Raw genomic sequence first — 68,341 nt, 5'->3', positions numbered from 1 at the left:
GTGTTTCCCCCGGTTTGGTTCATGACACAAAGCAACAATTATAGGCAGTATATTTCATCCAGCTATGGGCAGGGTGTGCAGGCAATGCAACAAGAATTTGCTGCAACCTTAGAAACTGGCAGGCAGCTGCTTTATTCAACAATAACACTGTATGCACTTTTTTTTTTTTTTTTTTTGCGAACTGGTCCATGGAAATGGTGGCAGGAGAAATACAACTTACCGTGGGTGGAAATAATTGCAGTTTCTTTCTGAATCTCTGGACTCCCCTCGCTGGTGTGTGGTGCTCTAATGAAGATGGATTGCCCACCTGGACACTGAAAATACATTACTGTTGCCCACTTGCCCTTATACATTAGAAAGAGAGGGGACTGAAGTGTTAATTTGTGACTTGCCTTCTGACTGCAAACTATTATCGCACCTCCCACTGCGCTGAGCTAAAAGAACGGGAAGCTGAGGCGAATGGAGGAGAGGCCTTCGGACCTAAAAGTTCCTCTTTAAATGCCCCTGATTTTTGTTTCTTTTATTATAAACATAGAATGTGCTTCTAAGCTGTCTGATTGGTTTCAAGAAAGGCCATTTGAATTTATTTCTGTTGAAGGTAGTGATTGTGGAATATAATGTCACAACTTTGCGTGCGATTAAAACAGTGCCAGTAGAGTTTCTTCAAATTTCTTTCACCTGCCACTGTCCAAGCAGCTCAGTCATGAGTCCAGGCCAGCTCCACCTGCTGCCACTAATCAGTTCCTACTCTGCTCACCTGTTCCCCAGCCTTCACATACCTGCCTCACTCGCCCACTCACTGCCAGATCCTCGCATCGCCTCATTGTGCTCTGCTGCCGTTGGGTTTTCAGTTGTTGTGTGCTCCACCTGCATCTCAAGCCTGGATCTGTCAACAACTCCTGGTCTGTCTCTGCATTGAACATTTCCAATAAACCCTTTTTAAACGTAGTAGCTCTGTGTTCAGCTGAATTTCATCTACCATCGTTACATACTTGGAGGAAATTCCACACGTTTGGAAAGCACGTCAACATGTTAGAAGGATGTTTCAGACACTAAGACTATGTCCACACTGCAGGCTTTGATGCTCAATTCCGATTTTTTTGTGAAATCAGATTTTTTTGCGTGCCTGTTCACATTTCCAAATATATGCGACTTGTATGTGATCTCCTGTGTGAACTGCATTCATACCCATAAGTGTCCCGCATGCGCAGTAGAGGACGCGATGACGTCATACATAGCAAGCATGCTCATTGTTTGTGGAAGTAAACACGGAACGTACGGCTGCAGTGCAGCGTATCTTGCGTTCTTTACGTTATTCTCCAACCGGAGCCAGCACATTACTGACGCAATCTTTTTAAGAAGATCGAAAAGGAAGAGAACCAAACTTTAGCAACGTCAGCTGCTTTACTGATACGGACTTCATTCATAATTTTCGAATGACAAAAGGCAACCTTTATGTGCGTCTGAACGAATCTCTTTAGCGCTCTCACGTAAAAACACACATCTTCGACGGGTCATAGCAGTGAGTAAACGCGTTGCTGTGGGGCTGTATTGACTTGCAACAGGTGCTTGTAACCGCACAATAGTCAACTTCTTTGGCTTAGCCAGGTCCACCGTTAGTGATGTTTGTCAAGTATCAATGACGTGTAGGTCGGATGAATGCGACCCGGCCGTACAGACACAGGTCACATTTGAAAAGATCAGATACGTATCGGATTCAGGACCACATATCCAAGCGACCTGGGTCGCATTTGAAAAAATCCGATCTGTGTCATTCAGACTGTCATGAAAAGATCAGATCCAGGTCGCATATGGGCAAAAAAAATCGGAATTGGGTCACTTCAGGCTGCAGTGTGAACGTAGCCAAATTTACTCCTGCGTTTTAACTATTTTATCTGTTACATTGTTTGCTGCTCCGTTGGATGTACTCCCCCCTAAATGTTTTAGATATTTGCCAGCAGCAACATACCTGTTTTTAATTTACGGGTCATCAACTCTCTTCTGCTGAACTTGCCGACAGGTTAAAGAGAACTTCAGATCATTTGAATCAGGTGTGATGGAGCGCAGACACCTTTGAACCAGCAGGGCAATGAGTTCCCAAGGACCATGTGAGTCTTGCCAACTTCTAAGTAAAGACAGAAGCTTTTGGTTATCTTCAAAATAATGTCATCAGATAACTTGCATAAAGAATTGTGTGCACCCAATGGTAATGGAGGGAGACAAAAAGTAAGTAGTCGGTAAGTAGTTCAATGGATTCTTGTTCTTTGTTTCTTCATTAGGACTTGGGAGACTTTTTTGTCTTTTATATTATGATGTTAAAATAATGATAAAAAAAAATCATTTAGCTGGTTTGATTTTTTTTAACCCTATGGTCTTCATGACTAATTTAAATGGCCCAATGGCAGAGCTGATTTATTCTCAAAACATGAGAAGGTATCTTATTCTGAATGCAGGTTTCCATCACTCGGGATGGCCACATTGATCACAGCGGCTGTCCTCTGCTGCTTATCAGTAATCACGATGTTCGGTTGGTTGGCCATTACCATTTTGTCTGTTTGTATCTGCAAGTCCCACAGGATCTCTCTCTCTCTCTCTCTCTCTCTCTCTCTCTCTCTCTCTCTCTCTCTTTCTCTCTCTCTCTCTCTCTCTCTCAATAGTCTTCATATTTTCTTAGATCAATAGCTATGTTCCTTGATTTTATAGCCTATAGGCATTTCATTTAAAAGTATTTTGTAATACTAGGACTTTTGCTTTTTTTATTTAATGAAATTTGTTTACAATACACCCTCATTTTTTGGTAACTGCAGTAACCAGGAAGCCAATCTTATTGGATAAGAAAACGATATAATTAGAAATATGTAGAAGAAGCCCTACAGATTTTTATTTTATTCCACAGAACTATCTGTGGAGAATACCACAGGATTACAAGGATGAGACTGATGGTGTCCCAACTGTATTTCATAATGAGGTGCCTGAAGAGCAGCCAGGAAGCAAAGCTGTAATTTGCAGGGCATGGAGCGGAAGGACTTTCCCCCTGAGTTGACACAACACTTCCCTAATCAGTCACACCTCCAGCTCTCTCTGTGGCCTCCCAGGAACTGTTATACTTTGTTTTCTTAACAATGTGCTCATCATGTTTATCTTTAGTCAGATCCAATATTTGTCCTTCCCTCACTGATTCTTCAGCTCTTTTTGTATCAAATATTTCTACTGATCAAGAAATATTAACATCCTTGTCCACAGTGAGCCATGAAGAGTATGGGAGTATATTTCTAAAAAAAAACAAAAAAAAACTATTTTCCCTACAGCACTGTCAAGCTCAAAGTATGCATTTCACAGCAGGCTGGGTTAATACAATACTCCATTCAACTGGCAGCATCAGTAAGATTACTGTATAAGATGTGTTTCAACAATGAAATACCTTCTTAACAATGACCAGCCACTTTGACGTTTTCCAGTCAGGTTTCCGTGCTCACCACAGCACAGAGACTGGCCTTATCAAGGTGTTTGATGACATCCATATAAATACAGACTGTGGAAGAACAACAGTGCTGGTACTATTGGACCTCAGTGCAGCATTAGATACGGCCGATCACTCCATCCTGTTAGAGCATCTGGAAAACTGGGTCGGCCTTTCTGGTACAGCTCTCAATTGGTTTACATCCTACTTAAAGGACAGAGACATTTTTGTGTCAGTCGGTAACGTTACATGAGAGATGACAAAAATCACATGTGAGGTTCCTCAAGGGTCCATCCTGGGTCCCCTCCTCTTCAATATCTACATGCTCCCTCTAGCTCAGATCATAAAAAACAACATCAGCTACCATAACTATGCAGATGACACACAGCTTTACATCACCATGTCACCAGGTGACTATGAATCCATTCAAGGGCTGAGTAAATGCCTAGAAGAAATCAATGCATGGATGTGCCAAAATCTTCTTCAATTGAATAAAAACAAAACTGAAGTAATCATTTTTGCACCAATAGAAAAGTCAGTGCACAGCTTCAGTACCTTCCGCTACTAATCCCTGAACAGATCTGAAATCAGACCTAAACCTACAGAAGCATCCAAAGACGATTACAAACTCAGCCTTCTATCACCTGAAGAACATTTCCAGGATTAAAGGACTAATTTCTCAACAGGATCTGGAAAAACTAATCCATGCATTTATCTTTAGTTAAATTGATTACTGCAACTGTATTTTTACAGGTCTGCTAAAAAAGTGGATCAGACAGCTGCAGCTGATCCAGAACGCTGCTGCCCGCATCCTCACTAAGACTAAGAAAGTAGAATACATCACCCCAGTTCTAAAGTCCTTACACTGGCTCCCTGTTTCTCAGAGAATAGACTTTAAAATACTTCTGTTAGTCTATAAATCACTGAATGGCTTAGCACCAAAATACATCATAGACTTGTTATCAGTGTATCAACCCTCCAGATCAATCAGGTATTATAGCTCAAATCTACTCTGCATACCCAAGACCTGGAGCAAACTCTCTGAAGACTGTAAAAGTGCTGAAACCCTGAGTTCCTTAAAATCAAGATTAAAAACTAATTTCTTTAGAGTTGCTTTTGAAAGTTGATGTTGAAGATTGTTGTCCAACTAGCAGGTTATATCTTAACCTGCTGCTACTATTCCACTGCAATGTGCTTTCTTCTGTAATGTTTTATGTTCTTATATTCTGTTCGTGTACAGCACTTTGAATTGTCTTGATATTGAGTTTATATGGCCTAGGTTTCAAAATTTAAAATGATCTCTGCTTAAATCATTGTCATTTGGATGTAAGCTTTGACTTACTTTAATCCTGACAAATTTAATTTATCTTCATCTTCAGCTTTTGATCAAAGACCTGAAGCATTTTGGTCAAATCTGACTGGTTTGGAACTGTTCATAATCTCATTCAACTTGACAAATGACTCAGTCCCATCTTTAAAAAAAATATATATATCCAGAACACAAAGCTGCTTACACTACGTTTCACCATAAGCATAGTGTTTTCTTAGTGACGCAGTATTGTATTTGCATAAGAAACTTACCATTCTTTGACCGTTGAGGTAAATTTTACGTTGATCAGGTGTGAACTCAAGACGACAGAATGCTAAAACTAAACCAGAGGCGGCTTTGTCAAAGTATCTGTTTAAGCGTATGCATATTTGTGCAACAACATAAATTTTTTGGTTGTATTTTTTGTAGTCCCTCTCTGATCACAAATTTAGTCTCAGTTTAACTGTAGAGAATAAATGCCATATATGCTGAAAAGTGTTTAAAAATGCTCGTCACTGTGTTAATTTTACATGATCACAAAAATATGCTAATTTCAACAAGGCTGTTTTTGGAGTGTGTTTATATAATCTTAAACCAGTGTGAACTTGTGCAACCAATCTTTGTTCTGAAATAAAAGGTGATTTCAGAAATAATAAAATTATTTGAAATAAATCATTGAAAACCCATAATTCAGGATGTGTGTACGTAATTTAACCGTCACTGTGGCAACTCATTTGCCATGTTCACAAGGGTGTAGAACAGAAATTGTTTTTTTTTTTTTTTGGAACTTGCATGGTTAGATATTAAAACAATTCACACAACCTGTCATACACAAGCAGGTTACCACTAGATAAGGCTGGTATTGAGCCTGACTGGCACATTCTGCTTGTTTTGTATTTTATCACCTGATAAAAGCATTTTTTAACAAACAAAACTATAACAAAGTTTATGGTTCAATATTCTTTTTTTCTCCTTCTTTTTCTTAGGGGATATATGGCACCAGACATTATAGTATATCAAACACATTGAAGATAAACACTCCACTGGGTTCAGATTGGCTGCTGCAAAAGCTGCAGTCCTGTTGGAGAAGGAGGGGAATATGGTATAAATAGCACCTCGTTTCTGAGGTGGATTCACTATCACAAGGTCAGTGGAGCAGCAGTGCTGCTGGAGGGTAGGTTTCTAGGACTTTGTTCAGATTTTAAGATGAGAAATTAGGCTCCCCCTTCCTTGGTGAGAGACACTGAGATGGCAGAAATTGGAGACAAGAAGAGGGATGAAATTTACCAGCAGTCTTCTTACTCTAAAACACTGGTTCAAACTTTGGCTTTAATGCTGACAGAGTATTAAAGAGTATTATAATTCTGACAGAGATCAGTGAATTTAGATCAAACATGAGAAAACCAGAGATCTGTATTTTTTCTGTTCTGTTCTTCCTCATCTGGGACTTGACACTGCTGGGTGACAGTGTGCTGCTTCAGCAGTTATAGCTCATCCATTGTGTGTTCATTTAAGGGGGACCTAATCAAAGCCTTACACTGTGCTTATGACATACTCCTAACCTAACGTCTGACATAATCCCTTTATTATTCAAGCCAAAGCTAAAATTAATTAGTAAATTAGGAAGATAATCCAAATGAATTCATCTCACATCAGTTTGGTAATCTCACGCATCAGGACGATTTTTTGTCATATTAGCGAGCACAGACACAGACAGACCCCCATGGTGTGAAAAGGTGAAAATGCTTGCCTTTTTAAACAAAGAGGATGTGCGATTTCAAAGGCTTGTCCTGTGGTGTATTGACGTTTGTCGGGTTTAATGAAGGGGGAATACAGACAGCTGCAGCAGACAGACAGGAAGACAGAGAGGCAGATAATTTAAAGACAATTTTACAATTTTTCGAATTAGACCAATTCATCTGTCTTGTTTTCTTTAAAATCGTAATTGTGTGATGTGAAAGGCCATAGAGGGAAAAAGAAGCATGACCACAAACATTTTGTAGATGAATGTCAAGTAGCTCTCACAATAATTTGTTAAAAATAGAAACAAACATACAATATTTTAAATTACAGCGTCCTGTCCAAAACTCTGTGCTGAGTAGGAAGCTACCTATAAGTCAAGTGGTGCTTTTAACGCAAGCATTTAGCATGTCAACAGTTTAGGGATCATTTTGTTAGGTAATTAATATTAGCGCTATTGCCTTGTAGCAAGAAGGTTCTGGGAAAGACTGGGTTCAAATCCAGTCTTTCTGCATGGAGTTTGCATGCATTCTCCATGTGCATGCGTGGGTTCTCTACAGGTACTCCGGCTTCCTCCCACAGTCCAAAAAGCATGCCTGTTAGGTTAATTGGCTTCTCTAAATAGGTGTGAGTGCGTGCAAGAATGGTTGTTTGTCCTGTCTGTCTCTGTGTTGCTCTGCAGACTGGCAACCTGTCCAGGATGTACCCTGCCTCTTGCCCAGAGAACATTGGAGATAGGCACCAACAACCACTGCAACCCCATGAGGGATTAAGCGGGTCAGAAAATTGATCGGTATATGGTATTTTTGTCAATACCATATTGTATATTCAATCTATTAAATGACATAAACTCTTCAAATATATATTTCAGGTATTCAGTACCTTTACTCCTCCAGTCTGAAAGGTTTATCATATTAGTTTTTTTCAGGATGCCAGGGTTATTCCAGGTGGGTGTACAGCTGCATGGGACAAGTGATGATCCTGTCATCTTAAGAAACTCCCACCATGCTGTCAGAGAAGAGCTGATGGTGATATTTTTAAAGCATGTATGCATGTTTATGCGCTATTAAATGGCAAGTCAGAAATCTTAATATTGTTACATACTGTCTGTTCTATATCAAGCCAGTACTAAGGGATCATGTTTAACCATTTTGAGATGTATTTTAGCCTATTTGCAAAAAGTAAAGGTGAAAGTTAGACAGATCTAGTCCTCCATTGTCTTTAGTCTTATGTGGAGTTTTTAAGCTGATACGAGGGGGTTTATCTTTCCAAAGATGGAGGAGTGCAGAGATTTAAACCAGTCAAATTATGGTTTATTTGGGATAAATGAGAATAAGTAATTAATTCTAGGTAAGACCATTTTTGTTGAAGCAACCCTTGCCATAAGTGAAATTGGTAGAGATTTTCATCTGCCAACATCATCTTAAAACCGGGATGTTTTTCAGTTTGGTTAAATCCGGCAATTTGAGTGACACATTGATACCCAAATATGTAATACTCCCTGACTGTAGTTGTATATTTAGGGAGTTCTGGAAAGAATAGTTAATTTGAGGACTTGTAGATTTTAACCAATTTATAGACTGATCTGAAACAATTGAGAAATATTCTATCAATCCAATTACCTTAGACAGAGGCAAGGCAGGGCAAGTTTAGGTGTGTGAATGAAAATGTCATCTGCATAAAGACTCATTTTATGCTAAATTTCGTACATTTAATGCCTTTAATATCTTTAATTTGTCTGATTGCTGCTGCCAGTGCTTCAATAAAAATAGCAAACAGTGAGGGTGAATGTGGACATCCTTGCCAGGTGCCCCACTGATGACAAAAAGCTGGAAAACATTTGGTTATTTGTCCTTACACATTTTTTTTTACCAATTTATAAAAACAAATCCAAAATCAAATTTTGTTACAAACAAGAATTTCCAGGTAACTCTATCAAAAGCTTTTTCTGCATCTAAAGAAAATATATTGGGTTTGATGTTTTTACTATAGGAATAATCTATTAAAATATGTAATCTGAGTGCATTTGTGGATGACTGCCTTCTTTTTATAAAACCAGTTTGATCAGGATGTATTATGAGAGGAGTTACTAATCGTTTTGCAAGTGTCATGCAATCTGCTTTTGTTTTTGTTTTTTGGACTGCGTGGCTGTTTCCTCCTCACCCTCTGCTCCACTCATCACATTATGCTACACCTGTGACTGTCATTATCATCAAGTGAATTCACCTAGGACACCACCTACATATACGTACATGCCTCTCGCAGCCAGTCAGTCCTCATCATGTGTGCACCACGTCATAAATTGCATCATAAACTTCCTTTTCAAGATTATGAATTAGTTATTGTAGTGGGATTTTTTTAAGGGTTATTTTACTTTCACCTCATAGCTGTGATCTTTATTGTGGAGTTATAGTCCAAATTTGAGAAATTTAAATTATTAGTTGTGACATGATAAAGACGTCATGAATGTTTTATGCAAGGCCCTGTCAGCCAAAAAGATTTCTGCTAGCAATTTTGTATTGAATATGAAACCTACAGCAAACATTTTCCTTTATCACCTTGCACCTTATCACAAAAACCTTTTATATGGAGAAAATGCAAAGTAATTTCTGGTTGAAAAACTGGCTTTGCTTTACTCAGAGCTGAGATACGACCTAATCATTAGTTAGTATTTGTATGCAACTTTTGCTGCTGGCTTTGGTTTATTGTAACTCAAAGGAATTTACTTCATATATTTTATCTGAGTTTTTCACTACATTTGCTTCAGTGTTAACTAGATTGATAAAATTAGACTTCATCAAACATCTTTTTATTTTAAAACTCACCAAAAAATCTGATGCGAATTTCCCAAACAATAAAGAGGAAAACGCGTTTCTTTGTCGTCTGCTTAAAATGCATTCAGCTGAAAACCTATCAATGTTGCTGCTTGTTGCTTTAAACGGAATTTTATCTGATCTGTGCTACACCGATATTTTGTTTCCTTTTTTTAATAACTTGAGATGCAAACCTGAAGTTTTAATCAAGGCAAATGTATTGATCTGCACAGTGGGTACTGCAGTTTTACATCATCGCTCGATACTGATATTCCTATCTGCTCATTCCTTGAGACATGCCACAGGAAAAGCATTCTTTCAAAAGGAAATGATTTTTAAAAGAAAATGTGGAGGGGAGATCCTGACATTGTGCACTGATAAAGAGGTCAAGAGTCCAATCATACTGATTCCAGTGCTAGCATCATTCACTCGGGCACACAGCAGGCTGTTATTTTTGACAATGAAATCCCTCACAGTGCACACAGGCTCACATCCGTTATTTGGAACAAATCCATGCTGCTATTAGAGTGACAGGCTACTAATGACTAATGCAATTTTAATGAATCGAACCTAGAAGAGTAATCTATCTCGGAGTGTAATGGTATGTCTCCAAACAGTATCACCAAACATACAAGAATAATGTCCACTGAGCTGCAATACTGTAAAAACTCTTATATAACGTATATGTTCTATATATTCTAGAGAAAAGAAGCAATTTGAGTTAGATACATTCTCTCGGGAAAATATAGTTGCGAAAAATGTATGTGTTACCCCATTGTGATGTCGGTTTTCCTAAGAACAAGAATGAATAATTAACTGTGTCCATGCAGTGTGAAACTGATTTCTTTAGCTGTCAGGACAAAAGCAAATAAAACTGTAACATATCACAAAAGAATTGGTTCATTTTTCCTCACTAATGCACAGTAGATTCAGACACAGATCAGCTGACAGAGTATAACTAAAATACATCTAGATTACTTTTTCAGCCACTACCCCCGGATATTAAACGTTTACTCCACCGTGTGCGGGGGGAGAGAAATTCATCTCCATAGGCAGCACAGACGGCACGCGGTGACTTTCACAGTCCTGTTCTCAGTGCATGTGGAAATACACTTGCAGCGCATGCATCACCATGCCATTATCACCACAATGGCCTTCACAACACACCACTGCTAAATATGTGATCTCAGAAAGCACAAACAACGGTGCCATCGTTGACTTCATGAAGCAAACTCAAAAAATGTGATTTTAGAATCAGATAACACTGCAAAGCGACTGCCGTGTGAGAAAGACACAAAGACACTCCGTTAGCACAAAGAAATGAAGACACAATGGACTGTCGTCTCTCATCAAGCCTGAGAAGAAAGGAGCTAAATGGGATGCTAGAAGACCAGAACAAAAGCTTCACATGTTAATGTAATGATTCAAATTCTAGCAGAGGACACTGACATAGTAACAGAAAGAGAGGCCCGCCATGCCTCTGGGAGCCGTGCTTTCCTCTGCGGACATTCAGGCTTGGCAGGATGCCTTTAATATTAAGTAGGGGGAGAAAACAAAGCAACCAAGTAAACAAACGAACTCCTATGAGACGGTCTCTTCAAAAGAGACCTTGCATGAAAATTCAAAGACCTTGACACATTTAAAGGAGCAAAACTGCATGGCACAGCCGGCTTTGAGTTGGATCTGTTAGCAGGTAAATACAGTTATATCCCAACCATCCACCGTCCAGCATCCGAAACTGGATCAATCTTTGTTTTTTGGTGGAAATTATGTTTCGACAGGGCAAAATAATTAAACAGCTGCAGTAAAGCAATAAAAAAACCCAACAGACCCAACAGTCATGAGATGCATCATGCTGATGCTGTGAAACTGAATCATTAAATGAATGCGGGACGTTCAGGTTTTAGCAGTGTGGAGTTCAGTTACTGAGGTTGATCCTCTGAAACGTACAGGTGGCCCTTATTTAAGGACAAAGGTGACAGATATACACGCAGGGTATAGTGCATTCCTCCCTAATATTTGAATAAGATTAAATACTCCAAACATTGTTCATATTAGACTAAAATGCACAATGCATACAATGGAGGAGTCAGTTGAGGGTAGGATTTAATAAGCTGTTGCTTCTTCCCACTCCTTCTCAAACTGAACATGAAAGTTGTTTTTTTAATGGGAACAACAAATAGAACAAAACAATAGAAAACTTCAGTGTGCATAACTGTTCACCCAGATTTGGCATCATCCAGCTTTTTGACCAAATTCCCAGTCCCTGCTGCTAAAAAGGAAAAAAAAAGCATCCCCACAGCATGATGCTGCCCCCACCATGTTTCACTGTAGTGACGGTGTTCATGGTGTGATGCGATGTGTTCATGGTGGGGGCAGACATAGTGTTTTTGTTGGTGGCCAAAAACTTACATTTTAGTCTCATCTTACCAGAGCTTCTTCCTCTATACATTTTGGGAGTCAGCCACATGTCAATTGGCAAACTCAGAACATGACCTCTCATTTTAACAATGAGTAATGTCTTTTTTCTGGCCGCTCTTCCATGAAGCCCAGCTCTATGGGGGTGTACGGCTTATTGTGGTCCTATGGACAAGATCCTCAAGTCTCTGCTGTGGAGCTCTGCAGCTCCTTCCAGGTTACCTTTGTTCTCTGTGCTGCCTCTCTGATTAATGCCCTCCTTGCCTGCTCTCTTAGCAGGCTTTTTATGCAACCATGTGCTTTTCATTTGAAGATGATGGCTCTCATGGTGCTCCGGGGAAACTCCAGGGAAAGAGCTGGACATTTTTTTATAATCCCAGCCTGACTTGTACTTCTCAACAACTCTGTCTCTGACTTGTTTGGAGAGCTCCTTGGTCTTCATGGTTTGATGGTTCTTGCTTAGTGGTGCTGCAGCCTCCGAAGCCTTTCACAAAAGGTATAATTATACTGACAGATCATGTGATACTTAGATTAAAGACAGGTGGACTTCATTTCACTGATTATGTGACTTTTGAAGGAAATTGGTTGCACCAGAACTTTTTAGGGCCGTCATGGCAAAGGGGGTATATACATATGCGCACATGGCCGTTCTCTGTGTTTTGTTGGCTCGGTAGGGCCACAAATAGTACATACAGTAGTTTACACATATGTTCATATGTTTTGGTTTGTGTAATGGAGCGTTTCAGCTGTTTGCTACATTTGTCTAACTTGTATGTTTTGTGGTTCTTTTTCAAAAGGCTGTAGGCCTGGATTTGAATCGCATCATCAATGTGTGTTTCCATTGCTTAATGAAGTATGAGTTACAGGCGGTCCGAAATCAGCACAAGAGTCAGACGCTGCTTTTCTCCCCATGACAGAGTTGACCCCATGAAAGGTCAAGGAACAGGAGCTAGGAAAAGGAGTTAGGGGCTATAATTACAACATTTTGAAAGCAGCCAAGTTCTCCAGAGTCCTGCCAATGACCTGATAATTTGACACAAGCGTGTTGGACCAGGGACACATAAAGGTTGCAGAACACTGGTCCCTGAGGACTGGAGTTTCCAGTTTGATACCCCTTGTCTAGAGTATCTCCCACCTCTTATCCAATGACTGCTGGAGATGGACACAAGCTCCACGGTACACCAGGTCCTTATTTGGTACTCATCCTTTATTATATCGTCATCAGCTGTGCTTCTAGTTGGTCATACTGCTTTTACTGGGAGTTTGTCCTGTAACCAGTTACACCCAGTTTGCCTGTTGGCAGAGGGCCTGGTGGCGCCAATGGATGCCAGCCTTACTTCTGTCAGCCCAGGGCAAAATGTAGCTCACCACTGTCAGTGTGAATGGGTGAATGACTGAATGTAGTGCAAAGTCCTCTGGACTTGATAAAGCGCTATACAAGTACAGCCCATTTACCATTTAGAAAGCTAAACTCTGCTTTTATAATTTAATTAAAATGAGAAACCAATCAAATCTTTATTCTTTGTTATAATACCAGCTGTAGTAAGATGGAATCCACTTAGATTTTTAAAATACAAAATATGAGATAGGAGAAATTTGTATTTGGTTTGATTTGAATTCAAATGATGAAGTGAAGAATGGGCCAGCACATTTAATTTTTTTCTGGGAAAGCATACGATTGACCTTATGAAGCCACTGCCCATATATGGTAGACGTGAATGTTGTCAACATCAGGCAATGCGAATAAAAATCTGATGAAAATGCATATCCTTATCTAAACTCCTTAAAAATTCAGATGTTTTCTTTTTCTATATGCTCTTATTTGTTAGTTTTGAAGTGCTTATAGAAAAAAAAAGTCCTGAGTATAAGATGCTCAAAGAATTAGCTGCTTGAATTTGGTTAAAAAAAAAAAAGATTTGAAAATTTTTCTTTTCTTTTTGTACACGTTTTTATATATTATTTGAAATATGAAAAGGAAATGACACCGGATTACATTGTTCTGCACATTTTTTACTAAAATTTGTTGTACTTTAGAATGAAAATCATGCAGCCATTATATTTTGTATTTTTCCGAAATGTATACTGACCTGAACTCCTGGGCGTCCAGTTATTTTATCAGAGCAGAGACAATAATCAAATTATAAGCCTCATTTACACTCTTTTGGACTTCTTTTTTGATCCTATGCCTACTTTTATTTAACTTTAAATAGAGCCAGATTTTCAAATGAGTAAAAGTGGTAAAGAAGTGACTTTCCAATCCTGAATCAATTCCAAAGATTTACTGAGTCTGTGTTGCTGTTGGGTGCCAAAAGTTGAGGGATGCTCATTGGGAATTAGTTTGTCACAAAGCCTGGCTATAAAAGCAGTGGATCAACAACTTTCTATTTTTAGTTTTATCATAAGAGTGCAGTGCGTGCAGAATAGTGAAGCAGCACATGCGGTTTGAGGTGACAGATTGCAGTGTTTTATGCACGCACGTGGTTTCCACACAGTTTTTATTTATTCAATGTACACTGACACAGAGCTTTGACAGAACCATGCAGGTAAGAAAAATGCTTCAGGGTTGAATGAAAAGTTCCTGGCTAGGTTTCCTAAAAGCAAGCTTTAGCATCGGCTCAGGAAACAGTCCTAGGTACAGAACAGGAAGAGCTAGCACAGTTGAAACTATGAGGATAAGTACAAAAACATAGAGAAGTTATGGTATATGGAACATATATGGCAGGACAGAAACCGAAATCTTTAACTTTCCTCTCGTATCTAGTAATGCAGCGCTCGAAATTATAAATAATAGCAATCATATTGACAGGGTAATGAGAATTCACAGACATAGTCTTAAGATTAACAGGCTATTGCATTCCCTTTCCCGCCCCAACCCTCTCACAACCCCTTCAGTTTCAACAGGTATGAATTTGTTTACATGCAAATGTCACACCGGCGTCAAAGTGCCGTCGCTCCCACACGGCAACGGATCAACATGACGCTCACTAGGACTTCTCAACGCGCTTCTTCTTCTGGAACTTCCTGAACTGGGACTGGATGGTGACCGCTGCCTTTTCGGTCTCGGGGGCGTCCATGTCAATGTCAAAATCCTCTGGGACGTCCGCCTTGGACTCATCTGGGGAGAGGGGTAAATGGTTGAGTGATTCATTTATTAATCTATTCCTAACATATCTCAAGCGTCTGAGCAATCATGAAGAAGGTCAAAGAGGCTGAACCTCTAACATGGAGCTGAAACCAGTCCCATGGCTTAAATCTCTGTGAAAACTGCACAGCGCTAATTGAAACAGTCCTTCAGAAACAGATGCAAAGCAATAAGGCTATACAGTGACTTATAAATCTACACCCTGAACATCTTTACATTTTGGCACTTTAGAAGCAAAAACGTTAACATATTTTTGTTCTTGTTTTATGTGATACACCAACTAAGAGTGGCGCCTAACTGCAAAGAGGAATGAAAATGAAACCTTACGTTCAAAATATTATTTACAAGTAAGAATCTCAGAAGTGCAGAATGCATTTTGACCGCCCCCTTTGGTCTGATACCACTAAAAAAAAAAAAAAACTAAAAAAAAAACAGTGCAACAATTCAGAAATATCCCAATTAATGCATAGAGTTAGTTGTGTGGAATCTCATTATAAATCCAGTTGTTTTGTGAAGGCCTCAGAGGTCTGGAACAAACAGCATTATGAAGATCAAGAAGGATAGATCAGGGAGAAAGTTGTGAAGTATAAAGACAACATCCCAAGCTTTAAAACTCTCAGATCACTGTTCAATCCATCATCTGAAAATGAGGAGAGGATGGAACTACTGCGAAGCTACTAAGGCATGACTATCAAACTACACTGGCAGCTCAGGTAAGCAGAGCATTAATCAGGGATGCAGTACAAGAGCCCCGGGGTAACACTGGAGGAGCCGCAGAGAGCCATAACTCAGGTGGGAGAATCTGCTGACAGAACAATTATGCGCACCACAAATCTGGCCTTTGTGAGTTATTGGAAAGCCATTAGACCATTCAGTGTAATGGCAGCCACAAGCCATGTAGGGAGCTGGAAAACGATGCTCTGGTCAGTTAATACCAAGCGCCCGTTTTTTTTATTTTAAGGCCAGAAGTACATAGAACATTTCACAGAGGTACCTAGTGATGAGATAAAGACCTTCAATGTCCCACCTTATTTATCAAATATAAACATGATCACACTCAATATTCGATTCAGTATAAAAACAAAGATTTAATCACAATGGAGAATCTGCATGTCTAAGTAAAATGTGTTTTATAATACTGGGTTTAACAGCATTTGACTTTACAGAGTGATTAACACCATTCCACTTCAAAAGACTGGAACAGAGTCCTTAGAGAGTAAAATTAGCTGTTGTTTCACAAGTCAAAGAGCAAAGCATAAAGTGCACGTTCTATCTTTTACGTTTAGTTTTAGTGCACATTAAACAAGTGGGGCATGCTTTGACTCTTGCTCTTCGAGGTAATTTTCTGTTTCCCCTGTATTTTCTGTAACTATAATTAAACAAAAAAAAGCAGGAAGTAAACATGTTTAGTTCAGTTGGAGGCTCTACAGCGGGACAGTGATTTTAGATATTGGCGTAAGTTTTTCTAAAGTCTGTGTTAATTCTGTATGTGCACCTATTCTCCCCCTCTGTGCAAAACATGCTTTTTTGGGTGGATCGTTCCCTTCAGAGCGGGTGAGTGGGATTGTTCCATCCTCTCCTCACCCGGTGATGGACTAGTGACTTGTGCCTCACTATTTGGTCCACCATGCTTTGCTTTTATTGGATCAGGCAAGTAAAAAATAAAGAAAATGACTGTAGTGGTGTTACCACTGTAAACCCATTAGAAATGTGTTCCTGAAAGCTCAGGAAACAGCTCCAGAAAGGCAGACATCAGTTTTTTTTTTTTTTTTTTGCAGTAATGAAGCAGGGCAGGCCAGTCTGTGCTCTGAGAGGTCATGACAAGATAATATTGACTTCAGATAGTTTCACTATGATTCAGTCAGCAGTGGCCTGTCCGTTGCAAGGTTAACTTGCTTCCAGCCCTGAAAATTGTAATTCAAGCACTGCTATTGAGTCGTATGACCATGCAGTTTTTTTTTTTTACTTTGCAGTACAACTAATTATTACTCAACACACAACTGAGTCGTTTGTTAGTTTTATTTTTTTTCTCTCTATGCCTCAAACAAAGTATTGATCTGGGGGAGTCGGGTCTGCAGAGCTTTCTGTTGACAACCACATGACAGACGAGACCAAAAGCAGAGAGGAGACTGGCGTATTGATTGTGTAGCTAATCCTTAGCTTCTCTAGGGGCTGAGCCCGAGTACCTCTCTCTCTCGCAGCTAAAGTAGGAAACACTAACTGTCGTGTCAAGGCGAGCTTTGAATTCTGCTGTAATTGATATTGAATTTTCCTACACTTTGGGAGCCTGCTGTTTTCATCCTAGCAGTTTTAGCTGGTGGGCCGTACCCTTTGCAGTCTGCGGAGTCAAGCACGGACCTGCTCATAATCTTTAATTGACAAATTGTTGTTTCTTGAAATTCAAAGTTTGTCAGAGTGGAGAGCAACAGCTGCGGTCAAAGCTGTTGAAAGTTAGCTGTTGAAAGTTAGCTGTTGAAAGTTAGCTGTTGAAAGTTAGCTGTAAGTCCTGCGAGACGTTGAACCTCTGCCCCAGTCTCAAACCTTTTCTTGCCTCCAACAGAATTTAATACTGTAAAGATAATCAGAAATTCTTTGTGTAGTGTAACTTGTAGAAAAGGAAAGCTGTGGGTGTGAAGTGAATTTGGGTTCTGATACATTTTTGCAGTAACTCACACGTCATTCATTTTCTTTAGTATTTCAGTCTGCAACTGCATGATGTATGAAAAAGGGACAAAAAATATAGATTTTTTTTAAATCAAATATCAGTTTTATTATTGAGACAAAAAGGCCTGATGACTTGTTTGCTATTGTGATTACATAGTAACTTCTTATTACCAGTGTTTATGTTTGTGCTGTGTGTGTTTGTCTAATCACTACTGTTGATTAAAACTTTCATGCAGCTAACTAATTAGGTCATTTTAAGGATTCAGGCATCAGTCTGTTTACCACTATCTTGATTAAAATCTTCCAGACCAGAGGTAAGATTTTCATCCCTATTTAAGACTCGGGGCAGAAGCTGAATGTGACAAAGACGGATGATTCTCAGTGTTTGGATTTGCCTCCTCATCATCAACATACACCTATTACATAGGCCTATTACCTCTGCAGCGATTCGGTGTGACTGTCTTAAACAAATGAGTGTGCAATAGCTTCTGCAGAAGTGTGAGAGCAGATCATCTTGTTTGTGCTTTCAGAGGAGGAGCAAAAATATTCAATGCGTGTGGTGCTTCTGAAGGAGAATGACTCATTTTAAGAACTATTTAATAGCTTTCCCGCTATATTGTGGGACCACGCGTCATGTAATGCTTGTGGCGACTTTTTTAATTTGTTTTGAACGTGTAATGGCAATAGCAGGGGGTGGAGCTTTGAATATAATTTTGATTTAACACTAACGTTGGATAATTTATATGTTCTGTAACCTAACCCCAAATGTACACTGCGTCACTCCGCTCCACCCCGCTAGTCCCCACCATTCATTTTCCTCCTGATTTACATTGGAAGCTCTCCTGCAGGTGCTCCGAGAAGCAATAGGATCACTCAATAAAAGCTAGCGATCACTGGGAATTTAGATCAAAACAATTCTGTGGAAGTTAAAACGGTTTCACTTTTTGTCTTTGTTTTTGCCTCCAGACATTTTCATGAGTTATGTCCTACAATTGGTGGGTATACTGAGTATAGAGAAGCTATATCGAGTAGTATTTTGGTGCATTTAATGTTCAGTTGTTAGGTTTTGATTACCTAGGTTAATGTATATAGCCCAGTAATTTGTGTTTTTGATGTGATGTATATAAGATATACCCATATATTTATTAACTTAGTGAGGTCTTTCAAAATACGTAGTCCCTATTTAGTCAATTATTTGGAAAATACAAATGTGCTGGTTCACTTTTGTGCTAACAGGTTAAATCAGCTACCTTTCTCAGTCAGAAGTCTGATCCAACTTCCAAATAAAAGGAGAATGCAACAGTGGCCTCAATTTAGTTTTTTCTTTTTGGTTGTTTGTTTTTTTGTCTCCAGGTTATATTGTCCTTTAGTTAATTTTAACCCACATTTCAAACTGAGATATTGCCTTTTCATCCCAACCTACTTTAATTTTTTACCCATGTACTTAGCAGTTGTGTATTTGATTATTTCTCTTAGTAATTACGTAGGTATACAAAGAATATGAAAATAAATAATTGTGTTATATTGTATTGTGTGTGTGTGTGTGTGTATATATATATATATATATATATATATATATATATATATATATATATATATATATATATATATATATATATTTATATATACATTTATATATATATATATATACATCAAAATGAAAACGGGGCCCACAGACCCGAACACTACATAAGGGTTAAAGCAGGTGCAAATGTCCTAAAGTAGGGTATGAATTGGTCAATCTAAAACATTGAATAGCAAACAACTTACTTCATATTTGAGGAACAAGTACAGGGACTAGAAAAAGTATTAATTTCCCTTTGACTTAACATTTTTATTGTGTATGCAAAAGAAAGGTGAGGATGCATGATTTTCAAATTATTTATCAAATAAGAATTGTGATACATTTATATTTCACTTCCTTTACTCTGATGGCCTCTAAATAAAATCTAGCGCAAAGAAACCACGTTTAAAAGGCACATATCTGTGTGCAATTTAATCCTAACATTAATAAATCTGTTCTGTAAGCTCTCAGAGATCTGCAAAAAAACATCAGTGAACAATAAAGGTTGCATTTTCTAAAACTCCTCAAAGTGAGATTCTCGTCATAATGACTTCTTGTATGTGTGGAGGATTCTGTAGATGCAAAATGATGTCTGTCGACAGAGAGTATATTCACAAAAGTGTGTGTTTGCGTGTGTGTGTGTATGTTTTCTTGCTGTGGGCATGTTGGTGTATTTCTGTCTCTAGCTGAATGTCCGTGTTAGAAAGGAAACTTCATCAGACCTAAGGCCTTGAAACACCAGAGGGAAGTTGTACCACGAGGGAGACCCCGGTGTTCAATACACAAACGCACATGAGGGGCTGGTTGTGTATTGATCAGCACGGTGAGTGTGGTTTTTAGGTCAACTTTCGTTGAGTTTTGAAGAATGCGTATGTGTAACCTACTTGAGGATGGAATAGTACGACTGAAAAAAGAAACAAGGAAGCGTGGGAGGTTTACAGACCTGCAGAGGGAATATGTGCTTTCAGCTCTTTACATCATCGGAAGGTCCAGTACGGAAATGATTTACTCACAATATGTGACAAAATAAGAATAATTTACTCCTGCAAAAATTTGGAACAGCAAGGCTAATTAAAAACTGTAAAGAAAATAGGTCATCATCACTTTGGGAGCATGTCCGATGCTAATTAAAAAAAGATGACTTTGATCTCTGAGGTGAGCCTATTTGAAATTACGCCTTTGCCTTATTGAAAAGAGGTGGGAAGTGGTGTTGATGCAGCACTTTGTACTTTGTTCTCCAACAATGCTAAGAGCGCAACATTTAGATTTTTCATCCCACGAGCTCCAGTAAATTATCAAGAACTTAACTGTGACATTCAATGTAGTGATCAGTTTGTTTTGCTCAGACTTATTTAAATTGTAATACTACATCAGATATAACAAGCTTACATTATGTGTGTTACAAATCATTACTTTAAGGTCTCCAGTTCCTGTAATGAGACAAAATACTCTGCGACTGAGAAACTATTTAAAGACGGTGGTTGCTACAGTAGAAAGGTAAAAACACTTAGTGGAGTTTCTCAATATTCAGTGGGGCGGGGGAAAAACAGATCTTTTGGAACAAAATCACAAGATATTGAAAGATCACAATAATTCTCCTCTACTTAAAGCAAGCTTAAGATGCGCCATCCAGATGGGGTCAGCATGTGATCTCGTCTGGTGTAATAAAGAAGTTATTACTATGAGACTAGAAATGAAGCTTTTAGTTTGACACTGTAATTATGTTCGAAACTAAATATCAATTAAAGCTGCCGTCACACTGTTTCCAATCTTGCCATGCATGCTGACATATAAAAAAAAAACATGTTATGTGGGTCTAAACGTGAGGAGATGAAGGGGATATATTAAGTCCTGTCTTGTCTTTAAAGGTGGTTCTGATGCCTTCCAATTCTCAGTCGTGCATGTTCATTATAATCTCTGGTGGGAAATTTAAAATGTTCTCCTGTGTGAGGATGGCATACATTATCCTGTCAATGTGTCATTTTTTTAAAGTAATGCAAGAGCATTCAAGGGTTGTGATAATGAATAATGAGAAAAAAAGGAAACTCTGCAGTTTCATTTTGGGTTTCCAGCATCCTGTCGAAGTAGGTGGAAGATCGGCATAGTATAGCATAAGATGAAGTAATGCTTTTAATGAGTTGCTTTTATGATAATTAAGCCGCTGTTGTGATTACTCTAACACTTAATTGATATATGACACGTGAATGCTGCTTGTAACAGAAAATTTGTCAAACAGCTGTGGCATCTGCCTTAAGAAGTGATCCAAGTTTCAAATGCACAAGAAAGTAGCTCTTAAGTTGCTGTTGTGTTGTCTCATACAGTTGTTAGCTTTCAGGAACTAAGGCAATCAAAAAGTCTCTTCAGCTTCATAATCATCTGCAAGGCCACATCTTCTGTAGGCCTTGTATAAAAGATAACGGTAAAGAGGCACAAGTGAACCTTTCCAGTTCCAGAGACTTGTTGAAGAGCCGAGGGAAGACGGGGCCAATTGGTTAGCGTAAGCTCTCAGGTAAGGGGGGGGCGACGTCATCTGGTCCTGGAGCATTCCTGGTCTTTTGACTTTGAAAGAGCCCATTTCCAGACCTTTTCCAGAGTGACACTTTGATATGATTTTCCGATACCGGTCTGCTTGATTTTATTTGAAGCAGGTGGTGTTACATTACAACCGTGCCACTGTGAGACAGAAAAAAGAATGTGACAAAATGTTTGAAATGAAATTTTGAGCACCTGTAGATTGGACCGCAGTACTGATTTGGGTGCTTCTGTCGCTATTGTATCTAATTTTAAATACGGTGGGTTGGATTCTACTTCTGGAGTCTCTCTTGTTATGCAAACAGTGACTCCAGCCCTCAGTCTAACAGACACCGACAGTCTACTAACATGGCATCTTCAGGCCAACTTGCTGCACTTGGAACCACATCAAAGCAGATACTAAAATTAGTAATGGTTCAGTGTCACCGTTAACTATGGAAAGGCCTAAAAAGACACACGTATCAAAACGAAATATCCCGAATTGGTACTAATGGAAAAGTTACTCCCATTCAAAATCCAGGTAATGGGTCTGAGGCAGGGAGAGTGGCTGGTGAATAAGGAGCTTTGTGTCAAAATGTGTTGTAGACAAGTTGGTGGGTGAAACCGCAGTAGAAGCTAATTTTGCGGTTTTAGACATTCATAATAATACTAGCTTCCCTACCGTGCCACACGGTTTCCAGTGATGATTCTGCTTAGCAGTGTGATGGACCTCAAGGTCAGTCATTATTTCCTGCGTCTGTAAATCCTGATTAGACGTTCGTTTGTCTTATCCACTTCCCAAAAGCCGACTCTGTCAACTAAATTTACCAATAGTTGCCTTCTTTGCCTGACTCGCCGCAAACAATGAAATATCACCAAATAAGATAACCAAACATAACTTCCTGAATGTTATGGGCGCTGGCATTTCTATTTGCTTGATTCCCTTCTTCAATCCTAGAGAGCAGTAGTACCGCAGATCGTCACAAGGAGGCCGGGAACCGAAATAGCGTGATGTGTAAATGGTCGTAAGAACCAAGCTCGGCTTGGTTAACTGATCCAAGTTCGGTCTGAGCTCGGCATGGATAGGTTAAAAAAGGGTAGTGTAAATGGGGCTAATGACTCCAATTGACGACTACATATCTTATGTATCACTCTGATGTCAGGTCACCAACTCTCCTCTCTTTCTCCCCGAGAGCTCCACACTGCAGTCCATTCGACACAGCTGGAAGCCTTACATTGGGAGTCCAGGATTTTTTCCACGAGCCATATCCGTGGAGGTCTGAGTCGTTGGAGTTGAGAAGCAGGACTTTATCCACTTTGTTAGCCTTGGAGCAGATATTTGCAAGGTGGATTGAAGGCAAGTGAGTGCAGAGTGCAGAGTGCATATTTCCTGGCATACGTCTCAAGTAACGCCCAAACTGCGCTGCCAACCAAGATCTCAGTGAAATTAGGATTGATGCAAAGTTAGATAAAACGCCTAGAGAGGACTGTTGGATGTTTGGGAGTTCCTCTCTAGTGAAAGTGATCACTGATTGGTGTCAGAGAGGAAAAAACAGAAGACTGAAGGGCCAAAGCTGCCATCCGTAGTGCCATCTTGTTTATAAGTCATAAGAATTGAATCAAGTTTGAAACCAAATGATGAAATTATCTAAATAAATGTATGAAACTGTTAGACTGTTATAAATGATCCTGCAGTTGGAGCATTTAGACTAATTCATAATTTAGCTTCCAAACAGCATTTGACCAAAGATGTGATTCTGGTGAGATTATGCACAAGGACACAAGGATCTACTGTTGCCTGGTTTTGTTTTGGGTTGTCTTGTAAGTTTTGTATTTTGCCGTCGGGTGAACAAAAGCAGCAAAGTACACAAAAGCTTTCTTCCAATTCCATCAAAGTTGCTTCACATTTGTACTTGTTAAATTATTTTCCTACAACAAGCAGTTCTCCTCGCTGCTTCATCAAGACGCCGTGTTCCTGCTGAAATCGGGTAAAAGAGCTTTGCTGCATCACAGAGAAGCACGGCTGAATGCACTTGTATTTTCCTAGTTCAAAAAAAAAAAAAAGAAATTCCTATGAATATGGACACATTCGTTTGTAATCGTCCTTGAGCAAGAGAGAGCTTTTCTCTGAAGGCCGTGTTGTGCTCGGTGGCCAGGGATGCAGAGTGGGCGAACGTCAATAGCCGAGTTTTTCCCACCTCCCTCACTTTCAGAGTGTGCTTTGTGTGTCTCTGGGAAAGCACGTTCTACCGGCTACAAATTAATTTTCAAGGTCACACCACGGAGAAATATTTCCCGTTTATGTGAGTGTCCTGCAGAGTACGCACTTCTCTCTACAAAAAATAAAGACCTACATGTTGCAGTCTGGAAAAAATTGGTCTCCTGCATCCCAGCGTCTGAACTTCTGATGATTATGTGGATCCATTTAATTGCTGTTGGTGAAAATGTAGCGGCGTGGTGACTCTTAAAATGGATTACATTGTCTCAAACATGGTTAGTTGCAGAAAATGTCTACGCAGATTTGTCATCTTTTATTCAGTGATGCCCAATTTTTTTGTAACTTTGTGTTGCATTATTTTAGCCAACAAAACTGCTGCTATTTTATTGATAAAAATATTAAAACAGAAATATCCACTGGAAGTTTAGAACCTTACAGAACAGTATTGTTTTTTAAATAGCAATATACTAGAATTAGTATTAGTGAACCGCTTTATTGGCTACTTACTGAAAAATTAAGGAGGGGAAGGGAAATAAACAGATACGGTAAATTCAAGGAATATTGTCCTCTACACTCGTTTGGATTCTTTCAGGTTACTTGCCACAAAAAATAAATCAAAATACAAAATTCAACATCTCATGCAGTCCTCATACATTTATTTTTAGTTAAAACATGAAATATGGACTAAATCATGAGTCATCTTTAGTTTCAGATCAGTTTTAGTACATTTAAAACAACCTAACGGTGTTAGGCCAGATGGGAACACACGAGAAACAAAAGCCTTAGCACAATTTCAGGAGTTTTGCTGAGCTGTGGTGGATCCTAAAATGTAGGTCTGGTTTGACAACAGATCTTTCAAGCATTACCTTTTAGGATTATTTTGTCAGTAGGTTCATTTGAACACACGTATATACCAAAAACAATCTGCTGATTTAATTTGTTAGCACATTTTTTTCTTGTGAACTTACAATTGTTCTGTCTAGTAGGTTTCCAATATCTTATATATATATACCTGACCCAATATTACCCACATGTGGCCCCGACACCCTAGTTCTGCAACTGTTCTACTTGCATCCATCTAGAACTATGAAGCAATGCTGAGTCAGGACGGCCCATCAAATTACTGTCAAGATTTAAGGGATGTGAAAGCGGAGAGGGTATTACATTTCTCGTTGAAGCCTTTATTTGCTTTGCTGTGATAGGTTTAATGACAGAGGCTCCAGAATAAACATGATTTGCAGCGCACTTGGCACATGGAGCAGATCTTTATTTCCCCCAGGACCAAACTGACACTGGCTGTCTATCTCTGGAGGGAGCCAAGGCAATCATCAGAGAGATGCGATCAGAGAAGTTGATGGCCGATAGAACTTTGTCGCCTGGTGTTTCCAGTCTCAGCTTTAAAATTTAGATCAGATTGTCGGAGCCACTTCTAGCCGCTTCCTTAGATGGCGCTGGGGAGCAGGTACGTTGTGTATGAGTAGTCACCTAATTGTATCTGTTGTCATGACAAGAGGCATGGAGGATTGTTTTTATGCTGCTGCATTGGGAAAGGTCTGGAATTAATGCTTCTGTGATTATAATAATAATAACAATTATTTTACACCTATCCGCCCCAAGTTCAGTTTCTGCATTGTTGCAAGAATTTGATGGAATCACATATAGCTGATAATGAGTACGAAACAAACAAATCAAGGTGTGTCGCTACAAATTTGGAAGCCAAGGCAAAAACTAGGAAAAGGTACAGTGAATAATATCCTGTAATGCTACTAGCCAATGCTGGAATACAGTTGGAAAAAATACAGTTTCTGTGGCTGTCGGCAGGCATGGGTAAGAGAAGCTAGCTTCTGCAGCCACTGCATGAGTGATTCTAGTGCTACACAATCACAATGCTAATGTAAGACAACGGTTTTATTGTAGTGTCGGACTGGGCCTAATTATGGGCAAAAGCCTTGGATCAGGACAGGGAGTTAAAACTCCTGAAAGGGAAATGTCTCCTTTTGTACTGTAGACAATTTTATTTCAAGTGAGGTTATAACATGTTCATACAACCGTCATCTATTAGCAACCGTTTCATCTGCGAATTTGATCACTGTGTTTAACGTATGTTCTCAGATGCAATTAAAAATCACGCGACACCTCAAAGTCACGTCCAGTGACTGGATCTGACAGAACGTCCTGAGGTAGGGCGGCGTGTACTTCAGCCCCTATTACTGTCACTCATTTGTCACGAGTCTTTTAAAGCTCGCATCATTTATATAAGCTGTGACGCGTAATCAACCCCGGTCTACCTACTGCCACTTTGGTTCTCCTCTTTGCTTGTCTCCACTGACATAAGACATACGACTGTTTACTTTTGGTTGCTAAAGGAAAAAAAAAAGAATCAAACAGGTTTTTCTTGTGACCCTTTCTTTTACCTTTTCCTCCAGAGGTCTTGTTGTTGCCAGCAGCTGGCCCGGATCCTTGTCTCTGCAACATAAAACGAGAAAAATGGGTTACAACGGCAGTTCTATCCATAATATCTTGGAAAAAACTCTGAATGTATTTCCTAAAGCTGTTGTGATGCTGTTTTATTAATTAAAAAAAACAGCTTACATGGGTCTAATGAAGGCAATTTTGTGACATGGTGTCCTGTCGTGTGTTTGAAATATAACACTGTTGATGTACTTCCGTTCTACGTAATAGATGCATATGGGGACCATGTTCTGCATTACGTTAAGTTATAGTCTTGGTTATTCTTTTTTTGTCATATTAAAGCATTACCTGATCATTTAGTCAATTAAATTGCAATACCTTATGAGTACCTCAAAAGTGGTCAGAAAAGTATCAGGGGACCTACTCAGAAAGTAGCTTCAGTAGATTCCCAGCATCCTGCATGCCGATGGGAGTAAAGCATCAAAAAAGCATAAGTCTAATGTATGAAATGAAATAATAATACGGGGTTATTGCTTAATGTTTTAGTTGCAGTAGTCGATTCAGTAGCGGCGGTGCAAATGCGGAGCATACATTGTGAGTGAAGAGTCACCCTGCTGCAGAAAAGTTTGACATGTCCAAAGAAAAATCTCACAGTCTGGGATATCTGATGCTCAAACTGTTTATAATGCAGTATAACATGTACAGAATATACAGAAAGATGATGCCTGGGTGTCATTTTCCTGGGACGTTGTTACCTATTACATCATTACGTTTTACATTTACTGTATTTTTGCACCATATTATCTTGCACCGCACCGAAGCTTTTCATACTGATGCCTTTTGCACCATTATTTTTGCATCATAAACATGGTTGAACATTCTTCTGCACACTGTTTTGCACACAATTTTTCTCCTGCAGTGTTACATTCTGATCACTGCTGCACTTTATATTGTAACGTTATCTTATTCCAACTGCAATCTCATTACACTGCCGTAAACTGTATCCAACGAAATTTTGTTCAGTACGCACTCTGTACATACAAAATGACAATAAAGTAGTCTAAGTCTAAGTGATTGAAATGAAAGGCATATTTGGAATAGGTTGATGGGTATACTAAGCTTTTATCGAAACCTTGGGCTGACGTGCCATGGCTCATTGACTTGTAGTAATTAGGCTTTATCCTCATCATTGTTCTGACATCTACCAGAGACCGAGTCGCCGTCCCTTCGGGGACTGTCTAAGCCGACAGGGTTCTTGGTTTGTACCATGCTGCCTGGGGACAGGAGGCCCGGCAGGCTCAGGGTAGCTTGACAGTAAAAAGGCATAAATACTAATTGCTATACAGTAACCGGGAGTGACACAGAACCAGAGGTATCGCCTCTTGCCATGAGCTGGCACAGTGACACTACCAAACTCATAAGAGCACTGACACAAACAAAGCATATGACCTGATTACTTCTGAACTGCCACAAAGCAGCATTGTGAGCAGCACCTGTTATGCTTTTAATACTAAACATTTCACTGTATTATGGATTTTCTGGGGTGTTTTATGCAACACACATATATGAATGCAATATATGAATGTTTTCATAAGAGGTTAAGATGTGGCAAAAAGTTGGGCGTAGGCCAAAAAAAACAGTAATCTGTGTGATTATGACTTTGTGTGTGTTAGGATTTATACTGTTTATAAAGGCCCGCTGCAACATGGTCATGAGATATTGATTACGCTCATTAAATTCTCCATCATAAGATAATGGGGTGTAAAATGGATTGCTGGTTATGCACAGGAAAACCTGAAGGACATAGACAGCTATAGTGTGTACTCGCTTCCTCAACAAATATACATTTGTGATGCTGTATAATTGTACATGTTCACTGTTACTAGATATGATCATTATATGTTTATCCTCTAAATCTGCAACATTTATCTAAATGTCAACTTCCATTGTTCGGCTGCCATTTATTTACCCCAGCACATTACCCGCGTTACAAGCTCTCTCGCTTTTCGCTTTTCGTTTATTAAACTGCAAATGCGAAGCTGATCTCCAGAGAAATAACAACACAGACCAGCTGTGTAAATCTATGCAGCGCCCATTTCTTTTCAAAAGTGTGCAACGTTATTTTGGTGACTGCGTATTTAAAATGATGATACATTAAGCGCAAGAAAGCTGGAATGGTGAAATATGTACAATCTGACAACTAATATATAGAGAAGGTTTCTCTCTGGTGAACATTTTTCTTTGACAATTTGTTTTAAAAATGCTTATATATAAACATTTACATATAGTTGTATAGCAGTAAAGTACTGGATACATCCATTCACGTCTTTTGGATTTAGGAAGGTACCATCAGCACAAAAGTCGTAAAAAAAATAAAAGCATTATAGAGTTATTTACAGAAGAGTACAAGGAGTACCAGCCACTGAGAGCAGTTTAAGCTACTTTTCACTGTTCTCCTTTTAATATACAGCAGAGAGAAGAAATTGATATAATGATATCAATTTGTGGGGAGTGGTGGCCTAGTGGTTAGAGCACAGTGCTTCGGTACCAGAGGTTCTGAGTTCAACTCCCACAAGCTGCCATTCTGGGTCCCTGAGCAACACCCTTAACCCCCGATTGCTCCCCAGTCACTGCACAGTGGCAGCCCACTGCTCCCCAAGGGGATGGGTTAAATGCAGAAGTTAATTTCTCCATTGTGAGATCAATAAATTTCCATTAGTTATTAAAAACTTACCCTAATGCAATTAGGTTTAAAAGGAACAGCAACAGAGACAAAATATTAAGAATAATTTATTTCAATAATTGTTTTCTTCAGTAATAAAGAATGCTATTGTGTGGAAAACCTGGCCTTTATAGGTTTACTACTAAAAATTCAGTTGTTGTAGTTCTGTTTCTACGTTAAACAGTTGTGACTAAACACTTCACTCACTAAGACAATTGCTAAGTCAATGAGGCAAAATCTCATTTAGATGATTTCTTATAATTTCGTATAACTTTCTACCATTCAACCACCTAATTTAAATTTTAGATAAAGAACACAGATAAAATGTTTGAGATGATCACTGTTCCATGTAGACGGGACAAACACTGGGTTTCAGGTTTTTCTTTCCTTGTTTAGTTTTCAAATATAACATTGTATTAATTCATTCAAAACCTTTATTTACACATGTCAGATTCAAGGTCTTATTTTCAAGAGCAGCCTGTCTGTATAAAAGTAAGATGCAAGTTGTTGCAAACTGATATTCAGTATGTCGCACAACACCATACTTTAAAACTATGCATCAAGCTGGGAAGATTAAACACCTAGAAGAAGGAAAAGATTGTCATGTTCCTTAAATAGAAGAAAATCTGAAAAAAAGATCTCAACTAAGCTTTTCAGTACGCTAAAACAGGAAGAAATGTATAAAGATTTTTCAAGATTACCAAACTTAATGGTATGCCCATGCATGTTAGTTCTAATGAAGAAAGGGTGGTGGTGAAGGCGGTGGCACACGTGTTAAAGAAAACATGCATTTATCTGTTGACTCAATAAACTGAGGAATTATCCAACAGAGTACTTGAATACCAGACATACTATCTTGCTGCTGCCCTATCTGAGATTTGAGTATATGAAGTGCATGTCTCTAAGTTAAATATTCATCCCGTTTTAAATTGGACTCACACTGACAAAGTGGTGAACTCACCATACCATATATAAGCTGTAGCAAGGCATGGGCTGCACTGGAAAATATATTTTGGGTAAGGATCCTTTAGCCAAAGCGGAAGTGCATCGGTAGTCGCCATGATAAGTGGAATCAGTAAGGAAGGAGGTAGGAAAAGGAGCCTGCATGCTTCCTCTCAAGGCTTAGCATAGGAAACCCACAATGTCCCTTACTGGCACTAAGGAGCTATAAAGAACCCCACAATCATTTGCGTGACATGACGTATAAGCAAAGCCCACCTTAGGGAAATTAACAAAGGGAGGGAAGAGAGCGCCCACCTTGTAGTTCATTTTCGGAAGACTGTAGGCCCGGATTTGACTCACATCATCAACATGCGTTTCCCTCACGTAATGACGTCAGAGTTAAAAGCTGTCTCAAATCAGCACAGCTGTCCTTTCCTACCCATGAAAGAGTGCTTACTGTTGACCCCATGAAAGGTCAAGGAATGGTTTTCGGATGAAGCCATGGTAACTCTTTTTGATGTGGACTGCTGTACTGGGGGAAGAAGACTCAAAGTTGACTATTTTTCAGCATCATCTATATCTTTAAAAAATTAAAGCGTGAATCCAGATTTACGTGCACTAACGCGTTAATGAATCTCTTGAGGTGAGAGCTGTTGTTCCCCTATAGAAATAAAACTGTTAATAGCAATGTGACTTAAAAAAAAGTATACATGCTGTCGCTACATGAATGCTCGGTTTAAAGGGGTTTGCTGCAAAGTTAACGACACAATGCAGACGACTGTCCACTGTGGCCAGACGCTCTTTCAGGACGAGTGAATGCTGCAAGTCAATGACTCCGTGCAATCTGCTTGGCTTCCTTAGAAAACCTTTTAATCAATCTGTCTGCATGATTTGATTGAATCGACTTTGTAAAGTGCCCTGAGATTAAATGTGTTGTGAATCGGCGCTATATAAATCACATTCAATTGAACTGAATATTTCAAATAACATTGAACAGACTGATTACATCTTAACGATGCAGACTGCTGTCTATGGAAGCAGACTCTCCGTGCAATCAGTGGAGTAGGATTTCTGCTAGGCTATAATTGTGCCTGAAAAATTACACGTGCCTTTAAAAGTAATACAGAATTATCTGAGTCCCTTCATCATGAACATGTTTTATTGCCAGCTGGTATATCATTTTTAGCTTCAGTTTCATACACACAGCCTGGGTGGGAGCTGTCTGCTGAGGAGGAGGCTGAGGACAGCAGAGCAGGATCAATACAACCCTCTGCAGTTAAGATGTAGAGTAAAAAACGGCTGCGGTGGGAAGATGAATGACCAGAATTAACGCTGTGACTACATTATCTGGTCTGGTGGGGGGAAAGAAATATATAAGAAAAAAAAGTTTGTAGGGAGAGTTAGCTTGAACTAATGTGATCCTTCTCAAAAATGATTGTTAGACATATCTGAGACAGAGCACAATCATTTTATTATCATTTAGTCATCGAAACAAACGGGACAATTGTGGTAACAGTGTGATTTGTACCAGACATTACAGAAATGATACCAGACCTCTGCTTTGATTATTGGGTAGAAAAAGATCTTATCGGCAAGTCAATACGGCTTACCTGAGTGCTACCAGGCTCTCTTCAGTATAGATACAGTTAGTGAGACAGGGAAAAATATAGCTGACTATTTTTTGTATAAGTGAGATGTTTAAAAAAGAAGTTAGAAGAAGCCCAAATATATAATTTAAAATGTTTAAAGTGAAGTTGTATTTTCTACGACGTGTGTGTTTAAATGAGGCTGTGCATGCAAGATACATTTAGACTTAACAGAAGGTGAAAAAAGACAAGAGAGAGGTCAAAACTGCTCTGTTTTATACTTGTCAACTTTCAAGTACGACTGCAAGAATGTTGGAAATCATGACATTGAAATTCTATTGTTGAATATTAAAGTGATGATTTTGATTACAACTATGTAACTTTGATCAACCCACATCTTCCTTTGTCCTCATCACAACGTCCCTGAGGACTCTCCAAGGACCGCGTGATCTTGATCACTGCAATCTACATTAGGTGTGACCATAAAGGAGAGTCAAAGTCCATCTTAGTGTTCAAATATGTTATTGTTTTAAAACATGTTAATACACTCTGAAATCCCAGAGTTAAGGCCTTAGTCAAAAAAAATTAATGACCAGTTATGACCTGAAGCAAAGAAGACAACAACTTTAAATGTTGTTGTTGATTGATCTTATCGATTGACTAACGATTAATTGATAAGCAACCATTTCCCACATCAAGTGGATCTTTCCATAACATGAAGGGCTATTTATTTATTTTATTTTATTTACAATATACTAAATTTTAAAAGACTCATTATATTTTAACAGTTTATTGTGCCACCTGTATTAAATTAAAGTGAATTTCTCCAATGTGAGATCAATAAAGACTATCTTATCTTATCTTATCTGAATAAAAAAAATTGTGGATTCATCACAAATTATTAAACTTAATTACATTTCTAACATCTAACAAAACAGAAACTTATCGTAAGTTGACTATTTTAATTGTAATGATGTCCCATAACATAAAGCCACATTAGGAAGTCTACAACACCAACAAAAATGATAATTTAACATAATTAAAATTGCAACCAATGACTCACGTTATATCAATCTGGGTCCTCCACAGAGTCCCCTTGGCTGCTCAGTCAGCTCAATCCTCTGGTTGTTGTGTGTCATATGTGTATAGTTTTACCCCCTCATGTGTCTTGATAACAGTATTAACATTATCTGCATTGTGCCAGGTCTCCATGAAAATCCCATGGTATTCTGGCTGTGATTCTCCATATTTATCAAAGGAAGCCATGACGCTGCCCTGTACACCTCTGGAGCTGTCTTTTCCTCATGCTGCCCCCTTCGACAACCGGAAGCAAGTGTTCGGGTGTTTCCATACGTGGTTCAAAGCCAATGCACTGTTTAACAAGTATTACAATCTTACTCTGTAGCCAAAAATACACAAGGGACTGACAGAAGGTATACATGGTGGTGAGATACGGCCTGTAATGTCTTTTAACAAACCCTAGAGGGGTACTAAACTGTGTTCAGTTTTAGTTTAGAGTCAAAATCAGATTTAAACAAATAAGGAATTTGACTTTGGTGGCACTTTGCTCTCAGTGAGAACATTTTATATATGAATGTATAAAAAGGAAAACAATATTTTTTATATAAAAACATGTACGTACACTGTGTCTTTACAAAAGTGAGCAACATGGTTGGATTGGTGCACATTTTCATGGTATTGATCTGTTAAGTGTTCATCGGAGAGACAGCCTGGGGGAGGAAACCGTCTCTGTGCTGGTTTTTTTGTAAATAGTGCTCTGTAGCGCAGATCTGAAGGTAAAAGTCCAAAGAGTTTATTTGTGTTGTGTCTGCACCGATGTTAGCAGCCCTTTTCCTGAGCCTAGACCTGTACAAGCGCCCGGACAGAGCGAAAGTCAGCCCTGATGATCCTCTCTGCAGACCTGATTGTTGCTGCAGTCCAGACCAAACCTCTGAGAACAGAGCGGCTGGATTTATACTATAATTAAATTACTCTGTTTATTTGCTATGTGGCTTCAGTTTCACTGGATTTTGATTGGCTGTATCAGCATAAAAACTTATCAGATTTTGAAAATGTTTTTCTGAAAACAGACAGATTAAATCCCGGCAAAATCCCCTAAAGTTGCTTACAAAGAAAAGTTAAAGGGGTAATCAGATCATTCCTTACATACATTTGCAAACCCCATGCATTAAAAAAAAACATCACGTACTAAGACAAATTCTCCAAGAAATTGAATGAGCATACATCTTTAGAATACAGTGCCATCTGACCGACTCCATCTGTCCTACATACCACGCCATCCCGGTATCTTTTTTTGTCCCTTTTTTTATGCTCACCAGCTGGTCAGACGAAGAAAAAAACTCCACTGTGCAATATTGTACTTAATTCTATTAAACCTCTTTTATTATTTCTTATAATGTGCTTCGAAGAAACCCAGGAGGAGGCAGCAGGAACAAGAACAGGGAAAGAAAGACAGGGAACGGTTTCATTTAGCTAGTGTGTATCTGTCTACCTCCTGGGGGATTCAGCTCCTGTAACTTTCATCACAACCCTCTCCCAGCTATTCACTTCCTTGTTCAAAGGTTTTCCAATTTAGTCGCGTCAGAAGGGTTTTGCATTCTTTAACGGCGGAGGAGTCGGGGAAGGCATCGTGCTATGTGTCTTCTTTTGCGGGAGCTTTTCTCTCTGCATTATTAATCCAATGCTTTTCAATGAATTTCAAACAGTGCGAGCTGCGCTTTGATGCCGCGTGTGTGGAGGGGCGTGTGTGTGACGAGAGCGTACGAAGCATTGCTTGTTAGCTCAGAGCACAACACACGCGCCTCTTCTGAGAAGAAGCATCTAAATTGGGGCAGCTCTTTGATGCGCCTCAGAGTTTCTGAAGACTCGTCACTCAAACTGCGTGAAATGCTGTACGCGCGTGCAAACGCCGCAAATGATGTTTACTTGTTATGCTCATGAGAATGAAACCGGATAGCTCTTTATACTTTTGTCAGGTATACTCAGAAGGGGGACAACTTATCGCATTTCTGTGTGCCGTGTCATTTTACAGTAACTCAACTAAGCCTTCCCCCCCGACAGCCATCAGCCTTCGTATTGTTTTTCCAACCACTAATCCGAGTTAAAAGACAGCAGCGGTCTTTCCAGCAGCCGTCTCTAATGTCCATGAAATGAACTGCGGAGGCTACGGGAGCTGCTCCTTCACAAAGCACCGATGTGTTTCCTAAAAAAAAAAAAACCTGCTGTGGCACAAGCTGAGTGAGCAACGCGCACGACCAATCCAACCTTGCTGCACTGCATCAGCAGTAACTGCAAGAATGCGGCCCTGCGGCTCATTTGCATTCATGTTCGCCCGTAGACCTTTGATGTTGATGTAACGTTGCAGCTTTGTTGAGCAAGATTAATTGCAAGGGGCTGGATAGTTGTTTAGTTATATTTATGGAAGCATTCTGGTTGGCCTACAGTAGGATTTGCAGGCATCGGCAACTTAAATTAACGTTTTACACACATTCAAAACCAGATGTTTACATACGGCATGTGAAAGGATGCAAAGCCATTGCCAGAGTAATGAGTGATGGGATTTACTGAACTGCTTTAACCTCAGAGTAAGAGGTTTGCAAATATTTAACTTAATATTTGGCGAGACTGCATTTTAAACTGGATGCGTGACATAGACCAAATGTTTCGGGTATTCTTCCCCAGGCTTCTTACAACTTACTTGCTGAACCGTTGACCCACTCCTCAACGCAGGACCGCTGTAACTGAGTCATCTTTGTCTCTCCCAAGTTGTTTGTTGATTTTGCCAAGTTGTGATGTACATTTGAATGTGTGCGTTTAACAAAATAGTGTGGGTTAAAATAATAGAAAAGAAAACCTATCAAATCGATTCAGACAGGTGAACGATATAAGCAAGAACGTTTTGATATTCCAAATAAATTGAAATATACTTATCAATATCAAGACTCAACATTATACGTTCATGTATGTTTTACTTAAAACCCCTGCAGTTAAATGACCTAACGCTGGATTTTAAAAGATGGAGGCCGGCATGCTTAGCGGTGAGCAGTATGCCGCGTGCCGCTTGGCTCGGTGCAACGCCCACCTCCTGCTGTGTGGAAGCAGTCTAATGCAATGCAAATGCAAATTCACTTTATAAATCCTTTTGGTAAAAAAAAAAAAAAAAAAACGATCCCTCGATGGAAGCCCAGCGAGTCCTTGAATTTGCTCCACTCCCTTCTCCTGAGTAAGCAAGTTGCCACGGTGGACACTTGATTGAATGACCTTGTTAACTTTGCTAAAATCCACCGTATTGACCAGATGTGTGGCAACAGGGGAAAGGAACGACTCCCTTTTAGGAAGAGGAAAGCTACGACAGAACCAGGCCTAGTATGAACTGCGACCCAGCCGCAACCCATAGCTAACAATCTGTAAACAAGCCGATTCATTTGTAACCTTTATTTACACAGGTCAGTATAAAGACTGAATGTCTAAAGTAAAATTTCACAAAAGACCTGCAATCAAGTTTCCAGAAAGATATCATACTGGTTAACATAAATTAAATAACATCACAAAGGTTCGCATGCTAACAGCTGATGTCTCTGCCCCAACCTGGAAACATCGTAAAAGGTTCCCAAGAAGCCAATCAGTTTGTGCTTTTAGGGTTTTCCTAAGCCGCTTGCTTGTTAACTTCTTAAATCATACAGCAGCAAATGCGTAACGAGCCGTAAATTGGTAGGTGTGAGCATTTGACACTCTATTACACCTTTTAATCTCCTCCGAGATGATGTTACTGTAGATGTAGCTTTGTTCGGCCATGATAATTATGTTGCATTCAGAAGGAGCGAGGGTTAAACGAGTTGTAATTTGTCTTAAATTCAAGGTGTGCCCTGAGGTCCTTTGGTTTATAGGGAGAATGCTCTGCTCAGCACAGAGGTGATGAGGCGCTATCACCCCCCCCCCTCCCAGAATGGAGAGGAGAGCGGCCCGACTAGCTATGGAGCTGAGCCAAGTGAGTTGCAATAACAGTGGATCGATTACCGAGGGGTTAAGGGACTATATCCTCACTGTGCAGATAAACAAATACATGTTCACACCAGAGAACGTGTCAGTACAGCTATAGAGTTAACCTCTACAGTACCTAGTGTACTGGAGGAGATGCAAGGGGATGAGGAATCTGAAAAAGGAGAATATGGAAAACAGAGAGAAAGTAGCTGGAGCTCCTTTTAGTCACTAACAGACTCACAGCTACACAAGATAAGTTTGTGTGCCTTTAGAAATGACCACTGTAGCACGCTGCCAGTGGCCGCCTCAGATCGGACTCCTCTAGGCTTTCAGCTGGAACACCATGAGGAGAAGCTACAAACTGACATACATTAAGCAGAGATAAAAAAAAAAAGTCACACAAACACATACTCCTCCAAAACAAGCAGAGCAATGAAACCCTTGATTCAGCGTGTATTCACTGTGAGGCCCTTTGCACATCAGAGAAATGTAAATACGTATTAATTTAAAGGACGAGATTTTCTTTGAGAATCCACCCAAATATCCGTCTCCCTTCATTCAGCGGAAAGCGTGTCTTTATTCTCTTAAATCTGAGCCCGAATTCATTTTGACGTTTTTTCCACCCAACTTTTGTGCATGGGAATTGGTAGGAAAGAAACTCATTAAACCCCCTGCTACTCGGATGGAGGGGATTAATGTGTGTGCAACTCCCCCAAACCCTAAAATGGGGTCAAATTTGATCTTTATTAGATTTAAATAAAACAGATCCAGAAAAATGTGGAGCCCTGATGTGTTTATGCTGCATTTTTTTTTTACTGATGTGATCCTGCAGCTTGTGAAGAGAGTTCAGAGTTTAATGAAGCAAATTCATCTTCATTTTAACAAATGTGCTTATTGGCTGTCATGTGGAGAACTGCAGAAGACTCATACAGCTTAAACAGCATCTACAATAGATAAACAGTCTACGGCCTAGCTGCGTAGCCTGGAGTGAAAACAGGCTTTTGCTGAAAATCTGCCCGGCAACAGTGAACACTGACAACTTCTGATGACAAGAAATTACATTAGAAGAGGTAAAAAAAAAAAAAAATACTGTAAAATAAACCGAGTACACCGAAATATTACCAACAGTGTTGCTAATAAACTTTGCCTTGATTTTTGAAAAACGCTTCTCTGTTAAAACTGAAGATGTGATTTAAAAATGATAACACAAATTCAACAGATGAATCTGTTTTTTAAATGATAGATGTGAATATATATGCAAAACTGACTCACAACATCATCTTAAACAAAACAAAACAGAACAAAACACGCACAGAGACACACACACACACACAAACCCTGATAGATATGCAGATTTCCTGGACCTCTCAGGAATGTTCGGATCTTTATGACTTTTCGTGCGATCTGCTTCAAAATGCAGCGCAGAGACAAAACCTGCAAAAGCAGAGGTAGACTGCATAGCTGTCTAAACTCGCCCCTCTGTGTTTTACAGGTGCAAAGCTAAACCCTGACACGGACTGAACACGGCAGCCTTGGTGGGAAGAGTTTGGATGGCTCGCCTTGTTTCCATGACAGTAACATGTTCACATGATCCACAAAGATCATCTTCAAGGTTATGTTCAGATGACTCTGCTCTGCTGAAAGCCTGGACCACAGCACACCGTCTCTCTGTTGATTGTCTGACCTCCCTCTCCTCCTCTCAGTACCCCCCCCCCCCACCCCCCCATCCTTACTGTGCAGCCAGTGGGAGTGTGTGTATACTGTATGCTCTTTACTACAAGAGATGTGTGTGTGTGTGTGTGTGTGTGTGTGTGTGTGTGTGTGTGTGTGTGTGTGTGTGTGTGTGTGTGTGTGTGTTACAGACCACTCATCTGTATGAGCTCCACTGGCAGTTACATAAAGCATACTGTCATGAGGACTACAGGGCATACTGAAGCATTGCCAAATCAGTGCTGGGTCAATAACTCCTCGCTGCAGATTTTTTGGGTTTTCTTTCTTTTGTTCGGAAGCCAGTACATCTAGTCAAAAATAAGGAGAAAGTGGGTGGCTTCTAACTCATGCAGTGTGGCACCGAGGTCAGTAATTGCCACGAAATCTACAGGCGGAAAGACAGACTTTATGCACGGTAATTAGAGCAAAGAGATTTATGTGGATAACGGGAGAAAAAAAAGTCAGCAGGAAAAGTATCATTTAGAAACAATCAAATTCTCACACAGAACGATAAACTGTATAATTTACAGCAAAATGTCTCTAGTATGAATAATTCAGAACTATTACAGCAAGATTTTCCTATGACAATCTGACGTGGAAGGGTTCAGTCACAATGCATTTTTGAAGTGTGCCATGAAAGAGTGAGAATTATTAAATGCTGCTTTGCAGACATTGTGTGTGGTTCTACAAAGTAGCATTTGCAGTCATTAAAATGCCATAAACAGAGCAATAAAAATTGGATTGAGACGCAAACCTATACGAAAATGTCTGAAACATGACATCTAAACACAGAGTAACCAACCCGTTAACCTTTAAAAGATCACCATTTACATGCATGCTACATTTTATGTGCGCACGATGAAGATGCCGACGGTTGGATTTTAAGCTCTGGACACATCTAGAGAAATGAAAAGAGCAAGAAAAACGAATGGAAACAAATTTGGATAAGAAGCTACGTTTGTTACCTGAAGAAATACAAAGATTATATCCAAAGCAAATACTGGAGTTTGGTAAGGGGCCCTTTTATCTCCAAAAATGTTAATAGATAATGGCCTCGATGCTTTAAATAGAGGGAATGTAGGTGTTCCCATGGTTGTTGCCAAACGTTTTGCTTTCAGTCTATTTTTTACCCTCACTATGACCACATTCTGCTGTTTTGTTGGAACTTTTTTCAATGCCAAAACATTCTTAGGATAGAAAAAAAAAACAGAAATCCCTCTGTTGAATTATGGAAGCGTCTTTCTTAATTAGTTTTAGTAGGAAATGTATCCAGTAGCAGTGCAATGCCAGAAGTCTCCAAGGTGAAGCGCAGGAATTTTATTTGAACAAGGACATTTTTACTTGGCTTAAAATGAGCCTTACTGATCAAACAGTGTCTTTGCACTGACAGTTTCGCCCACATTATGAAAGCTCCACATGGGAATGCCTGTACATATTTATCTACATTTATTTAACTTACAGTCGGCGCAAATAGAGTTTGAATTCCTAAAGATCAGAGCTGTTTGTGTCACACAGGTTAAAAACTGGTAGTAATTTAGTAACGAGGGAGGATTGAAGTGGAAAGTGAAAATATTTTCTCTAATCAAAATAATCACTTAAATTGAATCTAAAAATACAATTTTTTTCTAAAATCCGTCACTCACTGCTAAACAGTAAATTGAAAAACTAAAAAAATATATAAAAAAAAAACACTTATTGGCTTGGGAGTGTTAAACTTCCTTCATTCCTGAAAGAGTCAGGTTTTGTTGACCTGGAGCTCTCTGCCAGGAAATAATTTCCCTTTCCAAAAAAAAATGTGTGTGGTGCCGAAGAGATAATTTATAATTGGGTCGTTTATGGCATCGCGCCCCGATGCCATAAACTCATGCAAGTTGCTCACATTTGGTACACTTTATGGGAATATCTGTACCTGCATGTATTTAGTGCAAATATTCATAGTATGTAGTGCAGAAATTAAGCAGATTACGTGTGCAAACCGCGTGCAGGGAATATAGCAAATTGCATGACTGTGTGAATTTGGCCTTCTGTCGTTAACATGTGCAAAGTTAAACACTGAACCCAGCTGAAGATGCATAATTTTAAATAGTGAATTAGACCACGAAAGTGAAGTGAAAATAAACAAGTAAAAATAAACAGCAAGCCGTGACAGAAAAAAAAAAAAAAAGTTATTTTCTCCTGAGTCTGAAAGCCAGTTGTCAAATGTTACAGTGTTTTAAATGTTCTGCACACCAGAAAGTCAGCGACACACATCCCCTCACATCTTATTCCAGACATTTAACAAGTAATGTAACCGCTTCACTGTTTGCAATGTTCATGACTGCTGCTACTGTCAGGCTGCCTCAGCTCAGTGCACATGCCTGCCAACCCTGTGAGAAACACATTTACATGTTTTCTCTCCTTTCACGGATGAGATGAGGGGAACTTCTGCTAAAATTATGAGTGTAAGCAAAAAGCAGGTTTGTATTTTTTTCCCCTCTTAGAACGGATCTGTTAGAACGTCTCCGGCAAAGTTATTTTATTTACATTTGTAAATCTAATATTATTTTGAGATATTTTTACTTTGCAACTACAAAACCTACAATTTCACAAGTGCATTTAATAAAGAGCAATATGCTAAATAGTTTTGCAGCCCACAAAGGAAAACCATAACATTTCTGGAAAAGAAGATATTTATATTTAACAGGGCTGCTGGTGTTCTTGAACAAAAGAGAGCAAAAAGGTGAAAAGGAAGGAGATAATTGCAACCCGGCACCCAATTGTTTATTTTTTCTGACTTTTGTCTATTGGGCCACTTAATGAGCCAAGAAATTGGTGACTTTCTCTCTTTAGAGTGGGTGTCACTAATCCCAGTGGACTAGTTTCCTCATTTTGAGATTTAACACAGGGAATGCACTTCATTGATGAAAGCGGCATTAAACTAACCAGCAAGCCAGTAAATAAATGAGGCTGTTCGCTCTGATCAACCGGAAATTAGGTTCACTCACCAAGCTCTGCAGCTAAAGAGAGCAAATCTGTTTCTCTCTTGTTTCAATACTTGTTTTCACAGTAATGCGTCCTGTTCAGAGGAGGTTTTTACATTTTAGTAGATGTGAGAACTTTACAATACTCCCAGATATATATGAAGAAGCTTAGATATCATAAATAATGTGTTGAGTTTAACCATAAATTTAAAGGAGGCCATGTAATCTGTAATTGTGCTGTATGGAAATGTTTCAGTCACTTATAGATGTACGTAATTTACCTGTTAGGAGTCCAGTTTATTCATGGTGGTGTCAAAACTCATTATTTGATGCACTGCTATTTGTTATTTTTGTAATTTTGCTAGTTGTTAATGAGCTGTAACGTTTTCTTGTTTTAACTGTTTTGCTTCTGCAGCATAATTCTAAAAATCAAAGCAAGATTGTTGCGGAAGTAATGAAAAATGTAATCGTTATGGAAGCTTGTTTGGAGTCCACAGTTTCTTAAGTCACCAGGTCTGTTTTTTGTTTTGAATTGAGTATCAAATCATCTAACCCTCTGTATATCTCTTATGATTTCGAACTAGGACTGCAGAAGTCTTTTTCTTTTCCTTTTTCTGTTTCAAGAAAAAAAAAATTTCGAGCCAGCTCTTTCTTTCCGTCCTTGCTCTGAAAGTCCAAGTCTTCTTCTAAAGCTGGAATCTAAATGTGTTTTGCAGGCCTTAGGGTTCATTATTAAGGTCAGATACAGATTGAAGAGTTGAAGCTGACCCACCTTTTGAGCAACCCGGGGGACACGAGCTCTTAAGTAGGTGTGAAGTGAGTGATGGTCTCAGCGATGTTTCATTATAGTCAGTCAGTCAAATCGAGGCTTTCACTGTTATCCCTTCCCACCAGAGGTGTGACAATACATCGAGGTCAGGAGATGAGATGATGCAAAATTTTTGCTGGATTTTTCAGCAAAATAAAGAACATCCCTTTTTTTGTTTAAATAAAAATGCATTCACGAATCACAGTGTTTAAAAGAATCAAAAATTTGTGTGCAGTAATTTAGTCCAGTTTTGACAGGTCTACATATTCATTTTTCTATGTTCTAATTCTAAGGTGGCTAAGCAATAGCTTAAGCAGTATTGAAAATGCTCCATTTTCTGTGTTCACAAACAATAAGATATGTTTTAAGGGGTCTTTTCAGTGTATAGCTATTAAGGTTAGCTTTGGTCAAAGTGTATATTTTTTTTTATCTTAAACAGGAAAGAACAAAGTGCAGCTCTAGTTCAATAAAAAATTCTAAAACAGCCCTTCAATGTAGTGCTGATCGACTCCAACACCAACTTTTACTCTATTAAAAAGGTCTCCAAATGATAATAATATGATTTGTCGTAATAATCTTTAGAAAGTTTCATCGTCCAGCAACATTTGTTATGGTGACAGGTCTAGCTGTATATGTGCCGTTCTGCAGATCTAAATTCTCCTGCAGATTGGCCTCCCCTGAAGGCATCATTAGTGCCATTGTTAGCCTGCCTCACTGTGTAGGGTGACTAGACATCCCTGTTTTCAGAGGACAGTCCCCATTTTGGACAACATGTCCCTGTTAAAAGCTGTTTCCTGGAAATGTCCCTGATCTTATGAATGAGAAAAAAAGGAGCGCAGCACAAAAGCTATTAAGTGACTTGGTTGTGCTGTTGTTAGTGTTACAGAAGAGAGCAGTAGAGGAGCCAAGCGCGGCGTCTTCATTCGACCAACCACAACCCCGTCTGTCTAAAATAGGAACATTTTGGTACTTAAAATGATGTCCCATAATCCTGAGATGTAGGTGCACAGCTGAGTCTTGTCCTGAGGATCTGGCTCCCTGTGTTGAGCCTTACATCTGTGGAGAGGCTGTTTAGTTTCTCCAATACAGAGCTCTGGATCTTGCTCAATGCGCTGAACTGTGAGTTTGTGTTTGGAAATTTTACCCTGAGGATGAACCAAACTTCTGCCAGAGAGTTAGTTTCGGTCTGAAATGCAACGGGATGTTGAGTTTGGTCATAATCCTTCTGAGTCTCTCAGATGCTTCGGCAACATAGGGGATGACAATGTTTTTGTAATGCGCCAGACTGTGAACCCAATATTCAAGCCAAACACAGTGCTGCGCTTAGAAGGTTCATCAGGGAAAGATAAAACAACAAAACTAGGTGCAGGCAGAACAATGTCTGGAGTAAAGCAGGGGACAGTCAGGGCTGGAGTCATGCACTGAGAAGACGGACAGCAAACCAGCAGACAGATCCAGAAGAGGCTGGGCTGGAATCGAGATCAAAGAACAGTCCTAGGTGGTGTCCAGAGTCAGAGAGCCGAATGAGGTGTCCAGCGAGAGCAAGGCAGACCTGTAAACTCCCAAAACAGGAAACTTGGTCCACAAACAGGCAATGCAGACAAGACCGCTGGACAGCAACTCACACAAAGGCTTGAAGACAATCTGAGAAGCAGATATATAAAGGCAAGAAAACAGGTGGAGGTAATCCGGGGAACGGCAGGTGTAGCTGCTCATTGTAAAGCGGAGCAGCACACAGAGTGCTAAACAGCCAGCCAGTCCAACAAACAACAAAACCTGGCAGCGAACAGCAAAAGCAGAGCTGATGCAGAGTAGTTTTTGCATTTGTTCTCGCATCGCTAGAACAAAAACTTTGTCTTATTGACTGGAATCAGCTATTATTAGACCTAACTGTCCTGGATCAAGAACAGAGAACATTGAATGCACCACGCCAGCAGCTACTTAAACTGACAGCAACACAATTCGGAGTGGAAAAGTAACACAGTTAAAGTAAAGGACTACTTGCTCTACAGGGAAGATACAAAGCTACTGCAGTAATGCTAGCTGCGTTAATCATGCTAGTCTCTTAGAGAGGATGCTAGAGACGGTATAACATGTCAACATAGTAATCATGTATTGAGTTTTAAACATTTCTTAAATCATGCATATCTGCAGAGCTGTGTACAGACTCTTCTCTCTGGCATAGTATAATTCTGCATAATATCATAAATATTAAATAATCACAACAAACAGGCTGTTAAAGGTTCCTGCATAGTCATTTGCAAATGAACAATTGATTTAACTATTTAAAAATACTATAGCAAAAAAAAAAATCAGAGTGTTTTTCTCTCAAATATTATTCTTGTCACAACTATTATTTATTTTAACGATGTATGAAAACATGTAACGTCTTATGACGCTCTTCTGCATTCTAAGGTGTTGATTAAAAGAAGAAAACATTATTTTCATAGGAACATTTTTAAGTAAAGTTATAAACCCAGAAGAGATCGGTTTGTTTGCGGATTGATGAACTTATTGGCAGAAACCAACTCGGTCATTCTGATCAGATTCCAGGTCCTACGAGCGTCAGGAAGCGTCCACGTGTCGTAGCAAGTGCTCACCGCGTCCCCAGGCAACCCAGATAGCACTTCTGTCTGCCTTTGTGGGCCAGGCGGCTTGAGAGTAGCTTTCCAAATGAACTTGCGAGAGAAAGGTGTTCAAATAAAGCCTCTAATTATGTCAAATGATGGCTCTGTCCTCCGCTTATGCTGTCCCACCGGGCACCTTTGGGTGGAAACGTCCCACAGAACACCTTCTAGCAAAGTGATTTAATGTGATAATAACGTGAGGACTCAGCTCAAACTGTTTGACTGAGATCTTAAGATCCTCTCTCAATCGCCAGCAGACAAAAGCGCTGCAACACTTGAAGTGCACTGCTCAGCTATAACAACCAAAGCAGTGGGCTGGTAGAAAATGAAAGAGAGAAATTTGGCAGTGAAATGAAATAGGCCTCTTATCTTTGTCTCTGTATTTATTTTGAGACTTGGCAGTTTGCTTAGTCCAAGAGTTCCCATCTCCTACCCAACGGACATTAAGAATAAAAAAAGTATAAGTGGGCCATAGAAAACTCCAGAAAAAAAAGAGCGCATAAACAAACTGCCTCTGTCAACGCCTCTTGCTTGGAGAACAAGAATCATAAAGAGATTTTAAATAGTAGATCAACTTAAAACAAAGGAGGAAATGCATTTTAAAACGGCTGCAACAACACCACTGAAAAGAAAAAAGCACAGGAGTAAACTTCTGGTGAAATCTTTACAGGCTTATTCCTTCATGGACTAGGTGGTTTTAGACAGACATTTAATCTAAATTGTATGATTTCAATCTGATGCCTCTGATCTAATTTTGGCAATAAATCAATTTAATCAATTAATTTGAATTTACAATTTTTTAAGATTTAATTTCTGGAAAATCAAGATTTTATTTTGCCAAAGCACTCATTGGGCTTCCACGAAGAGAATAACTTGCAGAATATTGTAGAGAGGAAATGTTTTAACCATAATACAAGACACTTTTACTCATTTACTTATGTTTTTAAGTTAGTTTGAAGTTACACAAGTCAAGCCTGTTCTTAGCTCATTGCGCAATACCACCAGCAGTAAGCTTTTTGTTATATTTTCATCGTTTACAATGGAAGGGCCGCCATCTTGTTTCACCAGCATGTTTCACAGCTTGTTTTTAGTTGCATATTGAGTCATATCGCCCAGCCCTAGTCTTTGTCTAGTGAAATATTCCATTTTCAAAACTCTTGCCAAAGGGAGGTGAAGCCCTGCCTAGGGTTAGGGTGTATATGACAACACCACTGAAGGGTGTAGACTCTTGTTTTGAAGTAAGACAGGAAGTAGTTTGTCAGCTTTCAGATTTGACTTATGGAGACCCCTCGTCAGGCTTGCCAACCCTAGTGTGTTACATATAGATTGTAGAGGCATCCACCACATTTAAATAATTTATCTGGCCGCATTTGGAGACAACTAATCACAGTGAAACTACCCCGACTGACTCAAGCTTGCTACATACTTCATGAGAACCGAGAAATGTGTTATTGTTGTTGTGGCCGCAAGAACATGAAAGAAGTTTGTTTTGGCTCAGTCTATTTCTACTTTACGAGAAGTTCATGTGCTTCAGGGCACCCTATCTTCACTATAGGTTTTATTGTTTTTTTAATAAGCCTGGGTTGAATTTAGATTATCTGCAGTTCAAGATCTGAACTGGACATTTCCTCACTGGACGGAAATTGTTTAAGGCACATCTTACTGACCTCCTTGCTGACCTAAATTTTCCTTTTTAAACTGTTAAATGCTCCACGAGAAGCAAGTGTGATCACTTCTCCCTCCTGGGCAGAGATCGGTGTGCTGTGCGTGGGTGCAATGCTGAATGTACGACGTGATCTGACGAACAAGGCCATCAAAAGGACTGCCAGACATCCTGAAGGATGAAAGGATGTCTTTTTATCTGTCGAACTAAGATACCGTATTCACCCTGTTGAACTCTGGTGGTATTCTGGTGGCATTCACTTGTTTTTCCCATTACTTCAGCAATAGCAGAAGACAACAAGGAAGCTTTTCCTCCTCTGCTTCAAATATTTTGGTCTCCTCTTCTGCCATTGTGATGTTGTGAGAAAGGGTGTGATGTTTACTACAGTGGGAGGGGCTTTTACAACATATAAACAGAGACAAAATTTACTTTGTTCTTGTTCTTGCCACCATGAGAACAAAATCAAATGTTTCCGTTCTCACAGAATATGTAACAAGCTTTATCATAATTACAGGTTGTTGCCATCTGCTCCCAGATATAGGGCACTAAAGGGCAATACAAAGAGATGCGCATATTAATTTGATCCTCTTCAGAAACACACTGTGGGTTCTCATTAATAATTTGCCTGATAGGCCCAACAGGAACTGTAGAGGCCCATGTTTTCAAAGTCAAAAGTCAAAAGCATTTTATTGTCACCGCGGCGAAATTTCTCTTTGGCCACTCCGGTTCACATTACACATAATGAAAGCAAGAACTGACAAACAAGCAGGCAATGAACAAGGGCTACAGTGGGGGTTTGTTTAGCGTTCAGGAGAGTCACAGATAACAGATAATGAGGTAGTACGGTGCTTATTGAACAACGATGATTTGAGGCTTACAGAAATGTGTATTTAGATATTCAGAGATGATAGTGTGCAGTAGGCAGTACCATTAAGGTGATTGTAACGTATGACGGGCTAGTAAAAGTGGGGCGATTTAAAAGCGTAGGACTGCAGTCTCCCATCAGGGGGCGATTGCCCTCACAACTCTAGGGAAGAAGCTGTTTCTAAGCTTATTTGTTTTGGCTTTGAGGCTTCTTAAGAGTTTACCTGATGGGAGAAGAGCAAACAGCTCATTGCCTGGGTGAGTGGGATCAGTGGAGATGCGTCTGCCCCCTTCTTCTAGATCCTGCAGACGCCATCCCTCAGTCCCCTGCGCTGTTCTTACCACCTGTGCTAGGTCCTTCCTCTCCTGGACTGTGCAGCTCCCATACCACAGAATTATGCTGATACATAAAACACTCTCTATGTTTGTATCCTGAATTGTGTGAAAAATGTCTTTCTGTTTTTTTTTTTTTTCCTTTTCTTCATTCCGACCACTAAATGATTTAGGTCCTTATTTGCCAACTTAGTCCACATTACAGTCCAGCGACGACTGTCTTATCTCCAGTTCTTCCTGCCTTTGGTCAAAGAACGGCTAAACTGTCAACTAAAACTAATATTCTTTTTGCATTAAGCACCTATTATTCTCGGGAGCATATGAAACTCCTCTTGTTTTTCCATCATTTGACTCAGATCGTTAATTATGAATGCTCTAATTACAGGGTGTAAAATCTGGGAATGTATACTGGGAGGGAAAGCCACTATTTAAAATGTAATCACCCTACTTATGGGCACATTAATAGTGATGACTGAGAAAGTAATACACCCAACATGTTTAAGTGCCTCACATCAGCATTAGTCCAGATATCTGAATCAGGAACCCCCGTGGCCACAAACCTATTTCGGTGGCCCGCTCGCTTATTAGATTGCCTTCCAGTCGCAGCAGTCTCAGAAGTGTTCCTCCCCGTTTTGAATCTGCGGAGTGATGCAGTAATGATTTTTGTGGGAGGTAAATTTGCAGCTTGCAGCAGTAATGGCATTCCATGGTGCTCTACTAATTCAGCCCCTCCGCACATACTGAACTCATAAGATGAATGACTAAAGTGCAGACAAGAGCTTACAGGCATAGCGCACGGCGGCACGGACGGCACAAATGCTTGATTTCCATGACTGGGGTGAGCTCAGAGATGACTGTAGTCCCTTTTTTCACACCTTAATGCATTAACACATTTTATGGTTGTCAGAACGGCCTTTCATTTTTTTCAGTCTGTTGTGTTACTATCTGAATATTGAAAGCTACCATATTGAAGTTGCCCACAACGTAACTTAAGTATATTTTACAAAGGTCGTAATAAATGACCAAAGTCAAACGCACATTTAAAAACAAAATTGTTTTATTATTATTCGCTCAGATGTAAATGACTCACACCAGATGAAACATTTTCCAATGCTACAGACCAAATGAAGATGTCATTCTACTTTATAAGTTATCTTTACACCGTATTGGCTTTGCAAAATTAATCTGGGAAACAGGAGCCCATCAACCCTGTGTACACAGCCGGTGAATTTATGACTGTATGTTAATCAGAAGACGGCTACGCATGCGCTGCAAACACTATTTTCACCCCAGACACTTAACCGCCCAATGTGTAATGGCTTCGGCGTTCATTCGGCACCAATCCAAGTGATTCATAATCCAAGTGATTCATGAGGTCACGGGTGGGTAAATTGCCATTTGTATCTTCTTCGCCAAAGCTAAAGATTGTGTTGCTGATGTAGTGTTTGGTGATTACGCTCACAAGGGGAATCTAAACCTGGTTCAATCAAAAACACATAAATAAAAAGACTATTAGCTGGCTGGTTGAGATTAGCAAGGAAATATATTACAGATATTTTTATGTACGTTTTGAAACTTTAACATAACAATAAAATAAGTCATAAATCTTTTATTTTCATTTATAATGGCGAGTACTAGACTTTGTGTATATCAATTCTGTGGCAAATGTGAAAAATGCAAGAATACATACCGAAATGGTTACAGACTTTCTTTCCAATTTTATACGCAACAGCATTTATTTCTTAATCAATGACTTTTGAGGAGCTACAACTAATTTTTTGGACATAAAATAGTGGGCTATAACAATAATGTCTGTTCTGTCCAATAACCTGTTTCCCTATGGCCATTTGGATGAAAAACAACACAAAAGAAATCAGCTTAATAACCATTACAGCATAATATGGTCAGCAAGGGAGGTTTCAAGACATTGAACCTATTTTTGCATCATTAAACAAACGAAGGAATAGTATTAAATTATTGTGAGAGAACAAGCTCTAAATAGCTCTTAATATCTGAATGAAGGGGTTTTGTATATCTATCAATAAACTTGAAAAACTTCACAATGCCCTCATAAGGTAAAGGCACCATCTGGTAAAATACTGAGATCCACTTCTTTTAACTGCTATAGCATAATCTTAATATTTGACCAAATCCAACATTTATTTGAATATATTCATTTAGATCTCATGTTAAAAATTGTTGATGTTTCTTTTGTCATTTAAAAAAAAAAACATAGTTTAAATTATTTACAACCCTGCTGGTAATACCTTGTACTATACTGATTCTCCCCACCTACCTTAGATAATGACCTAAACTAAAAGCAGGTCATATTTCTGCCCCTTTCTTTATATAAAACAACCCATATAGCTGCATTTTATAAATAGATTTAATTTTGTCCAATGGCATTTGCACAATGAATCAATTACTTTTTATCGGACTCCTACAATGCACTTTGAATCGTCTTATAACTGAAAAGGGCTTCATAAATAAACTTGCCTTGCCTTCCCTTACCCACAGCTCAGTGTTGAGTACAAATGATCCAATCTGATAATGGTGCTGATAATTAAAAATGCAAGTCCAGCATTAAAAGGAATATTAAAGGGAATGAACAGAAAATGGAGAATTTGTGTCCATAAAGTCGATATTTATTGTCTTTTTGACAGATGTAAATTAGGTTTCTGTCTATTCTGAAAGCAGCACCATGAGTGTCATGTTGGGAGTAAATAATTTGAAGGACAGTAGCCATATTGAAGAAAAATCTACAGCAGGAACTTGTATATCTGTAAGGTTAAGGAAGAATTGAGAGAAACTTGATTTGTGTTGGCTATCAGTGTTGTGGTTTAGTTGTTTTTTTTCAGTCTAAGTAGAGCAAGAAATTACTCTCCAGGCTTAAAGTGGATTAAACAGCATTTTATGTCATTTATGTCACCCTTCCAAGCCAAAAGTAAGGCTTTAGTCTTTTCAGCAGATTTAATGCTCAGGATGATTTCTCTGTTAAATCAGCATTTGAGCAACTTTTCAAATTTCCCTGTCACAAAGAGTAATTTTGGATAACAGTGTAGTTTTTAGGGAAGTGGTAGCCTAGTAGTTAGAGCAGGGCAGTTGCATCCTGGGAAGGCTTTAAGTCCCCTGGTTCGAATCCCACAGACTGCCACTTTAGGTCCCTGAGCAAAACCCTAAGCCCCAGAATGCTCCCTGGGTGCTGCAGAGGGCACTGCTCCCTGGGGGATGGATCAAATGAAGAGGACAAATTTCATTGGAGTTTATAAAGTTGCAATGACAAATAAAGATGATTATCATTATTATAATCTGTTTATAAAGCGGCAATTCACAACACCTCAATTGAATTGACATTCACAAAAAAGTCAATTCAATCAAATCAACCTAGTTATCAAACAATGCTGTCAAGTTCAGGTTATTCTGGTGAAGATTCTCAGTCATCCAGGTCATGGAATTAAATCTATAGCTGTATTGTAAGTTTTTTAAAAGTAGGAAACTAAGGCCCCCTCCTAAGGTTGGTTTATCTCTCTTAAGAAGGAAGCCATCTACGTTAAGAGAGAAAAAACAACCTTAAACAGAGGAGGGGGCCTTAGGTTCCAGCTCTCAAAAACTTACAATACAGCAATAGGATCATTTCCGGCCAATCATCACCTCAATTCTCACCCTCATATGGGTGATCAAAACATTGTTCATTAGTGACTGTCACTTGTGCTGTTTCAGTGCTATGATGAGCTCTGAAACCTGACTGACACTTTTCAAACAGGTCATAACTGTGTAAATGCAAATGCTTGATTAGCAGCTACTTTCTCAAGAATCTTAAATAAGAAAGGTAGATTAGATAGAGGTCTGTAGTTTTATGACATCTTGATCAAGAGAAGCTTTCTTCAAGTCAAACAAAGCCCTGGGAATGTTCTTTTTTCATTCATTGTATAATGGCAAACTTTAAGTATTATAACTAGTAATTTTGTACCAATGTGCGGCTATATAGAGTAAAAAAAAAAACACTTTTATCCTTTGTGCACTTTTCATGGGTGCTGCCATCTTGGCATCCAAATAACTCCCAGTCACTTAAATCACACGAGAATATTTGGAATTGTGACATACACAACTGCACCAGGCCCCAGAATACGAGCGTGCAACAGATCCAAGGCAATAGATCTAAACTTGCCTGAATGCCAGGCATACGGTTGCAAAAATAAACCACATGTATGTAAATAGAAGTCCTTTTTCAAAATTCCCGACCCATTGAAAGACGCAAGTTTGGAGAAACAATAAGCTGCATGGCATGCTGGCTGAAGGACAGCTTGCAGTATCACTGGAAGGTGCAGTTAGTATGTCACTTCTGGACTTCTGGTTCAGTTAACAATGGCTGTGGTCGAAGATTGCCTAGTCTGCTATCACAAATGTTTTTTGGGGTTTTTTTTGGGGGGGGGGGTCAGGAGGTTATTACGTAGCATGTGTCATTGATGCATTATAATGCACCAATCACACCCTGAACTGTGCACCGCCTCTGCTGGGATTCCAGCTGTTTCGTGCGGATCACAGCGCAGAGCTGCGATCCGGTGGGATTTACTTTACGTTAACGAAGACTGATGCTCAGGTGTAACGCTGCTACAGAAACCATTCAGTCCTCATCTAGAGACACTCTCTATTAAGTGTAAACTCTTTCATTTACCAAGGGAGTTCTCCTCGTTTATTCTGTTTGGTACTTATATCCCTCATCCTGCACATCTGAGGTGGATAGAGAGCTTGCAGACCTGATAACAGACATGGAGAAAAAACACCTTCATTCTCTCATGACATTCTGGGTGATTTTAACAGTGCAAACCTCTCCAAGGAGCTACCCAGATGCAGACAGCATGTTAATTGCGACAGGAAAACAATATACTGGACCACCGTTACTCTGTTTTAAAAGACGCATACAGTGGCCTGCTGTCGTGCAGGGCTTGGACTCTCTGACTGTTGTCTGCTCCACCTTATTTCGACCTACAAGCTGAAGCTGAAAACCTCTAAGTCTGTGGTTTTTACTGTTAAGAAGTGGGCTGATGAGTGAAAGCGGATGCTTCAGAGATGCCTGGACGGCACAAACTGGAATGTTTTTGAAGCTTCAGCCTCTGAACTAAACCAACTAACGGATGTAGCAATGTCATACATCCCCTCCTGGGTTTCCTCACATTTGAGGCAACTGTGTAACACCGAAGAAGAAGCTTTCCACAGTGGAGAACTGACTCTGTATAAGCAGACTAGTCAGCTCTAGTCAGCTTTTATATCACTGGTGAGGGAAAGCAATCCCACAGCATATTGCTGCCACCACCATGTTTCACCTTGGATGGTGTGTTCAGGGTGAGGTGGGGTCTTAGTTATTTCCTCTATACGTTTTTGCACGTTTGTCCATGTTTGCTGATTCCCCTACATTCCTTGTGGAGAACCACAAACAGTGCTTCTTATGATTTAACATTTGCTGTCTTCTATTCACTCTTCTATAAAGGCCAGATTTGCGGAGTGTACAGTATTGTTTGTCTGGTCAATTGATTATTCCTCCTGAGCTATGTTTATTTATATTTTGCCATTGTATACCGGTATGTGTATCATTTTTGAGCAATTAAAAATCAATGTGGAGTACAAAAGTGAAAATATGACAGCACTGTGTTTACATTGAGTAAAGTACATGCAAACCTAAATTATTCTCCTTTGCTCTTAAAAATTGGGACAATTTTTGAGCAACAACACATCTGAAAATAAAGCACTAGAGCAGTGATACTTCTGCTGAATATGGAGAGCATTAAAAACGCTAAAAAGAGGATCACAGTACAGACGGGCCCTCTTTCAACAGATGGGTTAAAGTTTTAATGAAAAATATAGGTATATATCAGGTACAGTGCTAATGTTTTAATTTTTATTTTCAGATGGTCAATATAATATACAGCAACAACTTACAGTACATAGCCTAACAGGTAAGTTATAATAAAGCCACATGTTCTTTTTATGCAAGAAAATAGCTTATAAACCTAATTTGAACCTAACAAAATACAGAACTGTTTGATCTATGAGTAACCTCTGCAGATACAGACAGTTGTGGGCTACACTATCCATTATCCTTTCACTTTCCTGCATTTTATCATATTCATCTTTAGTAGAAGCCGGAATTGTTTAAATGTGTTGCTGCACTTTCCTGGAGGGGTTTCTTTCTTCATCTCTCAACTTTTTAGCGTTTGCGCCACTTAACGACTAACGCGGACCTATTTAATCTTGCTCATCGCGTCAGTGATTGACAAGTATTGTTCCGCAGTCACGGAGGAAATGACACGATGGGCTAGGTTCACAGCACCGCGCATCTCTCTGTGAAATGCGAGGGACAAACTGGGAAGAAAGGGTTTTTTTTTTCAATTTGTGACTGCTGAGTTATAAGCGCCACAGAGGGGTTTTGTTTTCGTTGGCCGGGTTTTATGGGACAAGTTTTTTTATATAGGCTATACGCTGCTCGGTCTGCTTGTCGGCCCTGTAGTGCTTGTTCATGAGTTAAAAGGCTGAGCAGAGGAGGAAATGTAGAGAGGAGAGGGCCACCGGGGCACAGGGGAAATCCCTGGTAGTCTCAGTCCGCCACTGTATTAACACTGCAGTAAAATAATTTACTTTATTTACATTCATGCTGTGCGTTGTCCCACCCGCACAACACAAATCACTCGAAGCTTTCGCTCATGAACCCCATGGACAGGGGAACCAATCGATTCAAAGGATTTTCTGAACTGGTGTTGCATTGGGAAAAAAGTCATTGCTATTTTTTTTACCCACCCCTAACTAGAAGAGGGCTACTACACCGCTATAACACAGCGAGATTCAGTCGGTTAGAAATATTTATAGTTGTGAAAAACATAAAGTCAAGGCTTAGAAACCAAAGGAGCGCCACACACCACTCCTACTACGATAACGTTGTCATAAAATTACAGCTGTGGTCTGTAGCAGCCTCTTGCCAAGCAGATAGCTCATTACTTGAAGAGTAAAATCACAGGTGGACAACAGAATTTTAGGCTTTTTTTTTTGTCATTCCTTCTGCTTGAAGTGGATTTGGTGGTCCCTTTCAGGATGATGGTGTAATGCTTCATCAGGAAACACATTTCAGCCCAGTGACACAGGGAGCAAACTGAAAACATACGCCGTAAACTGAAAGAAATGGTCCGTGACAAGACTCCGTCCTTCAAAGCTAATCTGTCAGCTGTTTTTACAGAGAATAGGAACCTGATCAATGAAAACCTTGTTTGGGTTTTTTTTCTCATTCCCAACAAAACCTACATATTTGTGCTGTTCTGACAGTCAGAAGGGGTGCAACAAAGTGCTCAATGTTATTTTTCTGACTAATTATCTTAATGTATGTGACTGGCAGTAGGCCTATATTTTAACCAGACCATTTTTTTCTTCTCTTGTGAAGGTTATGTTACAAGCCCAAAATGTTCACTGGCAGTTTAGAATAAGGTGGCTTAGACTCATATTTTTAATTTATTTTTACAAAATCCAACAGATATGAGAGCTTCACCCAGGACTCCTGAGTTCATGTTCTGGCCGATTTGTAATATTCTGAAGTAAAACGCTATGTATGTGAAGAATAATCCAACCATTGTGCAACATATTACCAACACGTATCACTTTAATATCAGTGTAATGCAAGCATCGTCTCTGGCACAACTCTGCACCCTTGTTGCCTTAGTAACATGATGGCACTGCAGTGGTTGCATGTTTATTTCAGGCCATTTTCTTCAGTGTAGGAACATTTAGATCAAACAAACGGCTCAAAAAACTAAAAGCCTTTTTCAGAGAGTAGTTCTGCAATATGGACACGGAAGAGCTCCTGCTGAAGCTTTTAAAGAGCAACCACTGCAGCCGGCCATCTTTAAATGAAGGTGGAATTATGGAACCAGTGAGTGGTGATAGCTTCATGGGCTAAAATGGAGCGTTGCACTGACCACCCTCCACTTTATGCCCAATCACCCACTGGGCTCTTCGACTACCTCTCTTGTTAGCTTAGAAGTGTAACAACATTGAATTAACTTCCACCCACAATGGCAGTCCTTACACAGGACTCATGTAAATAAGGTATTGTGATACTGTTGCTGGAAATAGCAATGACACATTGATTACAATTAACCCAGGTGTGGGCTGATGGGAAGATTAAGGGCTGCTGGAGTCCATCAAACTGGCCAAATATAGCATATCAACTAAATATGAGTAGCAAAAAAATATACTGTGCAACCAAATATTGCTTCCAGTAGTCCGTTGCATTTGTCACATTGCACATGATAATACAGAGACGACTGCAGCAATTTGATCACTATGCAGTTCTACTTGTGAGGCTTTAAAACGTTTGAAGATCTATGTATGTCCAATTAATCAGACCAGGTCTGGATTTCAATTAAGACTTTGCAATATGTATATTGAATTTCCGTTATCATCACAATATCAATGTGTGTGTGTGTGTGTGTTGTTGCAATTGCAATATTTGGTTGGGTAGCGTATTTCTGCATCCATGCACTGTAATGTATTTGGCAGGTTGGATGGACTTTTACTGCCCTACATGCCCACACACACAGATGGCAAAACCACTTGAGCAATTGCGACATTGTAAATATAGAGACGACAGAGATGGGTGATGGGTTTGTGGGTTAACCTCAACTAATTTACGTATTTTAATAATACATAAATTATAAATTATAAACAACAATGTTCACACTTCTACTTTCCTAATGCCATGCAACCTTAATGTGAATTATGGTGGTATAGAAAATAGTTCAGGGTTTCCCCCACCGTATTATAAGCCTGGCGGGCCACCAGGCTTTACTCCTACTATTTAAACCATAGGCTTAAATATTTGTCTGATTCGTAGCACCACCCTCTCAATGCATCACACACGCTTACTAATCCCCTTTGACCTTCAAGCCATCTTCAAGAGACTTCATGCAATGTTGATTGCACTTATAATCATACGTTTAAAACTTCTGTTTTATGCTCTTATTTGCTTTATTACATGCTACTAAGGCTACGTTCACACTGAAGGTCTTGCTCAATTCAGATTTTTACATTGTTATTTATACTACCAATTAAATATGACCACCACCACCAGACTTCTGCCTGAATAGTTCAAGACCCCAAAGCGACTCACATGCGCAGATAACAGGAGAAAGTAGACATCACACAGCAACGCACTGTTTACAGAAGTAATAATGGCTGTAATTGTCACTAGGAGTGTTCAATAAAGCTTTGTTAAAAAAAAGAACGTGGATACCAGCATCTCTGGGTTATTGTGAAGTTGTTGAACAACTTCATAATATTAAGACAGCAGCATAATAAGGCAAAGGAAGGTAAGAAAAAAAGCATAGTTATTAACAATTGTCTTTTGTGAAGCAGTGACTACTACTGCTGTAGAGAAGTCTGAGTGGATTTGTAAGTGAGACCAGGACAGTGACGTAAAAGACGGATGAAATTTGACATTACAGTTCAGACTGCAGATGCTATTAAAACCATGGGATATGTATCCAGTTTAGTACCATATATGAAAGTGCCACATATCCGCTTTCTTTTCCGTTCACAGTTCAATGAAAAAGATGGGCATAAAGATTGGATTTGTGTCGGATTTGCCTGCAGTGTGAACATTTCACAAGCTAATGCAATATTTAGCCAGTTGGACAGAGTCTTACAGAAGCAGATGTTCAGATATGTGCTTCTTTGAACTTTCTTTTTAAACATCTCATTGATACTGAAAATAAATAGCTTCACTCTGAAACAGATTGCCTTTGAGTCGGTCAAGAAGAAAATTGTCCAATTTTGTACTGCATCTTTAGTCTTTATTAACCAACTCGGTCAACACAATAGAGCTAAGCAAATCAACAACCTAATTTGTTATTTCAAATTAAGAGACATGAGGTGCCTAGATTAAAGTACTCACCTTTATATCAATAGCCTGTAATAGTACCTTACACTTATTTCATCAGATAAAGTCACATGATAAGAACAACTGGGGTGTCCAAACCATTCTGCACAGGGCCAAAAATTGTCAAGTCAAAAGTACTGGAGGGCCAAAAAATGGATAATAACAGATTTTAAAAAAATTGGCAAAAAATTATGTTTTTTCTCCTGCTCTAAAAAATATGTAGAATTTTGAATTAAAGGTATACTATGCAACCGTGGTTGATTTTCCAGCGAGGCTCCCCCCAGAGGGCGAAAGTAAAAGTGCACTGTGGTAAAGCTGCTCAGCTGTTCTGGTTCCTCCGTCAAGCCAGGCGCGGTTGTTTTGAGCTTAGCAGACAGGCGAACGCAACGAAAAGTGGAAAAAACGGCAGTACAAACAATGACTAACACAGTGAAGGTATGAACATCAAGCTTCCCGCAGCGCTATCTTTGCGAGGCGGCCGCGGCCGCGGCGACCATCTCGCCAAGCCGCGGCCACGGCCGCGGCCTCGCCAGTTTTATTATTATTATTATTATTTTTTTTTTTTTTTTTTTTATGTTGGCGAGACGCTAACGCCGCCGCCTCGCCAAGCCGCAGCCGCCGCAGCCGCCGCCTCGCCGCCGCCGGCGCGGTAGCATCTCGCCAACATAAAAAAAAAAATAATAATAATAATAATAAAACTCGATATGCTTGCATGTTTATTTGACGTTAACACACGGTTCTTTGTTGTTGCTTTCGTGCGTGCATATAGTGAATGGCAGGGCAAAAACACAGTTCTCGCCGTAAAGCGAGACTTCTGTGTGTGCGGGCCGTGAGTTCTTGCAATTGCAAGTACGGTATTTCCCCCACAGACCCCCAGGGCGGCCGAGAAAACCTTTGTTCGACCTGAAATGACTCATTTAATCATCCAAAACGGTATGGAACACATTAATTAACTGAAAAATGTTGCATAGTATGCCTTTAAACAAAATAGTGTGATTCTCTGTAGGAAAGCCATGTGTAAATCATTGTAGATCCAAAGCTAAAAACAGGTTTTGCTAATTTGCTTTATTAAAAGATGGTCAACCAGTTTTGCCAATTATTTAGGCTTGGTTGAAAAAAACGGGTTTATTTTTGTCAATCTAAGAACAGGATTTCTGTCAGCATTTCATTTGAGAACACTTGCTGTATTTAGCTAATTTTAATAAATTAATTCAAAACAGATTTTAATGTACAAAAGTCTGCATTTGAGTTAAAGTGCATGTGGTCCTATTTACTATGAAATTAAAGAGAATGAAATAAAAAGAAAAGGTGTAAAAAAGACCTTGTGTTGTACCTAACATTTCCAATTGTATGATCTCAAACTGTCTGTAAATAATTTTGGCCCAATTAAAAATAAAAAGTTTCCATCTGCATCTTCCGTCTGTGCTGGTTGACCAAGTCTTTCTTGAGATGTAGAGTTGGGGTGGCCGCACAAAATCAGCCCAGGGGCTTTGGACATACCTGAACTAGATAGTGATATACAATCGCCCATTGACCCAGACTCAGACTCAGACTTACTTTAATGATCCCAGGGGGAAATTATTTGGAAAAGATTTATGTTTATTTGTTGTTTGTTTAAGACAGTCTTTAGCCCCATTTACACTACCCTAGTTAAACCGATCCATGCCGAGCTCGGTCTGAGCATGGATCACTTAACCAAGCCGAGCTTGGTTCTGACGACCGTTTACACATCACGCTATCTCGGTTCCTTAATTCATCACCTCCTAGTGACGATCTGCGGTACTGCTGCTCTCTGGGATTGAAGGAGGAAATCAAACATAACTTCCTGAATGTTAAGGGCGCCTCCATTTTTATTTGCTTGGTTATATTTCATTGTTTGCGGAGAGTCAGGAGAAGACGGCAACTTTTGGTAAATTTACTTGACAGAGTTTTGGGAAGTGGATAAGACAAACGAACGATTAATATGGATTTACAGACGCAAGACACAACGACAGACGCTGAGGTTCATTACGCTGCTAAGCAGAATCATCACTGGAAATCGTGTGGCATGGTAAGGAAGCTAGTATTATTATGAATGTCTGAAATGTCAGCTGGCTGTAAGGAGATGACGCGGTCTGCTCATGCGCTGTTTGTTACTAGAGAACCGGGCCAGGGAAAAACCGGGCCGAGCTCACACATCGAACTGGTCTAAATTTAGCGCGGTCCGGTTGTGTCTGGCTCGGTTCAGTTCAGTTTGCGATCCATTTACATTCGATAGATATCTCAGTTACCGACCTCGGACCGGTCTCTGCACGGTTAAAAAGGGGTAGTGTAAACGGGGTATATGTCTCTTAGTCAATTAAAGCCCTTATTGAATTGAATGGTTTTATTGTCCCCCGTAGGGGAAATTACGTTTCAGTTCAACCCATCAAAAGAAAGATAAACATGGGTAAACAGGTTCACTGAGGCCTGCTGCCCTTTCCAAGACACTGCCTTTTTGCAGAATATAGAAAATAATATATTATTGGCTCTGATCAATTCATGTTCAACAAATGCAAAATAAATTTAGTCATCTGTGGCTATGCTTGGACACCTGAGTAAAGACCAGATTTGGATTCAAAATGTGGGGTAGCAGTTCCCTGACTGGCCTCCATTTTAGCTCCCATACTTTGGCCACATTAAACGTATTTAGCAAAACTCGGGTCTCTAGACTAAAACTGTCTACTACCTCTCTGAATGTCCAGAACTCATAAGCTGGTTTGTTATATCAAAATTTACAGACAGATAGTGAATATGGTTCATGGAAAAGCAAATTCTTTGGGTTTTTATTTATTTTATTTATTTATTTTTTTGAAGGTGCACATTCAATATAATGATAGCTTAAGGTGCTCATGGTGGGAATGAGAATTTCAAAATCATCTAAAACCTTTTTGTCTCTGCATTTGCCTTGCAGTTTGTAGAAAAGTGGATTAACATCCAGAAGGCTGTGCTATGATAAAGCAAAGTAAGGCCTTTTTTTTGTTTTTTTTTTAGTATTGTACCTCTGAGCAGTGCGGCGGCAATGATGGAGCGAGCACTGCAATGCTGACCACTGCAGACTCATCCATCCAGAACGCGTTAAACTGCTCCAGCTTCACTTAAGTCAACTATGGAGACTGATTACGCCCATAACTTCAATTGAGAACAACTTCACTTTGTACGGCATGACACATAAAATTACAAATATTGCTCCACACGCCTTGTATCCTTGTCTTCCTGACATTTTCTCTCAGTTGCTGTTGTCTCTTAAAATAACAGACATTATTACATACAGAGCACGGTTTCTCTTGCATGTAACCACAAAATAAAACACAGATGAGATTTCACTCCTGGCAAAGCAGTCTCTTATCCCTCAGCAGTCAAAGTTTATTTTATTTATAAACCCTGGACTCATCCTGCTTTGAAGCAGTGAGAAACATTAAGGTGGAGCTCGTGAAGGAAAGGAAGTTGATACCTGTACTGGATCCATTTTAAGAAAAGACAAACCATCCGGAAAGATCAACTCTACAGCACCTGCAGCCTCCTAAACATGTTGTAGCACATTATTGGGAATTTAGTCTAAATTTAAAGCAGCATAACGAGTTTGCGTTAAAAACACAAAGAGGCAGAACGAGTTGGACAACCTTCATGCAAATACTATTTCCCTAAAAACATTTCTGCTTTGTCCTCCCGAATGTTACGCACGCATGGGGAATGGCATGCACAAGTTTATTTGCGAGCAATGAAAAGAAAAATACTTTAGAGTGCAAAGAAGCCCATTTAAGCCTAGCTATATTATAAAATACTTTGAATGTGCTCAGCAGCATAAATTAAACTTTCAGGCTAATAAAATGAGAAGAGACTCCATTTCTTAATGTGAAAAAAAAAACTGCACCACAGAGCTTCTTTTATCTACAGCTGAACAGCAGGAGTTTTTTTCTGCCCTGACTTTGATTTTTTATTTATTTTTTTCAATCTGCGGAGGAGTGTAGACTTTCTAACCAACCGAGTCGTTTGGACGCAGGAAACTAAAAAAAATATTAAGGAAGAAGTAATTTCACCGTTTTATCGGGCATTAAAAACTAGAAATAAATCACCAGCAGTTGGCTGTAACACCTAAAACATTATTGGTGACACTGCAAAATGTAAAAAAATAAAAAATAAATAAAAAAATAAAAAAATAATCGATTCTCTCCTTACACTTGGACATGAGTCCTTATGAAGAATCGGCTTTGGGTACGCCTGGAAAGGTCTCTGTTATGTCTGACCCCTACCACCCTGACAAACCCGCATCAGAGTAGGTATCCCCGTCCATCGTATTTACACAGCCTTCCTGAATGGGACGGATCCAGCTGGGAACGGGAAGGCACTAATAACTTCTGCACCTGTTAAGATAGTGCGGGATTTTCGCGTCCTCCAATGTGCGGTGCAACACGCAACTCATTCAGTGGTGAAATGTGGGATTCTGTACGGAGAGTAACGCGGTGCGCGCCGCGGTTCCATCCCGGATCAGCTGCGCTCTATCTGACGCACAACCACCCCCACATCGACCCTCCAACTCTTAAATCGCGTCAAACCTCATCGGGTAAAGCACGTCCGTGGCTCTTAGAAACCTTCCTGACCATCAAATGTGTCTTTAATGTTGCCTCTCCTTGCGCGCCCCGCGTCAGGAATCGTGCGTATTTTGGATAAAATTCCGACGCTTCTTTGTTTTAAAACATAAAAACAGTCCTACCTCACTCATGGTGGAAAGTATCGCAGGGGTTTTCGCTTGCTTCCAGTGGATGGGGTGGATAAAGGAGTTTCAGCCTCGGCGGTCTTTATTAAAAGAGCGGCTCGCCGCGGACAGAGCAGCTTTATAAAGTGTTAAGCCCAACTCCTCCGTGTCATCACGTCACTAATAAACCAATAGGAACGCCGTGGGCAAATGTGTCTCCCAAGTCACCACCCAACTTCTTCGAGCGTTCACGCGTTGCTGTGTAAGCTCTTTTTTTTTTTTGTTCAGGGTGATCAGCCAAATGGAGCGGCTCTGCGCTGCTGATGAAAAGCCTCTCATTCCTGCGAGGCATTTCATGCACCGGGCGCCATGTCATCAGTACAAACTCTCATCTCACTAAGAGGGCGCATAGTTTTGTCATTTCCACCTGTGCCTGTGTTCAAGTGCGTGGGTGTTGACTACAAAAAAATTATATTTAATCTGCCATGTTATGAGGAACGGGACATGACGCGTTGTTTCACATCATGATTGCCATTTGTAGTTCATATTGATCATCTGCATTGATTAATGATTTTCTTATGCCAAGCACAGCCCTGAAACTGACAGATTAATACAAAGCGCTGTGTAATTGTGAACTAGAAGAAAAGGGCCAAGTGGCTGAATGAGGTTTGGACTTTGACTAGGCCATTCCAACACAACAGTTATTCTTCTACAGGCTGTATGTCAGGTTGTATGTCAGGCTGCAGACACACAGCTAGATCTAAAGCTGCCCGTAGGAAGGTGAACCTCTGCTCCAGTCTCACTTATTTTGAAGTAGCAACACGTTTTCTTCCAGGATAACCCTGCATTTATCTCCACTCATCTTCTCATTCACTGTGATCAGCTTTTCAGCTGATTTAAAAACCTAATACAATAATAAAATGAACACTCCCACAAGATGATGCTGCCGCCGGCATTTTTCTTTGTGGAGTCCTGGTTTTCAGTCAGGCATGTTTTGCATGTAGGCCAAAAAGTTTTGTTTAAGTCACATCTAACCAAATCACCCTCTTCCACGCGTTTACTGCATCCCCCTGCATGGCTGGTGGTAAACAGCAAACAGAACTTCTGATGGTTTTCTTTTCGCAATGACTTTGTTGTTGCCACCTTTTTACAAAGGCCAGATTTCTGGACTGCATGTTGTCCTTTGCAACGGATTTGCTCTACTGAGCTGTGGATCTCCATGCCAGGTTTGTCAATTTCAGAGGAAAACCTTAATCCCGGTAAGGATTGTAATACTCTTTAGATTTTTGGATCATAAATTGAACGGCTCTCATTGAGATGTTGAAAGTTTGGGATATTTTTACATTGCCTACCTGTCTTAATTGGTCTTTGTGATGCTGTTTAATCCAATAATGTGTTCTACCAAACTTCTGAGGCCTTTGCAGACCAGCTGGATTTATACTGAGATTGCATTACACTCAGGTGGAGTATTTACTGGCTAGGCGAGTTTCTGACAGCAGCTGATTCCACTGTTTTGTTTTGTTTTTTGATTTTTGGTTGTTTTTATGGTTGTAAAGGGAGCTGAATACAGAAACATGCCACAGTTTTTCAATTTGTATTGGTAAGAAAATACAACCATGTATAGTTTTCCTTCTACCTCACAACTATATGCTACTTTGTGCTGGTCAGTCAAACAGAATCCCAATACGCTGATGTTCACTGTTGTAATGTGGTAAAATGTAAGTTCAAGGGAAATGAATGCTTTGCAATACTGAGCGGATTGTGTGATATTTCCACACTTATAAGGGAACAATCTGGTCTATTAGAGTTTACTAGAGTATGATAAGATAATTAGGTTTTCCAAAAACGACCTCTTGAATATACTGCATCAGTAATGACTGAGCTTTGTGTTCACTCATTTCCCTAATTGAACATTAAAACACTGCTGATTTTTGCAGAGGAAATACTCATTCAGTGAAGCCGTCTTCATTTTTTCTATTCACTTCTGCTGTTACAGCAACAGCAGTAACTCAGCAATACCTTTATTAATATTATTATTATTATTATTATTATTATTATTATTATTATTATTATTATTATTATTATTATTATTATTATTATTATTATTATTATTATTATTAATGATATTCCAATGCAATCCAAGCTATTGACACTGGGTCCTAATTATTGTATTTTTAAATGGTTGATTTCATCGGCAAAACTAAATTACCCAGATATGTTGCTGGTGTACAGGCAGTTTTTGACCCCTAGCGAGATTCTGAAACTTTTTCAAACAAGTATCATCTCTGTAAATACCAAGTTTTTCCAGATCCACTAAATTTATATACATATTAAAACTGTAGAACAATAGGAATTGGACCTTTTCAGTTTGTTTTATTATGCAGTAAGTGTCCATACCTGCTTGTTCTTGGGAAAGTTGCTCAGGGCCTGTCTCCTGTCTCCTATCTATTTAAAGCCTCCTTTAGTGAAAGTAGAAAATACAGGGAATGATGTATTAGTGTTGTTAGGTTGTGTTACAAAATCCCAAATGGTTTTTAAACCTGAAAAGGAACATGGTCACGTTGGGTTTGATGTCATTCCCTCAAAAGTATCACCAGGACTACTTGTACCACCAGTTTGAGAACCATAGCTTTACAATCGTAAAACTGAGCAATACTGCTGGAAAGCAGATTGCAATTTTATTGCATGTGCTGGGTACTTATTATTTTAAAGTATTGGACTCAGCAATTGTCCTGAAATGACTTGGATTGGTCTCATAGGCAAACTATGTAAAGCTCGGGCTAGAATTTAGTCCAAGACCCTCGAAGTAATCTTTATTTGAGTCGTGAACCATGCATGTAAATGGATATTGATTCAGACAGGGCCCGTGTTTTCTCAAAGCTGTGATGTAGATGGAAATTGAAGGTTGTGGCGCTTACATGAACCTCTACTGGAATGCCATGAAATCCCAGCGGAGTTCTGATGGATGGAAAAACAGGAAAGCGGTTACACATAAATCATCTCTGCCGCTCTGACCTGACCTGTGTGTGTCTCTCTGTTACTGTCAGAGCCTGTGAAAGCTGGAGCTGGCTGAAACAGGCTTTTGGGGTCCATGATCTGCAGGAATAGTTTGCTAAATCTCTCTGCGCAGGATATTTTAGGGTGAGAGGGAATCATTTTTCTTTTGCCAAGCGCACCAGATGGTGTTGGGGTTTAAGTGGAAGCTTATGAAAGCTAGCGAGACACTGCACAGTCTGTAGCAGCAAAGCAATGCAGCATCACATCTCCACAGCTCAATGTCTCAACGTTTAAAATTCACGTTTTAAAGTGAAAACAAAATCGGGGACACAAAATGTAATATTGCTTTTGTTTGACATATGGTTTAATGTCTGACTATAGCAGAAAATGGTGAATTTATTTATAGATGAAAATCAGACAATAACACACACTGCATAAATAGACATACTAATCTTTTTTTTAATTTGTTCAATTTAATGTTCAATCTGATTTAATTTCAGACTTAACAGTTTTCTATTCTAGCTTAGTCAGGATTTCCAAAATTATTTAGATTTTGTATATGAAAATAATCTGTGAGATATTTTCTTTATTACTTTCTCCAAATGCAGAGATTAGCACACACTGACATTATTATGCTTATAAATGGTTTGGATCAAATGATCTCACGGTTTTTGGAAGCTTCTAAAAGGTTAACTCACAACATTCGAGTTAAAAGGAGGCACACTGGTGGGTGCACTTTAAGGCAACATCTCAAACCCACTGCTTCCCGTATCATATCATGAAAAAAAAACCTGCTAAGAAATTATCATTATTCACAGTGAAACAATTCCTGTACCAACATGGGCTGAAAGGCCACTCGGAAAGGAAGAAGTCATAACTCCAAATGCAACAAAAGAAGCCAGAATGCAGTTTGCAAAAAACACTCAGGGACAAAAAGCTTAAATTTTTGTAGACATGCCCTGTAGTTTGGGGGAAATTGAAGAGTTTGGCCAAATCACTAAAGTTACACATGGAAGAAAAAAAGGTGGAGCTCACCAGCTGGAGAACACCATCCCATTTATGGAGTAGCTGGGTGGCAGCATCATGTCATGTGAGTATTTTACTGCAGGAGTGACTGGTGCACTTTACAGACTATATGGCATCTTCATAAAAGAACATTATATGAAAAATATTGAAGAAATGTCAGTATCTTAGTCAGAAAGTTAAAACGTGGCCACAAGTGGGTCTTTCTAATGGTCCTAATGATATCTACAAATAAGTTATAAAGTGGAGTCAGGACTAAAAAGTCCATGTTTTGGCGTGTCCACCACTAAGCATTGATCTCCATCCTATAGAAGATTTGTGGGCAGAGCTAAAGGAGGGTATGAGCAAGCAGCCGTCAATCCTAACTCCTCAGTTACACTCTTTTCATCTGGAGGAACGAGCCAAAAGTATAGCACACCACTGTGAGATTCTTGTGGAGGGGTGCCCAATGCGCCTCAAACTTGTGCAGTTTGTTAGGAAAGTCAACCAAAACTTTTTGAATTTGAAGAAAGTTCTAAAAAAAAAAAAAATCTCTCCTGATATGGACCAGCGAAAACCCATCCCCCTGCCACCCTGCACAGATAAACGGGTAGATAGATGATGGTTGGAGAGGAAAGAAAGATCTCTCATTGTTCTTCTGTTAAGTGGAATAATGGCGATAATTGTGGCAATCTTTTTTGCAGCTACCTAGTTTGAACTGTGTACTTTAAAACAATTGTGTTTCTTCGATATGAAGTATTGTAGATTTAATCTGGACAGCTGTCAACTCAGTTTCAGGTTTTCACATGTGTGTGGCACCGTCATGTGTACGCTGAGAATGAAGGTGCTGCAGGGGTGGAAGCAGGTCAGAAACCTTGTGAAGACGAGTCAGAGCAGGGTTTGAGTTCTCTCGGGTCAACTCTAGAAAGAAGAAAAACAAAAGCTCTCACAATGTTAAAGTTTTTTCTCCAAATACAAAAACAGATTGCTTTTTCACACTGTTCACCTTTTTTTTCCTGCATGCCAGTGTCATGTGTGGTTTATTTTTTTCGATTTCCATCACACTTTTCTCCTTTGAATTGGTCGGATATAAAAAAAAATTTTTAGCTTTGTTTCATGCAGATCTTACCCTCTAGGACAAGATGTGCGTTGCCTATTTTTATACATCCTGCTTGCTCATTCATTCAAACCATTCATGGAAATGCATGTTAACAAGACCTTTAGCGAAGATTTCTCAAACAGCAGAGATATGTTTCTGTTTGGTTTAGACGCCCCGGGTTTCTTTGTTTCACCACGTTATTCCTCCTCAACAAAGCCTTTAGTGTCCTGTCTCTGTCTGCAAAACGCCATATTTACTAAAGAAAAGCGAGAGAAGCTTTTCACCTGCAGTGTTCCTTTTTATCTGCCTCAAAGTGAAGAAGCCGATCGGAGCCCAGCAGGCTAGTTTGCAGGAACAAAGATTGACCTCAGTGCTCTCCTAGCCGCAGGTTGAAGCTGCTGGATAAAAATAAACACCCCGACTGTTCCTCTTGAAACGATACACGTGAAGATCAGAAGCATCCAGTGAAAAGGACGGAAACCATATCACTTTTATCATGACAAATTTGATCATTAATGTGCTGAATAAGCTCCTGAATATTTTTAGATACATTGTGAGGTTGTTCGAACCTTCCAAGCAAACGCTTGTGTGAATAAATCAAAATGAAAAAAATGGTCTTTGTTACAGTTTTGTACAAGAACACATGTTTGACATACAAAAAAATGTTTGATTGTGAACAAAAATGTGGCTTTGAATACTCCTTACACTCCAAAATATAAGCCAATCTGCAGCTGAAAGTAGTTTTGACATTTAAATTGTATTGTTTGCATGGTGTCAGAAGCTGATCATTAAATCTGTGACCTTTTTGTAAAAATCCTTTGTTCAGTTGGCGAAACGACAGAGAAAATTTTAAAAATGTAAAAAAAAAAAGTGTATTCAAAACTGATTTTGTTACCCAAAATTAAAAGCCACAGTTGATTTTCTTTTACCAAAAACCTGTTTATACTTTAAATAAGATTATAATGTGCAATAACGGCCTAGTGTTTTGACTATTTTAATTTTTCAGAAACTGCTTCAGCTCATCTTTTTGTCACGTTAGGGTAATTTATTCAACATAGATGTTTTAAAGGCTTTCATTGAAAACTACGCCAAGTTTCAGGATTTGTAAGTCTTGTGTAGCATAAAGGACTCGCACGATTTGAA

The 68,341-nt window shown here is 39.4% G+C and overlaps 1 protein-coding gene across 1 annotated transcript; it reads right to left on the bottom strand.

The window, feature by feature from the left end:
* Positions 1 to 14,218: 14,218 nt before the first annotated feature.
* Positions 14,219 to 62,321, bottom strand: pcp4b (Purkinje cell protein 4b). Its single transcript, XM_012874791.3, has 3 exons — positions 62,119 to 62,321; positions 26,254 to 26,305; positions 14,219 to 14,855 (listed from the first exon to the last, which is right to left on the bottom strand). Exons 1-3 carry the CDS (start codon positions 62,125 to 62,127, stop codon positions 14,725 to 14,727), a joined length of 192 nt encoding a protein of 63 aa, XP_012730245.1. The 5' UTR covers positions 62,128 to 62,321; the 3' UTR covers positions 14,219 to 14,724.
* Between the last annotated feature and the right edge of the window lie 6,020 nt (positions 62,322 to 68,341).

This window comes from Fundulus heteroclitus, chromosome 18 (genome assembly GCF_011125445.2).
Source record: "Fundulus heteroclitus isolate FHET01 chromosome 18, MU-UCD_Fhet_4.1, whole genome shotgun sequence".
In the NCBI taxonomy this organism is placed as follows: domain Eukaryota; kingdom Metazoa; phylum Chordata; class Actinopteri; order Cyprinodontiformes; family Fundulidae; genus Fundulus; species Fundulus heteroclitus.
This window is presented reverse-complemented; position numbering and strand designations above follow the sequence as displayed.

What these genes read in the sequence shown, in the direction of transcription:
- pcp4b (XM_012874791.3), bottom strand. An exon ending in CAAGACCTCTGGAGGAAAAG is followed by an intron (nt 14,856 to 26,253) that starts GTAAAAGAAAGG and finishes CCCTCTCCCCAG; the next exon opens with ATGAGTCCAAGGCGGACGTC.